This window comes from Porites lutea, chromosome 1 (genome assembly GCF_958299795.1).
Source record: "Porites lutea chromosome 1, jaPorLute2.1, whole genome shotgun sequence".
Classification (NCBI taxonomy): domain Eukaryota; kingdom Metazoa; phylum Cnidaria; class Anthozoa; order Scleractinia; family Poritidae; genus Porites; species Porites lutea.
This window is the reverse complement of record NC_133201.1, coordinates 45562211-45634299: the sequence shown is the minus strand read 5'-3', so window position 1 is coordinate 45634299 and position 72089 is coordinate 45562211. Positions and strand designations below refer to the sequence as shown.

Below are 72089 nucleotides of genomic sequence, written 5' to 3'. Positions count from 1 at the left end.
TGATGCACTATCCGTCTTTACTAGCTGAAACTTCCCCGACAAATGCGCTTGACAAAAGTTACTGCAGCTATTCTATTTGCCCTTACTCAAACATCTGAATCTTCCCTCCTCTGTGCTGGACTTGATCCAATGATTTCAAAAGCCGTTATTTTTTGTTCTCAGCGAGTAGGACAGTGTTTGTCTGGGTTCATTGATTTTCACTGCAGGGGCACCTTTGTCGTGAAGCTTGTCTGTCAGATATCCATTGAAATCATGGAGAGCTTATTTGCGTATCTTGCCAAAACATATATTTGGCGAGAGGGATTCCACTTCTCCTAGGTGCATTTTTCCCTTTGGATCGATCTGTATGATGGTTCTTAGAGAAGTTGTGCTACTCCCTTTCGATCCGTTCAGTGAAATCCACAAGGCCTTATAAGCAATCTGCAAAGACAACGTTCAGTCTGCGTCTGCGCGGGTAGTTAAGGTGTCCTTACCCTAAAGGCCGGAATATTTTAGGAATGTCTCCTTCACAGAGCAATTTACTTCACCATAAGGAACTGCGTCATCTTGAGCCTTTGTTAAACGCATTTCAGTGTTAATTGCCCTCTGATCAGTATGTCCATCTATATTCTCCATGTCTGAGGAGTAGCTTAAGGTCCAATTCTCTATTTATATTAGAGAGCTTTAGATTCTGAGACGAGGACGACTACGAGTTCGAGATTTTCCCAATACTGAGTATTGCTCACGCGTGAACCAGCGTCATTTTGGCGGGAAAATGTGATAGCCGTCGTCATTTTTAAAATACTACGAGTTTTAGCGAGAATGTTGTAGTGGCGGGAACAAGTTATCAAATGTGAGAGGTTTTATCATTTTGCTACCCGGAGAGGGCTTAACCTACTTCAGTATAAATAGCCGTACTAACTTTTCGGTGAAAAAAAAAGTAAAATGAAGCTTTCCTGGGTGTATTTTTGTGAAAACAAGCGTAAAAATCCTTTAAGTTACATCTTGTACTCGTGCTCGTTTTCGCCTTCAAATCTAAAGCTCTCCATTGTGCACTTGAGGGTCTGATAACATCCTTTGAGGTCTTCATGGAGCTTCTATCAAGGAATTAAAAAAAAAACTCCGATTCCACTGTGGTCACTGTGATATATTCTCTCGCTGAATTATTTGACGAGCTTATACGATTGCAAAACAACCTTTTTCGATTTGCAGGTACCACCCATCTATAGTTATGAATTTGGACTGACAATCTTAAAGAAAGGCCATAATGATTTTAACAAGCTTGAAGAAAGACCATTTAACATGCTTGAATTAGCGATTCAAACAAAGCTATGCGTCCATATATTGGAAAATTTTGTACTCTTCTTGGATGGCTCTTTCCAAATAATTGTCTTTAACTGTTGTATGCTGATAAATCATTTAAAGCAGACGAGAAGACACGGCGGTGACATTGGAAAATCATTCATAGAGCGATCCTTAGCTTGTAATATCTATCATATGATAGGGTATATTTAAATTTAGTGTTTATTAAAAACTGAACCATTGGATAATACAATTCTAGAGCTCTAACTGACTTAGCCATCATGTTATATGGCATTATACCACGCCCTTCAAATACGGTAACTGTAGGCGTCTGCTCAAAACTAAAACCGAGCTGAAAATCGGTTACAAACAAAGTCGAGAAGAATTCTCGATATTTTGTAAGCATTTTTAATAAAAAACTTTTCCACTCGCGCTTGTAAAAACGTGCTATGCGCCTCGTTGGCCATCTACCATCCCATATCCAACGCGTACTCGTGGAATAATTGTTAAATATACTAAGATGTTAACGAATAAACAAAAAAACCTTATTACAAACGCGCTAGTCCATTTCATGGCCATTAATTTCCCGCTATAGTAAAGCGTGTTTAAAAATTATTAGTTTTCAAATTTGGGGCGACTGCAGCTTATTTTTTAGGCGTAAGTCTTAATCTGGTTGCTTCTTCTAATTAACTTCATGTACATATTGGACCAAATTCATCCCACGGGTCTAGCTATTATAATCACAAAAGAGATTTTAAGAGTTTTGAATTGACTAAAATCCGAATTATTCCCAGTTAATCTCAGACTTCAGTATTCAATTTACTTAGTTGAACAAAGCGCGCATGGTCTTTTTGCTTTTTTTTGATGTTATAATGAAATGTAAAATGAAAAACATACATATTGAAGGTTGACCAAAGGATGATAATACATGTGTAACTAACTACATGATACATGACTAGCTCAAGGATTCGTGTTTCTTTCTATGACAAAAAATCCTAGGGCTTTCCATCTAAAAAAAATGGAACGCTTCGGTCCAGGTGGAAATTTTTTGTAAAAAGTGGTAAGGGGCACCCAACGACGGTTCCCTCCTTTATACTACTACATCAGAAATTTCTGCAATTTGATTGGCTTAGAGCAGTGGTATTTCAGCTTATTTTGAAATACCTACATGCGAAAATTACAAAGCTTTAGTGGGTGGTAGTATAAACAAATAATAGCATGATTTGTACCTGATATTTGGCATACAACTCGTGATATTTCGAAATTGTCTCAAATTTCACTCGCCCAACGGCTCGTGAAATTACGTATAACAATTTCGAAATATCACTCGTGCTATTTATGCTACTACAAACCTATACTTATACATTGGAAATACTTTTTAGGCTCTCTAGATATGTATTCCTAGAGGCGCTATAAAATTTGTACCTGTTCGGTCATCCTAGGGCAACTTGAGTCTTTTCGAAATTACAAGGGCTTCTTTATTTCTTATTTTCCCGAAAATTTTAATGCAAATTCACTTATTGCGAAAGTGAGAATTTTTCTGTTTCCTCTTTCCATCACATTTTTGAATCCGAAAATTTTAGGTTTCCTTTAATTCTTCCACGAAAAAAGCCTAACCTGGGGGTGAATTGTGAAAAATTAAACTTCAGAAAATCGAGGGAAATTTATCACATAAGCTTCGAAAACTGTACATAAATGGAACGTTCATCTAGAAATTTTTAGCCGTCTTCAAGCTATAGAAAATTCTAGCCAATATTTGCTTCTCCGAACAGATATTTTAAAGAAAGCAATCATTGGGTGCCCCTGAGTGGTCCACCTTCCGAGGTGGTCCTTTTTAACCGGTTTGTCAGTCCATTCCAACGAAACCCACCAATTCAGTAAGTTTAGAGACCTCAATTGCAGTCCGCCCATTTAATTGAAAAATGACCAAAATTTCGGTCAAAATGCAAATCTAACGGCTCAGTCTGGTTGGAAATTTTCTTTTGATAAAACTGACAATGTTGCTCCTTCTTTCTTCCTTTAGTTCAAATGGTCTGCGCTCGATCGTTCTGGCATAATGATCCATGAAGTACCCATGGTACATACTATTAAATGAATCCTCTATACTCGAATGAAAAAAATTCACTCACGTGTCCGGCATCTTTGCAAATTTAAACAAACAAAAGTTCAACTCTGCCAGAATTTGTTTGGGACACCAACATGGCCACCGTCTCAATGTTTGAAACACCAATATGGCGACCATGCCGTCACGTGAAAACGCTCTTATGCTGTGTTTAACGTCTCTCTTGAGAACATTTATAAAAACCATGCAGAATGAAAAAATGAATAATTTTACTTTATTGCCTGAGGTAGAAAATATGCTTAGCTTACAAACTACATTCAGTGATTTTTAAAAATTATGACTTTAAATGAATAAATAACTAAAATGTAAAGAGAAATAAAAGAAAAAAAAATTATGAATCAAAATAAAAATATTCAGCGATGTAATTCCAGACACCGGTTATTGTTTTGCTCTTTGTACTCTGTGAGATTGGTATAATTCTGGTAATTTCTTGTGTAAAAGACAGGTGTAGAATCAGTTTAGTTTGTGGGTAGTTTTTATTGGCTTGATATGGCGCGACTGAACACCCCCTGTGGCTGAATGAACGTTTGTTCAGCTAGTGCATAAATTCACTAATTTGACTGAAAATCACAACTTTATTTTATGTAGAGATTAACATATCCTGTTTTTCGTCGCCGGTAAATCATTTCTCAAGCGTTCAAGAACTGCAACCGTTGGCATTACTTTAACAATGGAAATGAGAACAAAATCTGCAACGAAATTACCTTTCATTACACAAGTTTATCATGACTTTGCAGTGTTTTTTTGGGGGGGAAAATCGTGCATGTTTTCAAGGCCAAAAAGGAATATACGTCTATTTTTTAAGATGTAGCTACACTTAGGTAAACGAGCTACCTTCAAAAAAATTGCATTTATAATCGCGAAATTACTGTGTCTCATGAGAACTATTACGCAGAAAAATATTCAAATTTGGATTAAACAAACATGTTATCAGCGTCCTCACTGTGTTTTTCAAGAAAATAAATCGACTGACACATACTTAAACAACAAGAACAAGCTTACAAGTTCTCAAACAATATTTTTAAGAAACAAAGATCATTACCTTCTCATCAATCTTGTTGTATACCTTCAGGGCAAGTTGTAAACCGAGAAAGTTCAGCTACAGTTGCTGTGTGTCAGGAGTCTGCAAACCGCTAGTATGTTTTGAAGCTTCAAAACAATAAACCAACAGACGGAGAGATGATCTTTCGTTTAGTCTTCGCCTCAACTAAAACCTGTGTTCCTGGTTTGTCATCTTGGATTTGCAAATAAAAATGTCATTTTTCAAACCAGCCATAACAATATTTCTACCTTCAATCGTTAAGTGATGATTTCATATACCTGCCATCGCCACTAAAGCCGCTTTACTTATTCATAAAGGTAGGACGCATTATAATAATACATCAAATACAATACGCAGGTGTCTTTCGATTTGCCACTGTGTTAAAATCGGGTCATGGTGGTTTTGACGCTGAACTACCACCGTGCATCTTAAGATAATAACTCGTTCACTTCCATTTCTGTCCTCAGAGCTTAAAACAATTCCAATTTTCGCTTGGTAACGAAAACCTAAACGCACCACAGGGGAGTAGCACTTATCGCATTTTATTTGAATATAACACCTCAGGATATTATCCAGAGACTGAAGCATTTTCACCACGATTTTGAACCCGAAATTTCAGTGAGTGATTTGACTAAATTTGAAAAATAAACAAAACAAAACAAACAAAGCATGACTCATATCTTTATACAGAAAGAACTGTCTTCGTCAAACTTTGCTACGCGTATCACGATAAGTAACCACTTTTAAAAGTTCTTTGTACCGTTAAATTGCCCTAAAGGTGGGGGACAAATAAGTTCTAAGTCTCGATAAGTCGTAATTGTTAAATAAGTTGGCTATTGAAAAATCTGAAACGCTGAACTTGACAATGTTGAAAAGCAATGATGTACCAAATCGCTTTTGCACAATTAAAATTTGATTTTCACCTCTCCGGACAGTGAAAGACTGTTTGGCACTTGAACGGAAATGTTGATATCAGTTGAAATCTAATAATATTGCTTTAAAGACAAAAAAATAAAAAAGAAGACCAGACCTTTTAAAAGTTGAGCAGACGTTATTCACGTTAGACTTATAATTGGGAAGAAAATCTTTCAAAGGATATTTTGTTCATGAGCAAGTGCATTTTCAGAATTCTATCGCAGGAAAAAAAACGTAAAACACATACTAAACATAACAAAATTCTTGCAAAAATGCCCCTGTTTATTTTCTTCTAAAAAAAAAGGTAAGGCTTTGTTTATAGTGGAACTTTTCCAGCTTGTTAACGGGCCGAACTCCAAGCAGAAAAAAGATTCAAATACAAGATGCGCGTTACAGGATTTTCTAAAAACTCCCACTTGATGCAGGAGGCAACCAGTTGGTAATTTACAATGATGGCCGAGGATTTGAGCTCGGGAAGGGTAAGAGAAAAAAATTAATGCATCTCTGGTAGTGATGGTTCGGGATACGTAATCAGGACCGTGAACCAATCGTTCAGACCACTTTCTCTGATCATGATTTTAGAGTTATGTTGCTTTATTAGCATTCCCATTCCAATTCCAGAAAATTTGAATATGAACAGTGTTATCTTCGGCGTTTTCATAAATGTAGGAACATGATGAAATCCCGGAAACCCGCTTAACTAGTTCTGCTCCTACCTGTCAAGTCGACGCCAACGCGTTACGGTTCTGGGCGCCACTTCAAAGGATCTTCCTGTTACCTCCGGAGTACCTCAGGGTTCCATACTCGGACCAGCCCTCTTCCTCTTATACGTCAACGAACTTCCCGAAGTCATCAGTTCTAGCAGTCGAGTATCGATGTTTGCTGACGACAGAAAAATATTCGGAGAGATAAAGACTTTGGGGGATGCCTCTTCTCTCCAGGAAGACCTTGGGAGGCTTTCAACTTGGTCTGAATTATCCGGTCTCCTTTTTAACGAAGCTAAGTGAAAGGCGCAGCACATTACAAGGAAAACAAAGCCGATCTTATCCTCTTACAAACTCAACAACACCTGCAACACCGCACTTGAATGATATGCTGCAGAAAAAGATCTGGGCGTTTGGATTACTAAGGATCTGACATGGTACAAACAAGTAAACGAACAATCTTCGCGAGCTGATAAACTGCTTGGATACTTAACGACGAAATTCCTTACTTAGAACCGAATTAAGACGAACACTATACCTAGCCCTAGTTAGGCCACATTTGGGATGAGCCACCCAAATTTGGACCCCACAGTCCATTGAGCTCATTGTCATGTTTGAGCCTGTCCAAAGACGCGCGACTAAGTTTATCTTAAAACTGCCTTATTCTTCTAATATAAGTTACAAGTCTCGTTTACAAACTCTAAACCTAATACCTATTTGTTACTGTCATGAACTTTTAAGTCTAACCTTTTTTTTCAAATTGACACACGGTCGATCTTGTTAACAAGAACTCCTCTGTCCTACCTGAAGTTCGCAAATACGGTAGACGCACTAGATCCTCAACCAGAAATAATTAAGAAATGTAAAACAAGTACGAGACAAGGGACGAGCACAATTACATTTAAAACAGATAGACTTGAACGAACGTGGGTCTTCACAATCCGTAGGAAACAGCTAATGCGGATTTATGATAATTTTTTTTAAATTAGTATCCGGGCCCGCTGTAATTGGCCGCAGCTGTTGCGGTGTCCCTGCCAACGTTCTTTCTGTTTGTCTGTTTGTTTGTTTGTTTTTTTTTTGGCGAAGCTAATAAGATAAAAATAAAAATAAAATAAGGAGCCAGCCGTTCGTCAAACACATTTTGCGATTTCACAGTAAGTCTTCAGTTAGAAAAATGAGTTTCTCTAACCCTAATTTGTCACTGAGTGATCGAAGACGTATGAGATCATTTAAACCGTACCAAAATTTCGATAATTCTAATCCTGATTGTGACAATTCAGTCTCGTACTTCATGTTTAAAACAGTGATTTTATACTAATTCTTTTTACAGTGATTGTTTAGTATTCACTAAAGTTTAAAACCACGAAACCAACATCCAAGTTTACTTTGACACGTAAGATAAGATTAACATAAGAAGTTAAATCATAAGACATCATAAATTTTTCTTGTGAGCCAAAACTAGACAGCTGCCTAGAGAGATGCTAACAGTCACTAGCCTACAACTACAGCCGATTATTTTTGTTCTGAGCAACTAGGGCGACTTTAAAGAATTCCCGAGGGGCGCGAAGTTATGAATGTCATGCAAATTCGCCGGCAACTTCAGCAAATGCATTTAATAACATCGAAACGATAGAACTCATATATTGTTATTACTTTGATTGTTTATTTGCTGGTTATTTGAAACCACGAAACACCACAGTTGACTTTGACACAACTTGAGATAAGAGTTAGATCATAGAGGTCATATTAAAACTTTCCTGGAATCGACCGGAGACCGAGGGACCTTCTAGCCATGCAGCCAAACTAGAGAGTTTGCTAACAAAGCCTGCCGCTACAGACGATTTTTATTGCTCCGAGCAACTAGAGTGACATTAAAGAATTACCGAGAGGTGAGAGGTCATGAGAGCCATCTGAATTCGCCGGCAACTTCAGGACCTGAAGAACAAGCACAGAATTAAGGGAGCGCTTCGATGCCAACTCACCTAACAGCGTAGAAAAAAAGATATTCATTGTTTAATTGATTGTTTATTTGCTGGTTCGAAACAACGAAACACTAGTTGAAGAGCTTAAGAAGTTAGATAAAATAGGCTTTCTCGGAATCGATCAGAGGCCAACGGAACTCTATTTTCACATGCTTGTGAGCCAGCCAAACTGGAGAGTTTCCTAACACTAGCCCGCCACTACAACCCATTTGTTTTTTTGCTCCAAGCTACTAGTCAAAAGACTGACTTAAAAAAATTGTGCAAAGGCGGGAAGTTATGACAACTTCAGCACTGGCGGAACAACCATAAAAAGGGGGTCCTCTGATTCAAACCCATCCAATAGCATCAAAAATATGATACCTTTTGTTAGTTACTGATTGTTTGCTGAATTGATTGGTTTATCTACTCTCAATGGTATTGGTGAAACAAGCCATTTGTTAGCATACGGAAAATAATCGAGGGTCTCTTTAATACAAAATACAAATAATTATCTTTTCCGCCAAAGTGGTGCACCTGCACATAACACTTGCGAACAATAATGGTGGGGTGACAAAGACGTGCATAATAATATCGATTCTCAGCTAGATTTATATTATTATATATGAAGGTGTTCAACGAGGTTTTAGCCTGTTCCAGGCGATCGATCAGATTTGAGATAGTCGAGCGCAGGCGAAAAATTGACGTTCCAAACGTCTGGAACAGGCTATAAAACGAGGTTTCAGTTTGTGCCTGAGGCACAAAAGCCAGCTCCCCGCCCCGGCGTTAAGTATATTTACTAACAAGAGAAATATATTTTAGTTAATTTCTCAACGCGGGTTTGAATCGAACATTGTACCAAACTAAAAGGTACAATACTGAAAGAGATAACAGAATCTTAAACTTATGCAGAAGGCAATCATCTAGTGCAACGTAGGGTGACATTGTAAGCCTCGTTTACTTGCATTCCCTGATTTCAATTTCCTTGAAACTTTCAGGCGATGTAAATTGATGATTAGTCTTGGGATTTTTAAAAGAACATATTCAAAGGTTTCTAAATTAAAGTGAAATTTCTAGGCGTGGATCAAAATATGAAACATACAAAAATGGTAACAAAAGCAGTTGAAAGCAAGCTAATAAAATTCTTATTTCTCGCAATGCAATGGAATAAAACTTTAAATAAGATCATGGGGACTGAAGTATTTTTAGAGCTTATCGTTTTATTAGATATCAACCAATTGTGTCGATAGAAAGTTTATTTACTGTTTATGACCCATACAAACATTATTCCAAAATATTATTCCAAAATGCTCACAAAAAATTTGTTCAGACTTTTCCACAATCGAGTCAGTCATGGGAGGTACAAGCAATCTAAAGCGATTTCCGAAGAAAAATCCTGGTACAAACCCGAGTAAAAAACGTAATGGCGGCGTAATTTCTTTATCATGACAACTCGGATGTCAATAAAACCCCGCGCATCATAACAACTTAACTTTATATAATACATCTGTGATATCTTTGTTAATGGCGACTTAGTTACTGCTCAAACCTTGGGAGCTATCCTCCCTAACAAATCCTGTAAGCTACCCTTCGAGTTTATACCCAAATGGAAGGTATAAATACAGTAAAAACAAGCTGGTAAGATCCTTTTTTAAAAAAACCTATTAGTCTACAATTTGAAATAGTTTCTTATTTTCTAAAATCTTGTAAAAAACTTCTGTACAATTGGGCTAACAAGATAGGTCGACATTCAGGATCCTCTTTAAAGGATATGTGTCTTATCACTCCAATGTAATGGTATGCGGATTTTATATAAGGAACAAGCTGATTACCACTAAATGCTCTTACCTACTTTTTTTTTTTCTTCAGGAAAATGAACCAAATCTGTGCTAATTACCATTTATGTAAGAGCCTGTTTAGGCTAACATGGAAAAATGCAAGTTCTTACTTGTGGGTTTTTACTGCAGCAGTGTTTAACCAAAGTAAAGGAGGTATAAGCTTAACAAATAGATTCCATGTTGCCGTGCGTCTGTTCTGTAATAGATCACAGATGACGTCAAAATGTCGTAAAAACAAGAAGTGACACACGAGCCGCAGGCGAGTGTGTCACTGTTGTTTTTACCACATTTTGACGTCCTCTGTGATCTATTACTGAACAGACCCACGGCAACATGGAATATATTTGTTTTATACAATGATCAGAAAAGAAAACGACCGATACACATACCTGCCTCGAACCGCTGGACCTTTTGAGGATTTGTGCCAGTTTAGGCATTTTTTAAGTCCCAAACCCAACTTTTCATCTTAGCTCTTCTTTATCTTACTTGTGTACAGTTTCTTCGAAAAGTTTTTCACCGTCTTTTCTTGCCCAAAGAAGAATAATAGCGAAAACATTTTCCAAAACAGCGAGTCTCTCGTAGCGAAGACACACGATGGCAACTGTTGTAAAGATTTCTTGTAGTTAAGGCATTGTCAAGTAGTCAATAGCTTTTTTGGTCTCCGTTTCTCCATTTTTCTTCTTTGTAAATAGCTCCTGCTAAACTTTTTCCGAAGCTTTCACTTGCCTCAGTCCGAAATAAGCTCACAAACATTTTCAAAACCGCGTGCCATGTTGAACAAAACAAAGAAAACAAGTTTCCCGTGACGTCATCCATGTATCTGTACTCTAATAGATCATGGGCAACGACCAATCACAGCGCGTGTAGCATTCACATCATTGTATAACATCAAATAGCTTCATTTCGTGGAGACATGAATGGCTGTGTAGCCATGCATCCCTTGTTAAACCGTAGAAAATGTATCAAATCCATTCAAAGATAGCTAAATAATAAATGTTGTTATGATCTTAAGAAAGTCACAAAATTGAGCCAGATAAGTTTTAAAGTTCACCGAAGACAAGCTGCCTTTGCATTATTTAGCAGTTGCTTCAAAATCAGTGTTGGACCGTTATTCTCCAACTATATCTTCTTGGTACTTCATCACGTGAAACAAGCATGACAAAAAATGCTATCAATAAATGGCTGCAAGCAATAAATTATCTTTCCATTGTGCTTGCTCGATGTGGGCATGCGTGGCGGCATGCTCCGTTATATTATTATAAAACAACTGACATTAGAGCTGGCATCAGATAAAACGGCGGCACGCGGTCTATGGAGGTGAAAGCACAGTATTCCTTGGACCCTTAAAACTAATCTTGCTTTAACGAGCAGAACCGTTAAATGCAGCATATATTTCTTTAAGGCTCTTCAAGACCTTCAACTTTGTTGTCAATTTGAACATATCATCTTGTCTCGACAAACTGTAGTTTGTGGTAAGTCTTATAAAATCCCTGAAATTATTGATAATTAAAAAATTCTAACTAAGGAAAACAGTGTCTTCACGCGCATAAAAATAACTAAGTTTCGATATAAAAGGCATTTTATCCAGTAACTGCTGTATTAATTCTTTGGTTCATATCAGTTTCCATTTTTAAAGTGAGAAGTGAGATGGCATTTTCATTTGGAAATTATCAAAATTTTAATACCATGAAGTCAACAGTAAAAAAAAAAAAAACTTTATGCAGCCATTCTTGGATATTGCAGTTTAAAGATTCCCATAAGACTTACACGGCACGAACAGAAAACTCGTGCAGAAACTATAAGAAGTGATCTATAACTCTCGACTTGCGACTTTCATTTTCACAACGTGAAGCTGAAAATACGGTAACTTATTTACTAAATAACGCTAAAATATTTACAACCATGGTCATATAGGTTATCAAATCTGATATATACTTTTTTACATTAAGAGGCGTCGAGGAAACATTCGGGAGCAAAATTCCAAAGTGCGGGGAAGAAAAGAATGAAAAGCCAAGAAAAATCCGAGGTTTAGTTCGTTCATGTAACGATTTTTTTAAAACTCATGATGGCTTGAACAAAAATGTTTAGTTGGGCACAGTCAAAGGATGATAATGTCTCTGAGAGGCCAGACTATACATATTTCATATTTACTTAAGTCGGACCATGACATGCGTTTTCTTGAGTTTGTGGTAATTTACATTTAAAATAATCTAAACCCATTACATTTAATTTTTCTTTAGCGGAAATAAACCCCAGCAGATTATTTATTAAATAGGTTCTAAGAATTAATAAAAATGGGTGAATTATATCCATGACAGAAATAATCATATATGATTGTACTTACAATGTTATTTCAAAACAAAATGACTAAAGCAGCTTTCCACTTCTATCCTGATGACAGCTAATAAGAGAATACAAAATAATAAACACTAAAACAAAATAATATTTCCCGCTAAACGATACTGTTTAATATATAATTTTAACGCCCCGGAGGTACGATATTGGAAGATACGGCGTTTTGTAAATTTCAAGGTCATTTAGCAAATTCGAATTGTTTATTTATTGATAAATTAAAATCTGAGTCCATTTCTCTTTTTAATTAAGCAGATAATTTGGATAAGTAATCTTAATATAACTCGCTCCTCAAAAAGCACCGAAGCGGGTGCTCCAGCTATCAGCATAAAATGCGATATCGATTAGATTTTAAGAATGTTAACACCTTGTAATGCCTCTGTGATGTTAGATTTGGATTGATCAAAGGTGTTTCTGGTGACGTTTGAATAGTTTCAAGATATCTCTGTTATTGTTTTTTCTTTGTGAAAGTTCCACCGCCAAATCAATAATGTGTAAGATTGTTGGCATAAATCGGTGATTTTGTTTAATCTGTTGTTAATTTTGCTTGAAGCGAGGACTACCCGCTAGCAATTTTCGACTTTTAAGGAGAGAGCAGGAAATTAAGCTACAAAAAGACTGAAATAAAACTTATACTGGGATGTCAAGGATTTTTATACGTAATTATGTATTTTTATAAATTAATTTTGCGTTGATGGAGTGAAGACTATGATACATAGCCGGTTGTAATGCGGTAAGGTTTCAATTACCGATGTAATATATCAAATACTGAATTTGCTAATACTGGTTTTGCGCCTCAGACAAAATAGTGTAATTTTGCTCTATGGGGATTTACCGACCTAGATATCCGTAAGTATTTCAATGCTCAAGCCTCCCTTAGCGGTTTTTCTATTATGTATTACATCTGAAAAACTATGTCCTGTGATGCAGTAACTTGTGGATGGGAGCACTTAAAATGTTCTGCAACAGGTATAGGATCTTAAAAAGTCGAAAGGTAATTTGGAATTGCCCCATTTTTAGGCATCCCACTGATGAACCAGTGTTTCTAAAGTTAGATACTTGTAGAAGTAATAGTAATGTCACTCTAGCTTTTAGTTTACCCATATCATGACCACCATGAAAAATAGGTAGTGAATAATTACTCTCTTATGATAGTATAGTTAACATGGACAAAGATACCAGTACTTGCAAATAGGAGACAAGAGGTTAAACGCCGGTCGGGCTCATAATTCTAGGAAAAGCAGTCACTGCATGTTTCCTGATGCTGTCTCGGGATGATTCCTTGGCAAGGTCGAATCAGTCAAAGACCGAGTCAGTCCTCAATCCACTAGCTAACAATCAAACATTTTAGAGTGTGTTTCTTTTTTCTCAAAGCAAATTTAACCGACAACTCCTACACTTTTAAATTCAAGAAATGTGCGCGTTTTTAATAGCTATCAAACCTTGCCGTTTGGGTTCCAAAAATTATGACATACAATTCACTGGGGCATAATTTATCGCAAATACTCCATTTAACGGCAAAAGGATCGTTTACACGAAATGACATGTATTTATATCAAACAAATTTTCCACACTTATAGATATACGGATGAGAGAGAGAACTTAATTTATTCGTATCAGGGTAGCCCATCAGACGCCTTAAGCACTGCTATCAATTCGGGTGATAGCTTATTTATAATTAATCATTAATGCAGTATTTTCCCCTCGCTTGCTGACTTTAATTGTTAAAGTAACCATTAATGCCTTTCTTTTCATGGTAGAACATTTTCCCACACTTTGGTTGGAGTTGTCTGTGTTGTTCTTAATCTGCTTTTCTGCTAAGATTTTAGTCCTTTTTTCGTGTAAAGTACAAACATATATTTTTCTCTAGACAAACGTACTTGTCACACATAAGTGCTCTTGTAGTTTTGTTAAAAGGGACTTAAAGGGAGATACACTGCTTTCTCATAAATTTTAATGCAGACAGATGCCCTTTATTTTCATGCGCTTGGAGACAATTTATCATGCATGACACATACAAAGGCGGCTCGCCCTTTTTCTACTTGATATTGTCATGTTAATTACCTGAATCACCTGAATCACCTGTCACAAGATCCGTTTACAAGCGTGCGAACACAAATGTCTTGGCTACGCATCCACGGCGGACAGTATTGTTTTAGCTTCAAAGAGCTAAGACAAATCGTATATCGAGTCTGCCCGCAGAGGTGTTAAGTAAAGAAAATATGGCTGGAAATAAACGCAGTAGGACCATACGAAACGACAGAATACAGTAATTGAGAGTAATCTTGGCAAGTATGCACACATTTTTACTTAATATATATCAGCTTTTCGTTAAGACATCACTTCATTTCAATTATCCCTTCAAATTACAAGAAAAAGAAGTCTTCACTTTTAATTGGATGCACTAGCGAAAACGATGTTTTTGTAGCTCTGTTTTAGATATGGACATCGTAATCGTAGTGAGGGAAAAAACAAGAAGTTAAATGATACGAAAGACATATAAATAACGTGGTGTGTAACGTACGTCCAAATTATTTTGTTGACAGAAGTATAAATTTTCAATCGCTGATCTGCAACAAGAATTTCCCTGAATATTGTTCAGTACTTACCTTCATGATTCAAAAGGTCATCGGAAAAATACAAACAATAACAAATAAATAATAGATAATTACTGGGGCTTCTTGTTCGAAAAGGATAAGAATTCGTATATACGCATCAGCGGAATATTTGTTTAGTCACGGCCGTTAAGTGGTTAAGTGGTAAAAAGTGAGATTCTTGCTTCATTTGTTTGAAGACCCAATTTGAGGGACATTTCGCAGCGGAATTTGCTTGAATTTCTGACTTCCTCTTTAACAAGTGACTGTCCCTGCTTTTCACACTTTTCTCACCAAAAATATTGTCTTTACCCAGATTATTGCGTTGTGTAATAATCATGAAATGTCCTACTCGAGTTTGGGAAATTGACGGTACCCATTAATGTAGTCCCAGATTTAAGATCCTTACAGAAGGCCATGCAATAATAGTCGAGGCGTAAATTGGTGACAGGAGTACATTATAGTTGCCATGGAGCAAGGTTTATCAGTATAGCATAACACTACTACAGCAGTTATTATTATACACTGTACTCATTATCTGTTTTATCATTGGCTAAGAACCTACAGCAATATTAAAAATCAGCGCAACCTACAGTTTAGTTAGTTATCTACTAACAACTGACTAATCTGTTAGGATTTAGATTTTGCATGTCCACTTTTAAGTGATAGATTGTTGTTTTAAAACTCTCTACCTTTGTGAGTGCTTTCGAAAAAAACCTCAGTTTATTCTTTTAATTTTAGCTTTGACGCATAATTAAGAAATTGGAAATGCATTAGCGTGGAAGCCACCTTATCAGGGCTTCATGAAGTGGGTTAGTGAGAAAATGGGGACTTACCATTAGTCATGACTGGTCAGCCAGCCCCTACCAGTTGCAAAGAAAATTTGACTTTTCTTCGATGAGAGATATGTTCTTCTCTAAACTAGAAGCTAAAATACCGTTTCTACGACTACAATCACATGAGACCTTATTATCACATCTGATGTATTGTACTGACTATTTTATTAACATCCAATTAATTTCATTTATTTCATCTTGCTTTGAATTGAGAGACAAACGTATCTCTGAAATAATTAATCCTACTGATGAGTAAAAATAAGCAATGATTCATACGTTTCAAATTTATTTTAAATATTTAATTTAAAAGGAATCAATGATGAATTTCAAGTAGCTTTGGCAATCCTGTAATACTTTGTTATGGTCATGCAAATAAAGCCCTGGGGGATTGTTGATGTTGTTGACTTTTAATTAGTACTCTTCAGCCAGATCAGTCCAATCTTAAAGTACACCTTTCAGTTTTGAAAAGACCATTGCTGCTGGCCAGCTATGACATTTGGTAAGGGCTAAGTGCTAATTTTCGCCTACTTCGTTGGTTAATTTTGCCTAGGTTGTAATTATACTGTCAACTCTAGCCTTGCTGAGGACCTCGCGGTATAACGGACACCCCGATAATACGGACAACAGCTGAATCCCAGGCAAAACGAAATTACAGAAGTTTGACTGACATAAACTCCCGTTATTACGGACTTCCGCTAAAATGAGGACACTAACTCAAGAAGCAGTGTCGGCTGTAAAGGGAGTTGACTTATAATTCTCTAGCCAGTCTTGTGTTCTTGGAGTAAATAATTAAATAACATATTTCTAGTGATTTTACCAAGCTGAAACTTCTGTGACCATTTGGCGTTAGAGCGGACTTGAGGGGATAAGCTGACACACGGATGAATATCGGTTTCGTGTACACAGCAGTTATTTTTTACTGTAAGTTACCTGCAGACTTGAAAGAGAAAGATCAAGCACCGACACATTCAGACGCCACCCCTACCCCTACCCCTACCCCTACCCATGGCCTGGTAGGTTTCTTATACATGCAAACAGCTATATAATCGGGGCAGTGACAACCAAAAGAAGCCCTCATTTCATATGAGTTCACCAGCCTAGCATAGCTGTCGGGCCGCGATACGACCCAAGGCCGTGTTTAAGTTGAAACTCTTACCAGAACCCTTCATTTAGAGTTTCCTTTTCGGTGTTGTCTGCGTCTCAAGAACTCAGGGACACGAAAGTTTGATTTAGCTCTAAAAGAAACTGAAATTCGATATATCTTTATCTACTCGTCAAACATAAAATGCATTTAAAACAAAGAAAGCTAAGAGATTGAAAATTCTACGCTAAAATATCAATTTGTTTAAATGCAGGGCTTTATTTTAATAAATGTTATCGTGGTAATGATATCGCTCATCTGCTTTAATTGCTTTTAACACTGAATGATTTGCATTTGCAGGAATAAAGCTTATTTCGTTTTTAGTTCCTATCACATATTCGTAATATTTAATCTAAAATGTTGACCAACTGTATGATTGCAAACAACACGTATACTCTTAATACTAGATTTAGTTAGTACTCAGCGTCTAGGTAATGCAGTATCTGACTTATTCAGACCAGGCTTTTTTTTTGGTTCCTGTCACCAAGAAGGGGAGGGAGTCTTACCCTCTATAACTTCAAATCACTTATACTACGGCCATCAAACTTACACAGAATAATGTGCTCATCATTTCAAACTTCTAGGCGTAACTTGATTGTCACAATGACGTAACTGGACGTCACACGACGACTTTAAAATGTTCCCGGATAAATTATAGGAAAAGTTGCTAAGTATGGTATAGCCTGAACTGTCAGTTCAACTTATTCATCTTTTTAGCTGGGGCCTCAAAAAGCCGCCCTCCCGGTCTGAATAGGGTTAATGTTTTCGTTCTTGCTTTCACAAACAAAGTTCACGTAGACTCAGGGTGTTTTTCCAACTAAGACAGAACGACCAGGCGGGACCATTGCAGCACCAGTCATTTTGAAAATGAAATAGGCCTTTTCCAAGAGTTGTAGCTGAAAGCCATCTCCTCTGTGTATACTGTTTCGGATTTGACTGAACTTGCTGGATACTTTTCACGTTTAAAAGTCAAATTCTGAATACGAAGGGAATGGTCTCAGGCCGGTCAGAAAAATGCATTATGAAGAAAAAGCGAGACAAAAACCACAGTGATAAGGGACCCTTTTGCCCCAACATTGTATTAAAAATATTATTAATTTTACGTAAACTTACCCCTAAATCCACAAAATTGTTACTAAGAGTGCTGTGAAACTCGAAATAGTTTAGTGTACTTTATTTCTCAATTTAATTGAGACAATTATTTTCACAATTGCCAATTATGCATTTGTTGATTTTAGTTTTTGATGCGGAGATCTTCGCAAAGGAATTGTTTACGTTGCGGTATCTTTATAGTTTCAGACATCTCATGCACTCTATCTAGTGACAATTGAAAACCTGACAATCTGATAGTCGTAGCATCAACATTCAAAAAGCTGTGAACAGGTCTTAAAAATTGGCTATAACGCATTTTGCTTTATGGTAAAATTTGAAATGATACAAATCTAGATTTTTCAAAATAGTATCCTTAACGTTGAAGAAATGTTCAGAACAGTTAATTGACGTTATTTGATACATGAAAAAAGATGAATTGTCATTTATTGAAACCGATTCCTCTATTAGAATTTTTCATTTACGAGGTGATAGTTATCTCGTTTAATTTTGGAGCTTCAGTTATCGATTCAGTTTTTTGGGGAATTCAATACAAATTCTTAATCTTGCCGTAGTATATTCACAAAAACCAACTGCCCATCGAGCTAAATCGAGCTAAAGAAATCTTTACAAAAACCATGCATCCGAGTCGAAAATAATAAGAGCAACCAAGAAACTGAGGTTAGCAACGATTTCTCTTTGAAATTACCTTGTTTTTTCTTCTTTCTTGTGAGATGGGCGAGCAAGCGGATACCGTTATAGCATTACGTTCTTAGAGACAATAGTGAAATCGAGATATTTTGTTTCCGTCTACGTCGCTAGTAGGGTGTGGCTTGGAGACACCTCAAAGAACAAGTGTTCCCTATATACTCCAATAATCGGATTTTGAAGCGCAGTCTTAATACTCATGCTTATTTAAATATTAGGCACATTGTAAGAGAAGAACAGATACAATATACTGGGAGATACCATAAGCTGTAGAGAAATTATTGAAGCAAAAAGAAAGAAGGACAAGTGGGGAAACTAGCCCCGGCGACTAAGTAACAAAATAAGAAAAGACTCGCAGGATAGGGAGCCAGTCATGCATTTTAGTACATTTTAGCAGTAAAATGAAACTGCGAAGGAAAATGGTGGGGAATGTGATTCCTTTTTTAATCTAACTTTTCAAAGCATTCCTTATTTAATCAAACTTCTTATGGTACAGCAGTATAGTAAATCAATTTCGATTATTGAATTTAAAGGCTTATTCACTAAACTAGGATGTAACTCATGGTGTATCACTTTCCTCTAGAAATTTTATAGTACGCTTACGGTGAGGTCAAGCGATGTTTTAGGTCCATATGTGATACTAGATGCAGCAATAACCAAAAAAAATTCTTCAGATGAAAGATTTTACTGTTTGTTAGGTTTTACGCATTATTATAAAATACAACTCATGTTATTGAACTTTTCTAAGCCCAGCACTTGTCACTTACACGAACGAAAAATATCTTGAAGAACGTTCTTTAAATTATTTGGCCAAATGATTTTTATTGTAGGCAGCCTCATTTATAGTTTGTTGATTACTAATTAAATCATGTAATATCTGTCAATACATATATTTTTAAATATATAGTTTCTAATCACTTTGTTGTTGTTACTAAATTGTAAACTCGTCAAATATAATCCCACAGCAGCTGCACTTATTTACTAAGTCACACAATTTGTGCATAATTTGCAAGTGAAAAGCCTCAGTAATGCTACTTTTTTCATAATTTTAAGATACATTTCCACACATTTCTTGAAACACCATATATATTTTGAAACTTGCCAAACAAGTCATACATAAAAAAAATATCCCTTAGGGATTTTAGTTTCCGACATAGCATGGCGGATAAACCGTTAATGACTAAGTCGAGGTCATTAAACCGCAATACCCGTACCGGCGTTTTCGACAACCACAGTGAAATCGTGAAAATCATTGAGAGCCACTATCTATAATTTTTCATAACAACTTTAAACAGCCTTTCGCAATGTCATACTATGCAAAGACAAAATGAAAGAACGGGACATTTTAGACAGCTGTGTTTGAGAAAAGCCCATTCCCTATTGGTTAGCAATTGGCTGGTCTTATAAGAAAGGATACACGCATCTTTGTGTTAAATATGAATTTTTGCACCTGCACTTGTCGCGGTAATGTGCCTAGCTAGGATGCAGCCACTTTTACGCTAAGCCGGAAAAACACAGTGGTTTAATTTACCACACTGTGCTTAATCAACGCGCAAATATTACTGAAACAAACTGATCGTCATTCGAAGCAAAATAAGACGAAGAGGACAAAGGTTTGTTACATTCTGTGAGCTTAAACCAAAGCAAAAGCACTGAAAAACATTGTCTGGCTAATTAACGCGTTAAATAGTTTTTGGGGTAAGGGCAGGTAATTTAACCATTTTTACCTTCGAAAAGAAATATATTTTTATATATAAGATTTGAATTTAAGACTGCAAGTTCTGTGGCTGTCTGTTATACAGAACTCAGTCGATCGTCTTAGTCCTGATATCAAACACATAATTGTGAAAACCATTAAATATTTTTCTTTACCCTCTTAAAAATTTATAGGGAAAGGGCGTGTTAATTGTAACTTTTCTAGCGAACTATATATGCGATAGAGACGTGATACTTAACATATCAAATCCAGTAGTATCATGTAACTATGATAATTGCTTGCAAAACGTACTTGTTGACTTGTCACAGACAGCATACAAATGAACATACATGATAAAACTGAATTAATCATATTATTCCTTTTTAAAGGTAAAAATTGAACATAATACAATGTGAATCAAATGTAAAGCTCTTTTTTTGATTTCAATCCCTGCTTGCTATAACTCGACAAATAACTAAACCTTTTTCTCTTGCTTCTTGGTTTCTAATTCTTATTACGATTATCCTTAATATCGGGCAAGGCTAATAATCTTACTCTGTCCCTTGAACAAAGAAGAGAAGTTTTGTTGTGTAGCTGATCAAGTTAAGTGTTCTTCTTATAACAGTCAGTCTGGTAACAAAGTAATGCATTGCATAACAAACTTGGAAAGTTGGAATTATCTAAAAGAATTATATCTGCGTGTTTCTGCACTTAAAACAATCACATTGGTGTAGAAATTACAGAAGAGTGATGTTTACACATTTGCGCAAGCGTGTGTCACTTTGTAAATAGGTTGGTGAAAAATCATTTTCCTCTGTCATAATACAAGTGCAATATGGCTGAACCTGATTTAACCCAAAGCATCAACCGATCAGAGAGATTCAGGTGGTAGGGAGCTTAAGGAAGACGTCTTTTTGCGACCCAACTATATTAAGATGTTTTTTTGGGTGTATTTCTCCAGGCAAAATGCGAAAGAGACTCCGTGAGATCGATCGGTACCTGGCGGCACGCAGTACCGTTACCGGAATCACAGGTCTTCTTAACAACCGGTTCTGTATAACGAAGTCCTCGGCATAACAAAAGATTTTCTTCAGCCAGGCCAAAATTACAACAAAATGTATGGAAAAGAACCTCGATGTAACGAACCTCGATTTAACGAAATCCTCGTTATAACGAACACAATTCAGAAACGCAAAAGTAAAATATACTTCGATATAACGAATAAATGTCAACATCTGACCAAAGATGAATGCGAAACAGATCACAAGGATAAAATTTATGTGTAATGCAGCATATATTTCTTTAAGGCTCTTCAAGACCTTCAACTTTGTTGTCAATTTGAACCATATCATCTTGACTCGACAAACTCTAGTTTGTGGTAAGTCTTATAAAATCCCTGAAATTATCCATAATTAAAATAATTTAACTAAGGAAAAAAGTGTCTTCACGCACATAAAAATAACTTAGTTTCGGTATAAAAGGCGTTTTATGCAGTAACCGCAAAGAAAATTTGACTTTTCTTCGATAAGAGATAGGTTCTTCTCTAAACTAGAAGCTAAAATACCGTTTCTACGACTACAATCACATGAGACCTTATTATCACATCTGATGTATTCTACTGACTATTTTATTAACATCCAATTAATTTCATTTATATCATCTTGCTTTGAATTGAGAGACAAACTTATCTCTGAAATAATTAATCCTACTGATGAGTAAAAATAAGCAATGATTCATACGTTTCAAATTATTTTAAATATTTAATTTAAAAGGAATCAATGATGAATTTCAAGTAGCTTTGGCAATCCTGTAATACTTTGTTATGGTCATGCAAATAAAGCCCTGGCGGATTGTTGATGTTGTTGACTTTTAATTAGTACTCTTCAGCCAGATCAGTCCAATCTTAAAGTACACCTTTCAGTTTTGAAAAGACCATTGCTGCTGGCCAGCTATGACATTTGGTAAGGGCTAAGTGCTAATTTTCGCCTACTTCGTTGGTTAATTTTGCCTAGGTTGTAATTATACTGTCAACTCTAGCCTTGCGGAGGACGTCGCGGTATAACGGACACCCCGATAATACGGACAGCAGCTGAATCCCAGGCAAAATGAAATTACAGACGTTTGACTGATATAAACTCCCGCTATTTCGGACTTCCGCTAAAATGACTAACTCAAGAAGCAGTGTCGGCTATAAAGGGAGTCGCCTTATAATTCTCTAGTGTCCTATGTTCTTGGAGTAAATGATTAAATAACATATATCTAGTGATTTTACCAAGATGGAACTTCTGTGACCATTTGTCGTTAGAGCAGACCTGAGGGGATAAGTTGACACACGAATGAATATCGGTTTCGTGTACACAGCAGTTATTTTTCACTGCAAGTTACCTCACGGCTGTAGACTTGAAAGAGAAAGACCAAGCGCCGACACATTTAGACACACCCCTACCCCTACCCCTACTCATGGCCTGGTATAGGTTTCTTATACATGCAAACAGCTATATAATCGGGGCAGTGGCAACCAAAAGAAACCCTCATTTCATATGAATTCACCAGCATGGCATAGCTGTCGGGCCGCGATACGACCCAAGGCCGTGTTTAAGTTGAAACTCTTACCAGAACCCTTCATTGAGAGTTTCCTTTTCGTTTTTGTCTGCGTCTCAAGAACTCAGGGACACGAAAGTTTGATTTAACTCTAAAAGAAACTGAAATTCGATATATCTTTATCTACTCGTCAAACATAAAATGCATTTAAAACGAAGAAAGCTAAGAGATTGAAAATTCTACGCTAAAATATCAATTTGTTTAAATGCAGGGCTTTATTTTAATAAATGTTAACGTGGTAATGATATCGCTCATCTGCTTTAATTGCTTTTAACACTGAATGATTTACATTTGCAGGAATAAAGCTTATTTCGTTTTTAGTTCCTATCACATATTCGTAATATTTAATCTAAAATGTTGACCAACTGTATGATTGCAAACAACACGTATACTCTTAATACTAGATTTAGTTAGTATTCAGCGTCTGGGTAATGCGGTATCAGACCGGACTTTTTTTTTTGCTTCTTGTGACCAAGAAGGGGAGGGGGGGGGGCATGGAGTCTTACCCTCTATAACTTCAAATCACTTATACTACGGCCGTCAAACTTACACAGAATAATGTGCTCATCATTTCAAACTTCTAGGCGTAACTGGATTGTCACGATGACTTAACTGGACGTCACACGACGACTTTCAAATGTTCCCGGATAAATTATAGGAAAAGTTGCTAAGTATATATGGTATAGCCTGAACTGTCAGTTCACCTTATTCATCATTTTAGCCAGGGCTGGGACTCAAAAACGGCCGCGCTCCCGGTCTGAATAGGGTTAATGTTTTCCTTCTTGCTTTCACAAACAAAGTTCACGTAGACTCAGGGCGTTTTTCCAACTAAGATAGACCAGGCCGGACCATTTCCGCACCAGTCATTTTGAAAATGAAAAAGACCTTTTCCAAGAGTTGTAGCTGAAAAACCATCTCCTCTGTGCATACTGTTTCGGATTTGACTGAACTTTCTACTGTAGATACTTTTCACGTGTAAAAGTCAAATTCTGAATACGATGGGAATGGTCTCAGGCCGCTCAGAAAAATGCATTATGAAGAAAAAGCAGGACAAAAACCACAGTGATAAGGAACCGTTTTGCCGGAAAGTTTTAGTATTAAAAATATTATTAATTTTACGTAAACTTACCCCTAAATCCACAAAATTGTTACTGAGAGTGCTGTGAAACTCGAAATGGTTTAGCGTACTTTATTTCTCAATTTAATTGAGACAATTATTTTCACAATTGCCAATATGCATTTGTTGATTTTAGTTTTTGATGCGGAGATCTTCTCAAAAGAATTGTTTACGTTGCGGTATCTTTATAGTTTCAGACATCTCATGCACTCTATCTAGCGACAATTGAAAACATGACAATCTGATAGTCGTAGCAGCAACATTCAAAAAGCTGTGAACAGGTCTTATCTAAAATTGGCTATAACGCATTTTGCTTTATCATGTAAAAAATTAAAATGATACAAATCTAGATTTTTCAAATTAGTATCCTTAACTTTGAAGAAATGTTCAGAACAGTTAATTGACATTATTTGATAGAACAAAAAAGATGAATTGTCATTTATTGAAACCGAATCCTCTATTAGAATTTTTCATTTACGAGGTGATAGTTATCTGAGTTTAATTTTGTAGCTTCAGTTATCGATTCAGTTTTTTGGGGAATTCAATACAAATTCTTAATCTTGCCGTAGTATATTCACAAAAACCAACTGCCCATCGAGCTAAATTGAGCTAAAGAAATCTTTACAAAAACCATGCACCCCAGTCGAAAATAATAGAAGCAACCAAGAAACTGAGGTTAGCAATGATTTCTCTTTGAAATTATCCTGTTTTTTCTTCTTTCTTGTGAGATGGGCGAGCAAGCGGATACCGTTATAGCATTACATTCTTAGAGAGAATAGTGAAATCGAGATATTTTGTTTCCATCTACGTCGCTCCTAGGGTGTGGCTTGGAGACACCTCAAATAACAAGTGCTCCCTATATACTCCATTAATCGGATTTTGAAGCGCAGTCTTAATACTCATGCTTATTTAAATATTATATTAGGCACATTGTAAGAGAAGAACAGATACAATATACTGGGAGATACCATAAGCTGTAGAGAAATTATTGAAGCAAAAAGAAAGAAGGACAAGTGGGGAAACTAGCCCCGGCGACTAAGTAACAAAATAAGAAAAGACTCGCGGGATACGGAGTCAGTCATGCATTTTAGTACATTTTAGCAGTAAAATGAAACTGCGAAGGAAAATGGTGGGGAATGTGATTCCTTTTTTAATCTAACTTTTCAAAGAATTCCTTATTTAATCAAACTTCTTACGGTACAGCAGTATAGTAAATCAATTTCGATTATCGAATTTAAAGGCTTTATTCACTAAACTAGGATGTAACTCATGGTGTATCACTTTCCTCTAGAAATTTTATAGTACGCTTACGGTGAGGTCAAGCGATGGTTTAGGTCCATATGTGATACTAGATTCAGCAATAACCAAAAAAAATTCTTCAGATGAAAGATTTTACTGTTTGTTAGGTTTTACGCATTATTATAAAGTACAACTCATAATATTGTTATTGAACTTTTTCTAAACCCAGCACTTGTCACTTACACGAACGAAAAATATCTTGAAGAATGTTCTTTAAGTTATTTGGCCAAGTGATTTTTATGTAGGCAGCCCCATTTATAGTTTGTTGATTAATAATTAAATCATGTAATATCTGTCATTGTAAAAGTTATATTGGAAAGTGTCTGTTTTAACAATACATATATTTTTAAATATATAGTTTCTAATCACTTTGTTGTTGTTACTAAGTTGTAAACTCGTCAAATATAATCCCACAGCAGCTGCACTTGTTTACTAAGTCACACTAATGCATAATTTGCAAGTGAAAAGCCTCAGTAATGCTACTTTTTTGATAATTTTAAGATATATTTCCACACATTTCTTGAAACACCATATATATTTTGAAACTTGCCAAACAGGTCATACATAAAAAAATATCCCTTATGTAGGGATTTTAGTTTCCGACATAGCATGGTGGATAAACCGTTAATGACTAAGTCGAGGTCATTAAACCGCAATACCCGTACCCATCGTTTTTGACAACCACAGTGAAATCGTGAAAATCATTGAGAGCCACTATCTATAATTTTTCATAACAACTTTAAACAGCCTTTCGCGATGTCATGCTATGCAAAGACAAAATGAAAGAACGGGACATTTTAGACAGCTGTGTTTGAGAAAAGCCCATTCCCTATTGGTTAGCAATTGACTGGTCTTATAAGAAAGGATACACGCATCTTTGTGTTAAATATGAATTTTTGCTCCTGCACTTGTCGCGGTAATATGCCTAGCTAGGATGCAGCCACTTTTACGCTAAGCCGGAAAAACACAGTGGTTTAATTTACCACACTGTGCTTAATCAACGCGCAAATATTACTGAAACAAACTAATCGTCATTCGAAGCAAAATAAGACGAAGAGGACAAAGGTTTGTTACATTCTGTGAGCTTAAACCAAAGCAAAAGCACTGAAAGACATTGTCTGGCTAGTTAACGCGTTTGGGGTAAGGGCAGGTAATTTAACCATTTTTACCTTCGAAAAGAAATATATTTTTATATATAAGATTTGAATTTAAGACTGTAAGTTCTGTGGTTGTCTGTTATACAGAACTCGGTCGATCGTCTTAGTCCTGATATCAAACACATAATTGTGAAAACCATTAAATATTTTTCTTTACCCTCTTAAAAATTTATAGGGAAAGGGCGTGTTGATTGTAACTTTTCTAGTGAACTATATATGCGATAGAGACGTGATACTTAACATATCAAATCCAGTAGTATCATGTAACTATGATGATTGCTTGCAAAGCGGACTTGTTGACTTGTCACAGACAGCATACAAATGAACATACAGGATAAAACTGAATTAATCATATTATTCCTTTTTAAAGGTAAAAAGTGCACATAATACAATGTGAATCAAATGTAAAGCTCTTTCGTTGATTTCAATCCCTGCTTGCTATAACTCGACAAATAACTAAACCTTTTTCTCTTGCTTCTTGGTTTCTAATTCTTATTACGATTATCCTTAATATCGGCAAGGCTAATAATCTTACTCTGTCCCTTGAACAAAGAAGACAAGTTTTGTTTTGTAGCTGATCAAGATAAGTGTTCTTCTTATAACAATCAGTCTGGTAACAAAGTAATGCATTGCATAACAAACTTGGAAAGTTGGAATTATTTAAAAGAATTATATCTGCGTGTTTCTGCACTTAAAACAATCACATTGGTGTAGAAATTACAGAAGAGTGATGTTTACACATTTGCGCAAGCGTGTGTCACTTTGTAAATAGGTTGGTGAAAAATCATTTTCCTCTGTCATAATACAAGTGCAATATGGCTGAACCTGATTTAACCCAAAGCATCAACCGATCAGAGAGATTCAGGTGGTACAGGGAGCTTAAGGAAGACGTCTTTTTGCGACCCAACTATATTAAGATGTTTTTTTGGGTGTACTTCTCCAGGCAAAATGCGAAAGAGACTCCGTGAGATCGATCGGTACCTGGAGGCACGCAGTACCGTTACCGGAATCACAGGTCTTCTTAACAACCGGTTCTGTATAACGAAGTTCTCGGCATAACAAAAGATTTTCTTCAGCCAGGCCAAAATTACAACAAAATGTATGGAACAGAACCTCGATGTAACGAACCTCGATTTAACGAAATCCTCGTTATAACGAACACAATTCAGAAACGCGAAAGTAAAATATACTTCGATATAACGAATAAATGTCAACATCTGACCAAAGATGAATGCGAAACAGACCACAAGGATAATATTTATGTGTACAGTAGCCTATTCTTGTGTTTCTAATTGCCGTAGCTATGTACAGCTCTGAACTGAGACAATAGCTTCGTATACAAATGTTTATTACAGAAATTGTTGATATCCGGAAATGCTAGGCTTTGGAAATTAATCCTTAACTATACCTCGATATAACGAACATTTTGAGTGTTTTCCAATAAATTCGTTAAATCGAGGTTTTCGATATAAAGAACAAATTTTCCTAGTCCCTTAATGGCAACTCGTTAAATCGAGGTTCCACTGTAGTTACCAAGACCCATGACCTTGACCATGTTGATACCATGGTAATAAATGTTACTCCTTCTTATTGGTAATTTAAAAGAGGCTATTTCACTGACAGCCATCGTTTGTGCGCACAGAGTATTCCCCCGTTAATGGTCGGTCAGAGCGTCACCATCGCATTGCGATTTGAAAAATTTTATTATAGTCCTTCCATTTAACCCTGAGCAGCTTGTGATGGTTTGGGTGTCGCCGAAATAGCTCTGTACCTGGTATGTTTGAATTTTGAGGAAACATTTGATGTGTTCTATGAGACAGTTTACAGTGTTTTTAGTTAGCAAGAACGAGGTATCTTATAGATTCAGCCTTCTCTCAGTAAGCCATTTTTTGCATGCTGAGTATCTTGTTCCATTTAACGAATACTATATTTGAAATGTTGACCACTTTTAATTAAGACTGTAGGAACACTGAGCAACAATAACTGTTTCATATGGCAACCATGCATATATCTGGAAGAGCAGAACAAAATGGCCAGGAATCAAAGATGATGATCGAATTCTAATTTCGCTCATTTGTTTTTCTTAACGAAACAATCTTTTATATATATATTATATATATTACTTACCTTTACTTAGCTAACAGCCAAAAATCGTGCACATGACAATCAGCAATGAATGACGCTTGTTAACATTTCACATATTCCATTGATTATATCGTCAAAAAAACATCTGCAACTCACAGTTGATAGTAAACGTGATTTTTTTTTATACAGATATAGTCCTGATTCCAAGCTGCATGCTGCACGGTAATGACTGCTGTATGCACTGACCTAACAGATGATTAGAGTTATATTGTTATTGTTTTCCGTTGTTTCTCCGTTTTAAAAATGCAAGTCATCACCCACAGTCAAACCAGTTTACATATTTTACATTTTCTTTTTACATATTTTACAGGCGAAGTTTACCCTGAGAGTAACAAAACTCATTGAGAGGACTCACTTAATTCTTTTATTATATTTATCTATTTATTATTTATTTAACAGTTAATGAATGAGGCTGAGTATCTTATGAAGAATTATGGAGATCGAGGAGAGTGTTATCCGTCGAGGCCGTAGGCCGAGGCGGATAACACTCTCCGAGATCTCTATAACTCTTCATATGATACGAAAGCCGAATTCATGAACTGTGTTATTATTCATTCAAAATAATTCCTAATTTAAAAACATAGCTAAAACATGCTTACCTCCATCGATCCATCGATGTTCAGTTCATCTTCGATAGTGTACGTCTAGGTTTGTCCAGCCTCGCAAATATTCTCCAAATGGCAGATGGCGCCCTTCGAGTTGTCTTCTTGCTGTTCTTGCCATGTTTTTAGCTATTTTTTCGCCTAGCTCTTACTCTTGAAACGCATGTTTTAGCCATGTTTTTAAACTAGGAATTATTTTGAATGAATAATAAAACAATTATTGAATTCGGCTTTCGTATCATATGAAGAATTATGGAGATCTCGGAGGGTGTTATCCGCCTGGGCCTACGGCCTCGATGGATAACACCCTCCTCGATCTCCATAATTCTTCATAAGATACTCAGCCTCATTCATTAATTGTTAATTATTATTTATCTATTCCGATTCATTAACATAAACGACTTATTCTTCACCAAGCCCTTTTATTTCTCGTCACGAAACTTAAAAAAGTATTATATCTCAGATGGTTATACTCTGCCAAAAAGGCAATGAAAACTGCTCCGCGTTAAGGGGACAGAAGGGAGGAAGAGGCCTTCCTCGTATAATAAATATAAGCTGTATATGTGTGCGGCAGCAAATCCGGGGTATTAGCTTTCAACACAAAATAGGGTAAGGATTTGTGTTATCCAGATTCATGTTATGGAATTGTTTTTGTCGCTCGAGTCTTAAGAACAGCCGTTCTGTCCCCAAACAGGATAGGTAAAATCGCATGTTTTGGTGTGTAGTGTAGGGTACGAGTTTCAGAAAGCATGCTGGATACCCCATCCAGGAGTACGACGTCGGGTACGACTCAAATACCATAGACCAATTCAATAGCAATAGACAAACACACACTCAGGCCAGTTAAAGAGGCAACAAAATAAAGCATAAAAAGGAAAAAAATCACCTAAAACAAAAAGACATAAAACAAAACAAAACGAACAAAAATAAATATTAAAAAAAGAAAGGTTATGAAACATTAGAACAAATTTAACAGCATAATTACACGTACATCGACCCGAGGCCTGATTGGAATCTAAGGCATTTTGCCACTACCCGGGCAGTGGCAGTAATGAACAGCTAATTCGTCCTAATTAGGGCGCATTTACTTGACAGAGCGGTCAAGTCTATGCACGGTCAAAGCCGTGTATCAGCGGTTATACGTCCGCTTGTTTCCTACCCAGGCAAGTCAGGGACCGGCGAGAGCAAAGCACGCATTTTAGCACCAGCTCCAAAACAACACATGTGGAAGCCGTTCGCTGGGAACCACAAGACAGCAGTCCCAGGGAATGAGCTGAGTTGGCGGATCCTCAGTTTGAAAAAATTAAATAAGACAATCCATGGACCGGCCAGTACCTAACGGATGCTCATATGGCACAGCACAGCACACAATGGACACTCCGTAACTTGAAAAATAACTTTTTTCAAGAAAAAGAAACAGCCTAGACCTCATGCAAGAGACATGAGAGTAGTGACCCAGTAGAGGGGTGTATACGGTTCGTGAAAGATGTTTAAAGGTACATAAAGAGTGTCTTTACGGTAGCATTACGCCAGCTTTACCGAACAGTAACGTTACTGTTTCGTGCTGTGAAAAATCTTTATACCTGAAAGGACCAGGCGAGTGTCCAAGAAGAAGTACGGGATCTTTTTGATAACATCGAGGAGGCAAGTACATGTTTGGAGAAAAACTCTGGGGAGGACATCAAAACGCAGAGCAGTCGCGCCATGATTCCTGTTAATGAAGGCAATAGAAATCTTCTGAGGTCCTCGAAATCGCATTACAACTCGAACACCCAAAACCCGAAGTGCGTCACTGCATAAGCACATTAAAAATCGCAAGGAAGATGTGGATAGAGAGTCAAAGATCTAAAGTGTCGTAGAGAGTACACGAATGACAGCAATGTTCACTGTGCGAAATATTAAAGGGGTAATAAAAACAATTTAAAATTACCCAATGAGCGGTGAGCAAAAACATGTTGAAATACTTTTTTTATTTCTTAATAAAACATTCAAAGAATTTTGACCAAAGGACTGATAAATTCACTTTTGTAATTACTTTTACATTTTTAAGTGATATACATGTGTAACAATACAATTGGTGAACCATAGTTAAGCTAGTTAGGGTTTTATGGCGTTGAACTACATGGTTAAGCGCAAAACATCCGGAGTCTAAAAGCTTTCACTTAAAACATATGTACATCTCTTTTCAAAAAGAACTGGCTTATAACCCTGTTTACCTTTAACACAAAATGAAAATCCAGATGAAGAAATAGATTGAGTGACAGTTCATCAACTGCAGCAAAGAATAAACATTCAAAAGAATTTCCGACCGAGCTTGCTGTTATCTTTAAAATAAATTTTAAATCAAAAGGTAAAGGTTTTTCCAATCCAATCTAATGCGATATTCGACAGATCAAAACGTGCGGCTACGATAACAAATAGCAACCTCATTTACTGTGCGTTTACTGTTTTAACAATTGTCCTTAGGCGCGTACAATATTAACTAGGGTTATCATTGTAGTGGCTCTCAGGGGGATTAAGTTCATCAAAATTTACTCCGCAGTCTGTTTTTTAAAACGCAGTCATGGAGTTGTTTACATAAAAGCGGTAAGCATGATATTTTTTCTGCTTGTATGTTTTTTAGCTTGACCTCTTTCAGCCCTTTAAATGAATTTCATGTTGACAAAAATAGCGACGTGCAAAAGGCTGGTTACATGAAACAATGAGAGCTTAGAGGGATAGAATACGAAAGATGCTGTTCGTGATAAGACTTGGTTTACTCATTGGTCCTTCTCAGTTGGAATCGAAAACACAGTGTCTTTATTTTGTACCCATCAATCCAGAAATGTCTAAACATACTTAGTTGCTATCATGTCATGCCACGCAACAGGGGGTACATTCCGGCGAAATAGCACACGACAATTTAATAAAAAGGTACAATTTGCCCTAAATTGCAGAAAGCTGTGTGTTTAAGTAAAATCCAAACAGCGCTCTCTGTTAAACCTATCCGTCTAACAGGTAAACAGGTCAACCTTTTTAAGCTTGGGAATGCGCACATATTTAAAATTATCGTGCATTTGTTCTCTCTTCCAGGTCTGTTTAAAGCTTAAAGTTGCAGTACTCATAAGCAGAACAGAAAATTAATTACTTAAAGTGGCATTCGCTCTTCTCAAGGTTTGATTTGCTTTCTTTTCTTTCACTCTTGCCTTAAACGGTTTTTTTCAACTTCCACGACTTCAACTAACCTCTTTTTAAATACCAAACTTGTTTAAGCAAAACTTTAATTACTATTTTATAAACTAAGATATCTCTTTGTGGTTAGAATGTACATGTACAATTCTTGTGCTTAGGCTCTTAATCAAGGCCCTTCGTCCTAAGCTTAATTTATTCGCGAACAGACAGACAGTATTTCAGAGCCGACACCATGGCTGCTAATCAACATTTACTTAATGAGGAGGTATAAGCCACAGCAGTAAATTAATGATATTTATTAAAACTGAACACCGGCGTAGCCGCTAAAGGAGGTGAAGTTTTCTAAATAATGATATCAAGTAACAAAGAAATCGAAAAGCTTTGAAACAAATTATGCAGTAAAAAAGGGAGCAGTTTTGTCTGAGAGTTTTAACGCGTCAAAACCAGGTGAAAGCTCTCAGACGATTTGAATAACAAAAATTCTAGTTTCGGATTTAAATGACAATGCATTCAGCAAAAAATTGCTTTGACAGGATTACAGGTGATTTAAAACAATAACTGGCTTGAGACGACTCGCGAACTTAAGCACATAGCATTGTTACTACAATATTGGGTTTAATAACTTGACTTTTTTAAGAAGGAGAGAGAGGGCGTAATGCATAAAATGTTTTTCTTTTTAATCCAGAAATTCAATAAAAAGTGAAAACGTCCAAACGTCCTTACTAATAGCGTGAATAAGCTTTTGTTAATTATTTATTGAGTAATAAGTTATTCCAACTCATTCAATTTGTGAAAGGTAGGCAAAATTCACGTATAGAAAGGAAAGCTTGTCGACTTGTCTTCCTCGGGTGCAACATTATCAGGAATTTTTACCCTTTAGTTTTGCTAGAGATGATCAAAATCTGTCAGATTGCATATTTTTTCAGTGTTTTATTAACGTTCGCTTTAAGTCTGTCGTCGTAAATAGTTTCTTATGTCTTAAAGCTGCTGCCAGTAGCATCAAATTAAATATTATCACTAATAAGATTTCCAACTTCCACGTATTGGAAGACCAATGAACCTTACTTTTTAATGTACCTACAGCGAAATAAAGGAAAGCATTAACAAAATCGAAAGTGTTCGTCGTCAACTCATTGCAAGATTTATGTTTCACTGACTGTACTGCGCCAAGCATGACTTTGTCTATTAGAAAGGTAATATCTAACGAACTTCGCTAGAGCAGAGGGAAGGGCGTTAGACAGGAAAACCAGTTGTTTTTTATTGAATGAAATGACCAGAAATTAGCTTGTTCTATTTCTTACGGCAGAAAAATGTAGTAGAAGTGGAGGGATACGTGCAGAGACATTTTCTCGCTAATATATCAGCTTAGTTAAGGAACATTAGGGCCATTTATACGAGGAAAAATAAGACGCGTCTTTCATAAGACGCGTCTTAAATAAGACGCGAACTTTCCGTATAAACGGCACATTTCGTCTAAAATAAGACGCGTCTTATTAGATAAGACATGCTCGTATAAATGGTACAGTTCGCGTCTTACTTAAGACGCGTCTTATGTGAGACGCGTCTTATTTTTCCTCGTATAAATGGCCCTATTGTTTTTGGAACTTTATTGAAACGCGGTCAAACACGCTAAAGAATAGAGAGCTTCAGCAACAACGACGGCAACGGCTACGAAAACGTTACTTAAAGATGAAGTCGCGCTGCTTCAAATTTTATCGCGCTTGTTCCATCTCGTTCATTTTCGTCAAATGTTGGCAATTTTTTCTGGGTTGAATTTTAAAACGGACTGTATCAATGTTCAGGAAAAGAAAAAGAAAGTCGTCGTCTTGTTTTCACTTCCTTCAAAAAACGTGAAATTAGGCAGTTTTACGTCGTAGTCGTGCAATGACGGCCAAACTATGTACAAAAAAGCGTGATGCACGTGCAAAGTTCTTGTTTTGCCGGTCTAAACCAACTGCTTTTTTGCCGTTCTCGTTGACGTCACCATCGTCGTTGCTTAATTAAGCTCCCTAATGTTAAAATTCGGGTTCTTTAAGTCGCCGTAATAGAAGAGTGTCCGACAAGAGGTGACCTTTTGAAAACATTCGAAATAATCCAAACTAATTGCTTATAACTGTAACTGCTTATATTTATTAATAATAAATAAGAACTATAAACTCAAATATTAATTCTGTGACTATTTGGTTGTTATTTCAGGCTCCATTCCTGAACATTTAAAAGTAATGTCTCCACTTTTTGTGGTCGTCTTCACTCTCTACAACTTCTCTCCTGGCGTGGACGCCATTTTTCTTCCCTACTGGTCGAAAAGAAACCACTCGGAAACATCTTTTCACATTCCTTCCTCATCCCTTGCGCTGGAGGGCAGGAACGCTCCGGTAAAGCTGCCTTATTACTCTGAACTGGCGAAAAATTACTCCCTGGACTACCGTTGTGCAAACGGTCTGCCTATTTCCATCGCTTGGCACCCGTACTCCCCGTATTCAATAATTTATCAAACAAAGAACAAAGGTGTCCCTGGCTTAACTGTGGATGGAATGTTTCCTGGTATTTTGAATGCTGCTGTGACAGGCTGCTGTCATAAGGATACGGAAGTTTTGTTTGGCAAGCTTCTGAAGTCTGTACGGAACGCCGAGAAAAACATTCAGGCAGATACCTTCGATCTGACGTTTCCTCTGTATGGATATGACTCCTCTGCAACTTCATTTAGGTAAAACAACGTTTTTGTCTTTACTGAAGCGAATTTCCGGAAAAGTGGAAAACAAACCTGAAAAATACCTACTTATAACGAAATATATTTGCTCAGTTCCATCAAGTGGTTATCATGCTATAAAAGATTATCGAAAAGTTCACTAAGAAAAAAAAAATCAAAACCAGGCCTAACATCAAGGACACTGATGTGGTGCCAGAAGGTGTCAATTAGAATTTTCGCAGCAAAATTTCATCCCGTTTCATTGTTTTGTTCACTACACGGCGTCTTTCCAGCCATTTTTACCGCGATAGAGCCATAAAACTGGTTATTTACGTCATTAATTTGAACACTTAATAATTCTTCTTGTGAATTCACTTTTTTATCTTTTCTTAACAATTTTTTTTCAAGGGATCGGCCGTTTATCGGTATAGTACGAGCTCCTCGTGTTATCCTTCTTGTTCACAATGAACCTCCAAACAAAACGCAGACACACGTGCTGTTCTCTACCATCGCCAACGCCTGGCCTATGCTGGTTTTTATCCTTGTGACGGCGTCACTCTCAGGAATTATCATATGGTTTCTGGTGAGCTCTTTTCTTTGTTTGTTTGTTTTTCCCCTGCTTAAAAAAACTAATGGAAATTGAGATTTTCGAAAAATTAAAGTTGGCCTAAATCTGCTTAAAGTTACGCAAACTTTCCAACGTGAGTAATTTTTGTAAAGGAAAGCCCAATAATAAAGCTTGCTTACTTAAATTTGCCTTTTTTAATGCCGTGTATGATTCATCAACATCACCTACTTCCCGGTCAGTCAAAGTTTCAAAGTCTTTTCTTTATCTGCTTCATGTCAGGACCACCCCAGCAACCCTGGCGAGTTTCCACCGCCGTTTTTGCGAGGATCTTGGGAAGGTTTCTGGTGGGCTCTTGTTACCATGACAACAGTAGGGTATGTACTGCTTATCGTTTTTATATTGAATTCGTAAGTATTACCGCCCAGATTTTTTACTCCATCACTGTAAAAATGATAAGGAACTCGTACGTACTGATTAGCCGCAATGACAATAGAACACTGGGCTGTCTGCCGCCGCTTCTTACCTGCTACAGCTGTAGCTTGTTATAGTACCAAGATTACATAAGTGTCATGCAAACCATGTCTTACATACGAACTGTACGAACTTGTACTGCCAAGTTTCGAATATATAGAACTAGAGCCTGAAAAAGTTTAGGTCTGAACGGGACTCGAACCTTTGTGTATATACAGCATTTTCGTCTGTGGTCTTTCGCCTTATCCCGTTACTCTCACATCTTACATCAGCCTATAAAAGTTTTTTCTTTTTTTTTTTGGCTTGATTAAATGAATTATTTACCTGACTCGCTGAATGCCTGGCTGATTTACTAGCTAGCTTAAGAACTGTTTGACCATCTGTTGGACTGACTGACTGACTGATTGAATGATTGACCGACCTTCTTATCATAGGACTATCCTTTTGATAAAAAAAAATATCAGAAATATTTCAGTGACTTCACAAGAAAGGAACAAACGATCGATTTGTTTCACATATGAATTTACCTTTACTTTTGTGTTAACACAGGTATGGTGACCGTTCCCCAAAGTCAGCCTTGGGCCGAGTGTTTTGCATCATCTGGATTATAACTGGAGTGATCATTGTCTCCATATTTACAGCTCTTGTTACAGCATCGTTATCTGCCAGCACTGTGCAGATTTTTAAAATTCATGGCTCAAAGGTATACCACGTTTATTAAAACCACTCTTAAAGAGGGGAGGGGGCGGGGGGATGGGAGAACGGAGATTACGATAAGCCTAGTTATTTCCAAGTTGGTTATTTTATATTCTTTTGACATAAATATAAAAGTATGCAAGACACATGGTAAAATTTTATTCTTTTACTTTATGACAGATCGGAGCTGTTAACGGAAGTGAGGAGTTTAAGCTGGGAGTCACCATGAACGCTGACATGAAAGGTACATGTTCGTCATGATATAATCATTGACCATCACTAGGTGGAAAATGTCTTGATCACGTTGTTCGGGCTTATTTTCGTTTTGTAGAATGCATATGGGTCTGTTTATTCTTACACTAAAAGATCTTTATGTTTTGGTTGTCAACGCAGTCCTAGCTGTAACGTTTTTTTTTTATTTAAAGAGGGAAATCGAGAGCTTTCCAGCCCCAGATAGTAAAAGGGGCGAGTTGACTAGTCAACAATCAAAGCCAACAAAATTCTACTCGATTTTTTTTCTCACGATTGCAATACTAATTAAATTGGTTCTCTAGCTATTTTTTATCAAGTTCTTCGGGCAAGACAGAACAGTAAACGATTTTAAAGTAGGCAGGATTTTTTAAACCTACATTCTTACGTTACTTTTTTTCTTTGTACTTAAGTCTTTCCACACGTCATGCAAATGACGGAAGCACTCTTAGTGCATGAAATTGACGGCGCATTGGTGGACAACTACGTCATCACTCACTCCCTGAACTTAATTCAGGACGAACCAATCAGAATCGAAAGATATATTGATCACGCGATAACTTACGGAGTAGTATTGGCCAGCAATTCATCCAAACTCGAAACCTGCTTTCGACGGTTCTTGCATAACCATCCACAAGAGGTGTTTGAAATAATAGCTGAAAATCTTGTCCCTCTCAAGGTAAGAAATCTCTTCCGATGAATTCAATTTACCCGACTTTCAAATTTATTCAATTTAATATTGAATTGAAACTTACATACAGCTGTGAAAAAAGTAGAAATGGCCTGAGATAGCCGGCTTTTTTATTTGTAATTCCTTGATTATAGGGGCTTCGGTCTCACCAGAGAGTTTTCACATCATCTCATTGTAATCGTTCGGTTAATAGAAACTGTAACCAGCTTTTGATCAATGCTGAGGAAATATCATCCCCCCCAGCCGATTGGTCACTTTGCCGAAAGTAATTTTTAATATTGCACGTGATTTTCACTTTGAAATTCATATTTTATAATTCTTATTGAGATGATGATGATGAGGGGAGTTTTCCCATCATGCAGCTCATCGTTTGAAACTTTCACCAACTTGGGGTCATCCCCCTGTCCAACCCTCCTCCCCTACCACACACTTAGACCATCACCTCAACTACCTTGAAAATTTTTACCTAGCGCTACGCGCTCGGTCATTACTTTTTAAGAAGGCCTCCGAACCGCCGAGGCATTACCTTATCCTTGACAATTTCTTTTGTTTCAAGAAATCTGTAATTCTCTTGGCCATGTGAGTGAATAAGCTCTATTTTATCGAAGATTATGAATAGAGATATACCGAGTATGCGCCTCCAATAATGCAGAAACTGATGAAATTCCTTAATAATGGCGCTTCTTAGCTTAATAACAAGTAATGTGTGAAACCAAGGCCAGGTATAGTTATTGTCGTATCTGCTTCTAAGAGCTCATTGGATTATTTTTTAGTTGTTATGTATTTGACCATAGAGGGCGCATGTTAAGCTGTCCTTAAAAAAACCACCATGACCGAAGCATCCTTTGTTATTACTGTTTTTTTAATTTATAACAACAGTTATTTCCGAATTATCTTAACCCGGATAATATATTAGTAAAGGGCATACGAGAACAGAATTACTTTAATTTGGATGTTGTGGCGCTTTGTTTAGACCAAATTGAGATTACGTAACGTTATTTATTGGATATAATTATTTAATATCATATTGTTTTTAGAATCCTACTGACGATGAAAATCAGCAACTCAAGGCTGCGGAAGGATTGTTTTATCAAGAACAAGTGTTTGAACTTGTCATGTATATTGGCCTTGGAGTAGCTGGAGTGTTATTTTTAGCTGGTCTCACCTGGGAATTTTTGTGTCGAAGGCCGAAAGTCAGTAAGTACTAAACGAGAATCTATGTTAAAGTAAAACAAACTTTTCGATTGTTGTTGCGCAAAAAAAAAGAAAAAAAATGGCAAGACGCTTACCTTGACGAAGTCATATCTTGCCTTTATTTTCTTTGACGACGCAAGGTTTTTCATTATCAAGGTTATTCATTTTTCCTTATTCACGATCACTCCGCCACTTTTGTACGCACTTAAGGACTGATGGGATAGGAGCGTGGTCACGTGGTTTTTCAGAGGGGGAAGTGGTAAAATCTGCCAATGCTAGAAACTAAAATAGAGTTTTTTTATTCTAGACAACAGAAAATAAAGATTCTGAACATTTTTATCTTGAAGACTATAAAGGCAAATTCTGGCTGGAAGGCCTTCCAGCAAGCAATAATGACGCACACCTTGTCGAAATCCCACGGTTTGACCGTTTGCAGGGTCAAATTCGAATAGTTCCGTTTTCCCCATGTAAGGGGGAATACAAGACAGTCTTGGATTATGAATTCCAGGTTTTGGATTTCGGATTCTTTGTCAGTGGAACTTGGATTCTGGATTCCAATCGTTAGTAGGATTCCGGATTCCTTAAGCTGTATTCTGGATTCCATAGCCCAGGATTCCAGATTCCTCAGGCAAAAATTTTTTGGATTCCGGAATCCGGATTCCCTTCCATGAGGCGATAAACTCTACTTTCTCTATTTCCTTCTAACAGGAAATCAGCGTATGCAGTTTGCCCCTAAAGGTGCCTTTTCAGTAAGCGACGAAGAGGTTAAACTTCATCCATATGACAAAGTTAACTCCAGCCTTGACGACATGATAGCAGAATACCAAATATTTCATGACCGCTGGATCGAAGGACTGAAGAAGTTTCGCGAGAAACAATTGGATGCTGACCGATCTGCCAACGGCCGCACTACAGTGAATGGGGATGCGGACATGGTGGCTGTGTGAGGATTAAGACCGTTTATAAACCATTATCGATTCAACTTAGATAGCAAATGAAATAAAACTATTGGGAAACAAAAACAGCACTGAGGAACCATCCATTTCCTTCTCGAAGCTGTTGAACTGACGTCAGTGACCATCATGAAAATGTTAAGAAGAGAATAGTTCCATGTAATGGAATCTAAGACAGTCTTAGCGGATTCTGGATTCCATGCCGTAGATTCTGGATTCCAGCTACTGGATTCCCGCAGTCATTGTCAGTGGAACTTGAACTCTGGATTCCAATCGTTAGTGTGGTTCTGGATTCCTTGAGCTGTATTCCGGACTGCAAAGCCCTTGATTCCGGATTCCACAAATTTCTCCGACTCCAGATTCCAAAAGCACAATTTTCCCGAATTCCGTATTCCATTAGCAAAAATTTCTCGGATTCGGGAATCCAGATTCCCCTGTATGGGGCGAAAAGAGTGTGTGGTTTCTCAATTGTTTCAGACTCGTCAATTTCTTATAATAACAGTATGTAGATACAGTATTAGAACTATAGCTAATAGAAACATCCCATTTAGACATCTTTAAGAATGGACATTTAGTCGCCGTCCCAGCAGCGTCCAATAAAGGTTCATTTAACGTTCGTTTTGTAGGAAATAAAGAGTCTGCTTTGAATGGAAAAGGATTAGAAGTCAGAAAATCTATTTAAAACTTTTCGTTGTTTTTGTTAGGATACACAGTCACTGACATATTTTCTTTTTTACTGCCTTGTAAATATCACATGTTATTTGACCTTGAAGTAGCAGCAGTGCTAGATAATCCTCGGTGTACTTTATGACCTCCATTTAAGTTGCTTTTATGTGCTACAAAGGCTTTTCCCGCGCGCTGTTGGCTCCGTAGCTAAAGTTTTCCCCGAACTCGTACAAGTGAGAATGCTCGCAGGCAAAGAGCAAAGCACGAGGGACGCTCCAGAGCACGAGGCAGGCACGCCCTCTTGTCGTGCATTGGCCTGTTCTGCATTGAAACCTACCTAAAAACGTTATACATCGAAAACAATAATAATACTGTATGAAAGTAGAGTTATAGACAGTAACTGACTGAGGAAAAAAACACCAAGGTAAAACTTGCAATACTTTCTCGTAAACGCTTGAGCATTTAATAAAATGGCATTGATTTGTGAAATGTGCATTCAGAAAGAGAAACAAGTTACCAAGCTTTAAAGCATGCATCCGAATTTTTAAAACTGGTTTTACTGTAAATATCTGGATTGTCTCCATCGCTTGAGTCTTCTCAGAATGTGCTCAATGAAGGCGATAATAAGGCTATGTTTACTCTACACCTGATAGCTGCTGCGTCGGTACGTTAATCATACCGGGTAGAGCGTCACCAATCGGATAGCCGGAAGTGTGCCATATTTTGGTGTAGAGTGAACAAGTATACGGACCGTAGAGGAAGCGAATAAGGAGGAAAGAAGACTGGAACCATCTAAAACGGAAGTTAATTTTTAGGAGTGAGGACTGGGGTTTATTGCACCAAATCCTCTCGGCACGATGTTCATTGTGTGTGAACGACTTACTTCAGTTCCGGACCGTTGCTGTTCATACTTTACCATGCTATACCGGTATGGTGTGAACATAACCTAAATACTATATAATCGTCTTTTATTCATTAATTTTATTTTCGTAGTCTTGTAGTCGACGCTAAAACCGCATTTACAACAATTGACTGGCATAGACTACAAGCTAAACGCTTAAGGTAAACTATTTGAGAAAAAGGCACACAGTTATTTATTTCATAAATGTATCCGATAAATTTGCTTTCGCATTGTATTATACAATTGCAAAGAAGCTAGTCCATTCTTTCCCCGCGTGCTGCTTATTTAATGCTGATTCTGGAACGAGCTGAAGCAATAGAGACCTAATGGCAGAAATAACATTGAAATCTGGGGTGGGGTGGGGTTGTTCAAATTATGTTGGTTAGTTTGTCTACTCTCGTGTAAAGTTCAATCTTAACAACAAATTTGTCATGCATTCTAAAGCTATCCCGCTCACGGACCCTTTATTTTCTCTTTAGAGTTCGTCGAACGCGCGTATGAAAAGAAACACCGCGGAGGATTTATTGACTCCATGCACGGTGACGCACATATCTGTCGCTTGCTTATCAACCCTTTTATGACGGCCGGCGAGAAGAAAAAATCCGCATTTTTCACCAATTCCTCTTCTTTGGATTGGTTTCCCCCGCTAATTAGCATAAGAATGGCAAAAAACCAGTTTTGCAAGAAAAAAGGCATGTTTTACGACTAATCTGAGGTAATTCTGTAATTCCCTTTCTTCTTTTCAATCTAAGCTCAAGACTTGGCTTTTTAAAATTGGTTATGATGTTGTCGTATAGAATGATGATGTTTTTATAGGATGACAATGTACTTTTGTAGTTTTGTAGGTTTAGGATTTTGTTGTTATTTTTATTATGTAAAGCGCTTTTGGACCATTGGGAATTAGCGCTCTATAAATATTGTATATTATTATATTATTATTAAACAGCTTTTTTTTGTTTTTCACGCATGCGCAAAAGCCAATTTTTCTGGCGAATCTATTTTGATCTTTCTCTCTCGCTGTCTTTTTTCCTTTGCCTTTCTTCTTTATTGGCGGTTTTGTTGCCCACTTTATCGTCTTTCCTTTGCATGAAATTGTGGCTGGCTAACTTTTTAAGAAAGGGACAAATTTAATTTTCAAAGAGGGGTATGTAAACAGCGAAATTGGCAGTGGATTTTTCCCCAAAATGTTACCTTTTTCTGTGAGTGAAACTCTATCAGGATTGGTCAGAATATCCAAAACGAGGTATCGCTGGAAAGATCTATCTTTGCTGACGTTTTTGCTTACCAATTTATTAACTTAAACTGAAAGCTAAATGGGTCCAGGGAGGAAAGTATACATCGTTCTATATGGGGACGAAAACTACCCCAGCCGTGCGAAAAGGGTTAAGTAAATTCTAGGCTCCTTCAAAGCGTTCTAGGAGAGGCAGTGTTCATTTCAGCGCTAAAGACTGTTAAGCTTATTCGGAAAAAATGTACTATCAGATATGCTTGAGTTGGAATACATAAAACAAGCGAAGTCGGATTAAAGTTTATGTTTTCTTTTTTTTTATTTTCATATATTTTTAAGTTTATGTTTTGATCCCTGTTACAACTTTACCAGACAGGCTATAACACTGCCTTAAGGGCTGTCAATTTACTACGGTAGTATATGGAGTTAAAGATTTTATATTAAAGCTTTAGAATTAATAATTACCAAGAGTGCCGGCTGAGGTCGAACTTTTCGTACATTTTTCAGCATCAGGATAAACATTAGCCTCCCACGCAGGCGTTTTTAGGGGAGGGATGAAAAACGAGCTCCCCTAAAAACGCCTGCGTGGGAGGCTAGATAAATATTTGAGCGCGAGATCTCGAAGTCCATCGTCTTTGACTTTATGATTAAGTGCACCATCCTAGTTTCCTAAGCAGCTTCTCTTAGTTTTTGAAATAAAAAACCACCGCCTTTTATTTTGACAATGATTCAGCTTAGCTGAGCATTGAGCTGTAATTTCTTTCGACTCCCACTTCGACAGCTGGGTTTCTAGGCTTCCGTTCTCCTACCGTTCGACCAGCCTCATCATTTTTTTTTTCAACGACTTTACTTCCAGTATTCCCCCGTGAGTACATGGTATTTCCTACACTATTTCTGTTATAAATCTTAAATCAAAATAAAGGCTATCATTAAAGAACAATTTTTTGTCTATATTCCATACATGACAGTGTATATAAGCAGCTCTAAGTCTGTAGATATGAGAATCGACATTGTTAAATATGAAAAGGGCTTTTTTTTCTCTAAACTCGGCTACATTTACTGTCTTTAAGTTTCCGCATTACTCTGACCTTGTCTTTTATAAAGTCGCCTTTCGAAGGATTATTTCTACAAGCATGCCAAAATAGTGCATACGTTTACCCAAAAACAAACTGGTCTGGTAGGTAGGCAAGGTTTTACTTTGGGAAATTCCTTTCAAATTGACTTGCTGAAGGAGAAACAAGTTCTTAAGCTTAACAACCATAAGGTTTCCCATGAAGCCTCTTGCACCTCTCTACCCATGAGTCATGAAAAGACTTATAATCTTGCAAAAGCTCGTCCAAGTCTCCCTCAGTCTGGTGCGGCGGACCATCTGTACTGGTCTGCTTTGTCATCTCAACATTGAGGTAATTGTTTTCTTCTCTTGCCCGTTTCGCTATCAAAAAAAGTAAATAGTAAAGTTTTCGAGAAGATAAAAGTGCCGTCTGGCGTCTTAGTGTAGTAAGTACTTTTCACTGTTGGTTTGTTCAGTTTGTTTGTGCCATGTTGGTGGTCAATACAATAAAATTCTTTTCTAAGAAATAACATGAAAATGGCATGAAAGTTGAAAGAGGAGAGAAATGCTTTTGTCCTTGACCACTAACATGGCCGCGGTAAAGTCAACAGCAAACCAGCAATATTACTGATACATGTATCTAAAAGAAACACATTATAGCTAGTAAATGTAAAAACATCACGTCACGTCATTGTTATGTCAAGATGTAAGGCGAATTTCTCTTACTAACACAAGCTTAATTACGGGTGGTGGTGAAGTAGAAGATGTCTACGGTAATGCATTTATCTGAGAAAACTTCGGATTCGGTAATAAGAACACAGCATGCAGAAGGCCAGAGTTCACTCTAGCTTTTTTTGCGTCATTGTACCATCCCCAAAAGACATCGACAACGTGCATAAGGGACTTTTATCGTTTAGACGTATTCTCCTTTATTTTTTCCTTTTTTTAATGCAATTTCCAGTGCTGTTGCGTTCTGAACGAACAAATATGAGAGTTACACCAATACCGGCCCGTCAGCGTTTCCTAAGTTTTTTTTCACGTTTTGGAAACAAACCACTGTTTTGGACTGTTCCGAGTGAAATTTATGGTCAAAAAGCACAAAAATCTATACTTTCTTTCCTTTAAAAAAAATTACCATCAAATTGGAAGAAAGGATCTGACTATTTTCCTGTTTTTCACACCATATGAAAGGAACAATTTAAAACATAACGTTGTCCATTCAGGCTGTCGATGGCCAGAAGAACGAAGATGGGCATGATTGATGATCAGGTTACAAGACTACTTACGCTGCAAGTATTTCTTGGCTAGAAACTCATAAACTAATCCAGCGATAGAAAGCACCGCCAAGATGGCTGTTCCACTGTACACGATCATCTTAAAGGCTCCTTCTTCATAAAACAACCCCTCTGCGGCTTTTACTTCCTGGCTTATGGCATCCGATGGAATCTATAAAATCAACGCAATACCAATAGATCATCTTAAAGGCTTTGTTGTTGGTTCTCTACCTTGCTCCGAGAGGTTTTTCTCCGGGTTCTCCCTCTCCTCAAATATCAACACTTCCAAATTCCAATTTAATCTGGAACGTATGGATCCGATTAAGCGAGTTCAGAACTGAACTCCTAACTGCTTTGACGGTAAACAAATTACTATTTGAAATTTACAGTAGTCAGAGCTGACTATCTACATAAGCAAAAAATATATCGGTATACTTGTTGATTACTATTGAAGTAATTTTCAGGCACAAAAAAAGATTTCCCCTTTTTCTATACAAACGCCTTACTTTAATGTAGTACTGACATGAGCTGCGAATCAAATTCGAATTTGGGCCGACTCAAAGCTGATTTTATGGGCCAGCTGATTTCATTTAGATGCTGATTTTCATTCAAAAGGAAAAACACGCGCATTCCGGTAAACCACATTATAAAACTTTATTCAATTCAAAGTAGACAGACTCCAAATTATATTAGTTGCTAAAAAATATATATCTACGTGTCGCATCAGTAGGATGCCTAAAAATTAATGCGCGCAATTCCATTATGCATTTCGTTCTGGTCATATGAAGTTCGGTTTCTGAATCAACGCCCGCCGACATCCTTTATTCTCGGTTCACTAGGCGGGAAGAACGGCCGAGACTATCCAAATTCAATTACTCCGATCGAATTCAAAGAATCACATGAAAAAGATTCATTGAATTCGATTCGGCTGGGACGTCGCCTTAGACTCTGCTTGACTCAACGTAGCCTCTTAGAGCTTAAAGCCCGCCATGTAACGACAAATTACGAATTAGGTAAAAACCTACCTTGAGAGGCTTGAGATGCTCGGCAATCTTTTGAAAAACTTTTCTTGGATAGTTTTCGACGTAACGCCTAGCGCAGCTTTCCATACGGGATGAATTGCCAGCCAAAACCATGCCGTACGTAACCGGGTGCTCAATCGTGCGCTCAATCCTAATTCCAGGATGATTCCTGATCAGGTTTAGGTGCGCTGTGATTATAAAACTATCTACAAAAGCGCCGTCTATTTCTGACTTCAACAGAGCACTCGTTATATCGTATATCTTGGGAAATACTATAAAATTAAGAGAAAGACAAATAGATTTAATCACTTTGCGTTATAGGACACTGTAATAACATGTAAATATATTAAAGCAAAACTGTATTTCGGCGCTTTTTGAATTGTGAAATGGGAATTAATGGAGATAATAAATGACAAATCATAAAATAAAATAAAATAAATTGTGTCTCAATTACTTCTTAAAAGTGCGAGTAACCCGAGTTTCCTGATCAGAATTATTAGCTCCATCTTAGATCTATTTTCCTTGCGTAAAAAAAGCAGCAAAGAATTCGAAATATACAGTAAGTTGTATTCGGAGCGATACTCACAGCATAAAAACTTAGCGCCTCAAAAACTTTAAAGACGTGCTTAATCTTATATGCGTAGCAGAAAAAAACACGGTCTTTAAATTTTGTCCTTAATCACTATTGCTTACTTTTCATGTCCGCATTCATCAGCACTCCTAGCTGATATTCTTCACTTCCGTTTACTACTCCAATCTGGAAGTGAAAAACAGAGTAAAGATGAGTCACCGCCAGTACTGATGCGCATGTCAAATATCAAAAGGGAAAGTGGGTCAAGAAGAAAGTTTGCCTTAGAGCGGTTTTCATTTGAGTGTCGAAAAGTAATTGGTTTTGCACTTTCTACACGATGCGATTGGCTTAAAAGATTCGCGCCACCTTTTCATCCAATCAGAAGTAAAACCAAAGCCAATTGTGACGCGCTCGCATGCATTTTCCCGCGCTTTGCGTCAGCCACATGTAATTACTTCGAGTTTTGATTGGTTCAATGTATTGTCTGTGTCCTATGTGATTGGCCAGAGTAATTACTTTGGTTTTGGTTTTACGACACTCAAACGAAAACCACTCTATTACAAATCTAGGTTAGACTTTGATGGGACACACACAGTGGGACGTCAAAAAGTAAAACGTCTACGAGACAACTTTTTTGTGGTAGACCCCGGGAAAATCTTTCGGGACGGCCGAAGACATTCTGGTGGAACAGGGCCAGCCTCTTGGAGACGGTTTGCCCCTAGGCACTTTATAAAATTTTATCAGTCAGATCTTCTCAAAAATCTTCTGGTTTCCTTCTTCTGATTCCATCCAGCGAGAAGGGACTGTCACTGAGTCACTTACTTAATATACTTTTTTCTATTTTGGACATGATCCACCCTTGAATGTCCCGCCCCGTAAAAAAAGGTCAAAGCCTATGCATGAAATTATTGCACTCAGATGGTCTTCATCATCATCTCAGATCTAATTGTTGCAGTGAAAAGAGTAAGACGAGTACCCTGGGGTTTAAAACGCCAGAAATTAAACGTGACGTTAAACATGACATTCGTAACGTCAACCTATTGGACAAACGTAAAAGTGACACACGTATCGACACGCACATCAACTCACGGCCATATGGAGGCAGTGGTAACCATTGAACAGCTACTTCGCTGTTATTAAGGCTCATCAGCATGGCATTCCCGGTTGATATGGATGTACGCATGCGTTAGGTACTGGCCGGGCCATGGGTTGTTGTACGTGTGTCACTGGCTTTTAAGTTTGAACCTATCGAAGCTGTCAAGTACGATGCGGATGTAAGAATTCAGTGTGTTGCCCGAATGGAAGTTTACAGAAAAACGTTTGAGCATTCCCTGTCATGATACCCAACCATGCTCCTTGTTATCGTTATGAACTTCGTTTGGCCTCGTAAATAAAAACAAGCATATCTTACCAGCGACCCATGTATTGGGAAGTGAGGGTGTGTTGTAGCTGCAAGCGATGCTGTTACCATAGCAATGAAAATGGAGATTATAATCAGGCCTGTTATAATCCACAAAATGCAAAACACACGACCGAGAGTGGACTTGGGGGAACGATCACCATAGCTGTCGACAATTGAAAAATAAAGAATACCTGATGTTGGAGCACCCCTAAATAACTATTCATATCAAGATAAGCAAAAAGAAGCTTATCTCCACCTTGGTCAAGTGACTGAGGCGTTGTTCTTTTTTATTGTTATAATTATTATTGCTGGTTTTCACTTTCACGTCCCCAAAAATGGAAAAAAAAACAAACAAACAAACAAACAAAGACAGAAAACTGTTCAATAGATATAGTTAAGCATCTGGGAAATTTAAAGGAAGTAAATCGGTAAAGACCCTCCTCAAGATTCAGGTCAGTCCAACTTAATATATGCAAGATATTTGGAGAAATGATTTACCCAAATTTTTGAGCTTTGTATGGAGACGCCATGTTGGGATCCAATCCAGTGATTAGCACCAACATGGCGGCCGGAAACCTACTCAAACATCTGTCACCTGACTGAGTTTTGCGACAAAAGCGTGAATTCATCTTTCGAGGAACTCATAAACAGCAAAGTAATTCTGTTTCTAATACAAATGACTTTTCAGCTGGCAAAATCCCCAGAATAAGTCATTGTCAGCTTTCGCGGCAGGCATATAAATGCTGCGTCACGTAAAAGCGTGTTCTATCTCAAAACGTAGAACCCTATCGAAGTGAACATTTGTGTGAATATAGCTTTTAGCTGCTTTGATACCTTATGAAAGGTGCAGGGCAGTACAAAAAGTCGATAATTCGTTAGTCTGAATTTTGATTACGTCATGTGCAAAGCCACCAAAAAGACTTCTTTATAAGGTCTTTTCATACCAAAAGACATAATAACAGGAAAAGATTAAAAAATTTAAGTAACGATTCCGTGCATTCTTGTTGTTCCGAAGAGAATTTAACACCTTTTAAAAACTTACCCTACTGTTGTCATGGTGACCAGTGCCCACCAGAACCCTTCCCAGACTCCTTTCTTAAATGATTGAGGAAACTCCTGAGGATTCTGACGATGATCCTATAAAGCCAAAAGGATGACTACAGTAGAAGTATTTTTAAGATCTTTTGTGGAAGAGGAGGCGGAAAATTAAATTTAAAAGCTTGTAATCGTATTTAGTACAGTTTTCAAATCGACACAATTTAAATACCACATTTTCGACACACCATGAAAGAAAAAATAAACATCGTTTATTATAAGTAATATATAATCGCAATGCAATAAATGTACCCTGGCTCCAGAGGTCCGTTCTAAAAATACCCAATATGAAATAAACCGTGCTTACGGTTTAATAAGGCTCCCTTGGCACTTCCTGCCTCGTTGACGCGGCTTCGCCGCGAACCATCAGTATCGAAAGAAAAAAATATCCTCTGGAACCCAGGGTACAATAAATGGAGCGAACGGCGAAAACGACTTGTTTGTAATATTAGGAAAGCAGCGATTTGAGAAAGCTGGGTAAAAGTAATGTTAATATAACCTTAACTCACCAAAAACCATATTATGATACCAGAGAAGGTTGCTGTGAGAAGAATGAACACCATTATGGGCCAGGCCTTCATAATGGTGGTAGCAATGGCGTGAGTCTTGCTGGTTCTTTCGTTTCCATCATACGCCAGAAAGACCACACTGGGGGCTCGCACTAGCGGGATGAATGGATAATCCCGAAATGAATGAACATCAGAGGGTGCGTGGATCGAAAAGGTGAAATCGTACTCATTAACGTTCTCACTTAGAAAACGATCTTCCGCCTCCAGTGGTGTACGTAAGAGCTTGGCAAATTTGACTTTCTTGGCGCCACCATGACAACAATAGTCTAACATGTTCGAAAGCAAAGAAGGAAACATGCCTTTTACGTCCATGTACTCTCTTGCGTCTTGAAAAGAAGTATAGGGATGATTCTTGTGAAAAGCAAATGATAATGGCATGTCGTTTTCTCCAAAGCATCGCTCGTCTACGGAGATATTGCTGGTGATGTTCTTCATCTCTGGAACCTTTACTCCAATAGGACTACCTGGAATTTTCTTATTCAATTCTAGAAGTACTTTTGCAATACGAAAGCCATCGGAAGAATCGTTTGTGCTTTTCAACCATGGGAGAAAGATGCTTTTCACGAGACATGGCTGCCCGACAAGAACAGTAATATAAACCATAAAAAGGAATCTGAGCTTCATGTTCGATCCCTGTATTATGAAATAATCTGCAAAAAAGATAGATCGTTATTAAAGCGTGTAATGGTTTCGAACTGGCCTTAATTGTCTTTCCCAGACTTGTATATACTTGTACTACAATTTGCATCCATTGTGAATAAATTGTTAAAATGTTTTAAAAGCGTTATTGCCCAAGCTATTAATAAAAAACGATTTCGAGGCATTAGGGATTAAGCCTAAGGAAATGTAAATAAGTGAGCACTTTAAAAAATCTATCAGGCGATTTAATGATTTCGCAATAAGGGATGGATTTGTTATTGCGTGCAACATATTCACGAAGATGTTCAGCTAAAAATACGATATTTTGTGAGCCTTTTAAATTATGATCAATTAGTAATAACGTATAATATATGGGGAAAAGTATGACAGTTTTTTCAGTGTACTTATTAATAATTCTCAAGCCGTCTTAAGCCGATAATTTTTTTCATTAATACAATTTTAAACTCAAGAAACAAAATTCCTGATATTTTAATGGTATAAGGAGTAACTCAGGTGGTTTGTAAGTCGCAAACTTCGGTTAGGAAAGTTCACTAATTGTGAATGCATTAAACTTTTTGTTTTCAGACAATAAGACCTTTTAGTTCCCCTTACTTTTATTCATAGGATATTTATAACGTAAACATAACTGAAAATGCTTTCTGTTATATAAACTGAATCATTACACAAGACATGTTTTTTGAATGCTTCTTTGTCCTTTAGATTATAATATATCTTGAAAAAATGTTTATATTATCATTAACATTATTATTATTATTATTATCATTATCGTCATCGTCATCGTTATCATAATCATTATTACTATTATTATTATTATTTTAAGAAACAGCAATCGCAATTTGTTGTTTTTAAGTAGTTTAAAACGGAAAGATAGTGGTGCCCTTTACTGAAAATGGGATAATGGAGCACCGTCAAGTCTTTTAAAAGTTAAAGCAACGAGAACTCAAATTTCGCTTCCTCTCAGATTCGGTATGGGCTTATAGGATTTGATAAGAGACCCTTCTTTCATAAATCATAGTTAAATACAGGAGTGAAAGATATTTAGGACTTGCTTGATAGTTCAAGCCATATTGTTCTCAGCCACAGTCGGCCGTTTTTATTATCAAAAACAACAACAAACCGCTAAAACTTTTTCGTGCAAGAAAGCCTGCGAAAAATTCAATAATTCCATTGTCAAAAGGAAGACTTTCAAGTCGGTCAAAAAGTAAACCAGGAAGATTTTCTTTACAGAAGGATTGCTACAAAGTCATTTCTTCGAAAGATAAGGGAAAATGTAACAGACTATATTTCCCTTTGTGTTGACTCCTGTCCACCGAGGCACTTACCTATCGCCTGTATCATTTGGAGCTACAAATTAACTCAGACTTTTTGGAATAATTATGCTCATTTCTAAGTGGATCTCTGATAATCTCAAACTGACAAACATCACTTCCTTTTCAGCTACGCCTTTCCTATGACTTAACTGACTAAAGTACATAGAACTGAGTCCATGCAACGAAGAGCCATAGGAGTGGTAAAATTTGTTCGCTATAACGAGGTTGTTTTCCATAGAGAATATCGTTCGTTATAACGAAGACTACGCTAAAAACAGACGTTTGCTATATTGATGCCCCACTTTATATATCCAGTTTTCTTCTATACCACTTCCTTCTTATCGCTTGACTAGATACTAAATATAAAATGCAGTTAATTAGGGGATCCCGGCGGGAAATAAAAAACAATCTGATGGCTTTTTGGAAGAAAATCTTACCGGAAGAGCGCTGTTTGCTTTACACGGTTAAAACTTCCTTCGAAAACACCTGTCTTTTTCTTTCAAAATCAGCTAGACCAGAGGGGATCATTCGAGCCTGGATCCCATCAAACATTAATTAAGAGGTACTTGAGTTTTAATAATTTCTCTCGAGACATATATGATAAACGAGAATACACTGTGTTTATATTTAAGGGATAAAATATTTTAACGCCCTTCAAAGTGTGAAATCACTAAAAAATATTAAGTTTAAAAAGTATAAGAGAGAATCTCAATGATTCGAAGCTATTTTCACACTTATAATCTTGTGTCCCCTTTCACTTAATTTTATTTCTCAAGCGTTTTAATCCGTCCGACCACGTTGCGTTTTAGAAGAAGAAGTTTACACCACGAAAAGTGCAGGAGATTGACATGTATTCCAGTGACGACAATCAAGTGAAAAAAGTTTGAAACAGTGTGACGATAAGTTTTGCCCTTCCAGGAACAAATCGGGAAATTAAGCGTAAAGAGAACTCGAGCGACTTCGGCGTAAGGACAACAAGGGGGAAAACTAACTCGCAACTCGCTTGGCAAGCGGTAAAGGAACTCGTCACTATTCCAAGGTACCGGATCTGCTACAACTGGAAACAGTACAGGACTCAAGCTTGGACTTCAACAGTTTAATCTTCGGCTCGTTAACGTAACTTGTACAATCAATTAAATCCGCAATGTAAAATCGACGAGCATATAACTTCGCAATGTAAATCGTAAAACAGGAATAACATTGCTCTATTTATCCTAACCGATCAACTTATTACAACATCACAAAACAAATGGAAAGAAGGCTGAATAAAATCAGCTGAACAGCGAAAACAAATCTGGATAAATTCATCTTTAAAGTTCATATGTTAAACTAAATAACTCAAAATTAAATGTCAGTCAAGCAAGTGAATTTAGGAAATTTACAAAGAAAGCTGTGTAAAAGAGTTAGAATTTCCTTTGCTCAGGATTCCCTAAAATGTCAAAACTAAAAACTACGAACGGTTTGTATTTGAGCAGGCGAAAGATCTAATTATTCAGTGACTAAGCTGTATAATTATCCAGAAACAAATTATCCTTTTAAAAGTAAACATTGAAGTAAAATGTGTATAATTTAAGGGAACTAAAACAACTCAATGCAAATTCAATGTAAATTACGGCTAACACAACTTCAAAGAGAATATTTAACAGCTAGATATGAAATTCGAATCAAATAAAGAAAACATGGGAAATCTCTCCTTACACAGAAGGGGTAGATTTTATTTGTTGAATGCAAGAATCTTTTGTTTAGACTAGCCAATACCACTGATAAGCGACACCTATTTGGTCTTTGTAACTTTATCTCAGGGACAATTTTAAGTAACTTTCGCCCCAGGGGTACTACTGACAGCAGTTTTCATTGATGGATTGATGTCTATTGGCCCAATTTTTTCCTGCGCATGACATCCAGTATATTTTATAGGGCTGGAGTTGTAAAATTGGAATTGGGCTAACTTATCCAATCCTCTCTTCAAAAGAAAGGTGGGTTTCCACTACCCAGAAAGTATAGGACATGAACAATGCCCAACGAAGCCAGCCAATGTGATATTATAAGTTCTTTAGTAAGACCCTGTTTGGTGCTGGTCCAGTCCGCGTTTGAACTCGAATCAACATTCCTAGTCAGTGCCTTCTAACTCTTTTTAGCTTGGCTATGCGGCGAATTAAATACTGAAATGCGAGATCAGTGAGGGTGTCCTCCGGCCCTATCTAGACCAGCACTCTCTTTGGTGCAAATCTCATGCACCTCCTATAAACTAACCTTGGCCAGCTACCTTTACCTTTGCTATCCCCGACGTATATAACAGAGTGCAATCCAGCCTCCAACCACGACAAGAAACTTCCAAAAGATACAATTTCACATTTCTAGCAACATAAGGTATAAAAGCAACCTATGCTTAGCCTTTAGCCGCGTTTTCCAAAAAAATTATCCAATCCTTTCTGAAATCCTGATTAGGAAGATGCATTTAGTGCCTGACGTTTTTATCTATTTATTTTTTATAGATTTATCTAGTGGAGCTGCTTCAGTAACGAAGAATTCCAAGCCTGCACCTGTAGTTTATGTATCTCGTTATCCGTCTTAGAGTTTTCAGGTGTAATTGTAAAGTTTCAACAAAATCATGCCTAGGATATGCTAAAAACATGCACATCATAAATTCTGATGTTTAACCTGTACCATGCTTTTACCCTTTATACAAGTACTGGAAGATATACGATCAAAAAACCTTCCATCCTCAAAGATATTTACTGTTGAGAAAATAATCCCTTTGATTGATTACATTTCGATACTGGCTGTCAGTACCGTTTCGCGAGAATGATCTAAAATGCACATACCCCTTTCTGGGTTTTGGAACGGAAAGACATTTTTTTTTTTTTCAGACAGAAAGACGTAAACTCTAAATGTTTCTGTGTCAAAAATTAATCAGTCTGATTTCAAAAACCCAAAATGACGTTTTTGCAATTTCAATGTTGTTTGTAATTTATTCTCGCGAAAAAAGTATCAAACTTTAATCAATGAAGAGCGGTTTGTTTTGTCTAGAGAAATCTTACTGGAGAGTTCGGATTAAGATCTTTTTATAATTAGTTCTCACAATCGGTTTTTTAATCAAAAGCAATGTCGCCGGTAAATAAGTGTTATATCTTATACAGTAAAGACATTAAAAACTAATGAACGTTATCTCTAGATTATGTCCATGTTCAAGTCTACATTTAGAGCTATTTTTCATATACACTGATACTTCTTGATGGTATTCTGCTTTTTCGGCGTAACATGAAAGTATTTACCAGGAAAACAACCCTTGTTCTGCTCTGATTTGCACTCAGATTTGACCAGAGAGTCTAAAAATGTTAGCACAACAACATTATAATAAATTATTTAAAGTTTTAAGACTGATTATTGGTCATTATTCAAATGCTTTTACCACGTTCAACTTACAGAGGACAACGCATACATGGGTGTAGGTGAACTCTCATATATGATATTATAAGCTATATTGGCTATCTAGGAAAGTGATCCTTATATGTTCCTCTTTGTGAGGCATCTTCGCCTCTCCAGGTCTATTACAAGAAGGAAACTACGTACGGATATGATAAAATTCCGAAAATAATCACTAAGGCCTTTTGTGAGGGCTTTTTAAGAGGATTTTGAGGGCATTTCGAGTACATATGGACGTATTGTATAGAAAGGGAATTTGCACCTCAGTTTCTTATACATTTCCTTTTGGTATTTGTTTTAATGCAGAGGTGATTATATCGGGCATTGACTAAACATTTATGACAACAAATATAGGCATAATACCTCTCAACTTGCCAACTCACCGTAAACACCAAAGCAGTATTCTTTTGAAGAGAATAGCTCCTTATTTGCCTTATACGTGATAAACACAAGTAACAAAAAACTAAGGAAAAATGTTACTCTAGTTAAAGAGATCGCCTGCTTGTGAGTCGATTAGTAATTATTAATTACGAAACGTATTATGTATGTCTTCGAGCGTTGCTTTATTGCGCATGAGCAGTTTACCTGATGCTAATATAATGTTGAAAGTTGTACTCTTATTTTGCCGTGCCCTTTGCTACGATAATAACATTGTGTTCGGGTTTAGCCTTTTTTTAATGTGAAAAAGCTTGAAGTCTCATTTCACGCTTAATTGAACTTATGGATTGTGAAGACATTGTTTAATAAACGAAACTATATACTATTTGCATGAACGTTCTTTTTTGCTACGTTTTTCATTTTTTTTATCATTTTAAAATCACGATTCTTATTTCTCCCTCGAAGCACGAAAACATTTTCCTAAACAAATTCACTAAAACACGAATTTTAAAATGACTTTTTCCTAAACTCTTGTTTCTACCCAAGCACCAGAATCCTTTCCAAAATTTTCTTCAGAATTCTATTATTTCTAATTGTTTCTCCATAAAATGACCACAAGAATACCTACCTTACCAGTGCGAGTCAAGGTGGAGGAGTAGGAAATCTTTTCATAAGCCTACCTGACCGTCAGAAAATTTGAGTCTATCTGATGTTCCAGAAAAAACGTGATCACCAAATTTACTTTAGATATGACTGATTATTATGAGAGTTTCAATTTAACACCCGTGAAGTTTTTTCATTAAATCATTTTCACATGTTAGTTTCATATTTGATCTTGCCTCCTCACCAGTTTCTCGAAAATTGATCCAGCGAGATAATCATTCGAGATTGCAGCAATAAGTTAGAATCAGGAAATAAAACTTTTTTCGGGGTTTCTATCCGGAAAACCAGACCGAGCTTTTTGTCAGAATATAATTTTATGACTTAGCTATTATGGCCTGCAACTTTTGAATCTTTCATAAACATTGGCCATTGGGTTCCCCGGAACACAAATTACCGAAGAAAAGACCCATTTCTTTCTATGATTTATTCATTTGTTTAATATTCAAAAAAAAAAAACCCTGATCCTAAGAAAAAACCAAATTGGTTATCCTTCGGTATAACTAAGTATATATTTCCCATGAACTTGGAAAGAACTGCTGACGTTACGTTTTTTTAGAATTATTTATACACGTGCAACAACGATGGCACCTGCCGGTGTAAAAGTAGACCCAAATACATGTAGGTAACGACTATGGCTCCTACCTTTCTGTCAATGCAGTGCTTGATAAAAGTTGCTTAACGTCAAGGATCAGTTTAGTCTATGATCAACAGTCTTATGCTGTTGGTACTTCGATTAACTGCATTTATCTCGTAGGCTTTACATAAAATCTTAGTTATAATAAATATTAAAGCCGGCCAGAAAAACAAATTACCAATAATATCTTAACTAGCAAGACCAAACAAAATAAGAAAACATTAAATTCAAGGGCTAAAAGCAGAATAATGAAGCTGATCAAAATCGTAATTTTATCTTTGTTATGGTTTTTAAAAGACAAACCAGTCTCTACACGGCGTTATCAAAGAGATACGAGTTGGAAATTAAGGAAAATAGACCTCACTTGGAATCTAACTTTGCCGGTACTTTTCAGTGCGATAAGCAAGTTAAAGTTCATCTTCAGTAAATTTGCCTTGAAAAAAAGGTTCAACAACAACGGGATTGTTAATTGACGAAAATTGTGCGCTTGATTATTGTAGGAACTGAGTAAATCAAACGAAAGTACGGATTGGATAATTTCCGAATGGTGAGTTTTCACATGACGTCATGGCGGCCATATTGTTGTTCTTCAATGAAACGGCGGCCATGTTGGTGCTCCAGGCCAGGCGCTTATGCAATTATTTCAATGAGCACAGCTTCAAACCTGTCGCCCTACTATGCGAGAAAATGATGCCATAGCTGAACTTTGAAAGTGAAGATGGATACCCAGCTTAAACTCAACTGACAAACCAAACCAGACGGGGAAAAATAGGAAGCAAAACATATAATACAGCGTAATTTTGAATAGTGGGTGCACTAATGATAATTAAAAGTTTGTTTAGCGGGAAGCGACTATCGGTTTATCATGGGCAAGTCTAGATGAATTATATTAGTTTGGTCTCGATCACGATCTTTTGACTGCTTTTTTTGAGTGCCCTATCAGGAGGCTGTGACATTGTGGCTAGCTAATTTAAGGTTCACGTAGCCGTGTAATGAACTTAAAATGAATAATGTAATGAAAGGTCGAGACGTCGCGACCGATATCAAGGTGACTATCTTTAGTCAAACGATAACCGGAGCTATGCAAACATCTCATCTTCCAATTTGTTACTCCTGCCCGTTTATGCCAAACAACATCATAGTCAAAACTTTCGAATGGCAGCCTCAGCCGAAACCGTCAGAACACAAAAAGGAAGTTGAGAATGTTTCTGTTTTGTTGTTGTTGTTGTTGCTTTTCTGCATAATATCTTCTCACAATATAGAGGCCAATGTAATAGGAAGCCATTCTATGTTTCTTTTATAAAATCATTAAAAGGTATAATGCTTAACGGCTGGATTTTGTTTTCCTCTAGGAATGCTTTGAAATGAGCTGGGCTTTCCAAGTACGTGTTAGACTACGAGCAGTCTCTCTTTTTTCTGTAGTCTGTCGAGTAAAACGCGAGACACGCAAATGGCCAAGCGCATCATGATAGCGCGAGACGGGAGAGGCTGCAGCCCTCGTTCGCGCGTCTAGCGGCTTCGCTGCTCCCGCGCGCGTGCATTGCTCTCACTAAATCTGAAGAAAAAGAGAGACTGCTCGCAGTCTAAGTACGTGTCGACATGAGACTATATATATATATTAGCTTTCGAAAGTGAAATTTTATGAAAATTCCACACTGGAGAAAAAAAACGATGAGTAATAAATTCATTTGCCCTTATCGAAATTCCTTATGAAGTGAACGTTTTGCCGAAAAGATTATCAGCATTACTGCATTAAAAGCAAAAACGGTTGTATCTTTCAAAGTCATCTCCACAATGCCACAAATCAAATTTGTCTGTGTTCGTATAAATCCTTGATTTAGTCATATGGTAGCAGTTTTGTAGCGCGTGGACTCCCACGTGCGTGTCGCAGTCCTATTGCTTTCAAAATGGAGGGAAACAAATGGATAGGAAAATTCAGCAGGGGGAGGAAGGGCCGAGGTCTGGGACCAAGAAACGATGTTCTCAATACTTGCATGGTCTGGTAAGCGGATAATTGCAGTATTTTTCCCAAAGGAAATATTTTAGGAGCGAGAAGCGAACCGGCAGAGAAAATAATTCAATAATTGAAAAAACACCACCATGCCTCCTTGTTTCACTCGGATATCGTATTTGTCCTTTGGTTCTGAACTTGCAAAACGCAAGCGACAGTCACTGCAACGTGTAAATTCACAACCAATAGTAGCGCGTGCTTGACTATTATTCGAGTTGATACTGTAGGTTACATCGTTTTTGCGGGGCGAGGACATCAGACGATTGTAGAAGTTATGATGCTGATAAAAATTTACTGGAGAAAATGTCGAATGTATCCGAAATAAGTCTATGCAAGAGAGCTTTATTTAACACTTCATAAAGTGATAATTAACATTACACTTCGTTTATTACGATCATTCAACATCTTGAATTCAAAATTCAAAACGATCCTATATAATAAACAGATTACAACTAATGCTGAAAGATCTGTACTTTTCAGCGACCTTAACTTTCCTTAGGTTTGCAGCAAAACACTTCTCGATAGCTTAACTCTTCGGCGTTTCTTATCAGCTATACGCAGCTATATGTTGCACGAAGTTCCAAACTCTACCCAGAAAATTTGTTTAAAGGAAAAAAACAAAATACAAACTATGCCTGGAAAGCCACATAAAATCAATAAACTTGTGAATTACCAAAATATTGTAGTGAGAAGCAGTCCCATCCTCGACCGTAATGATTTTGAGAGGTTGTGAGAACATCGTTTGGATTTCACTTGAGAGAATGTATTGGAAAAAGCTTTCCCCCCTTCCCCGGGGGGAGAATAAAATTGGTTATAACGTAAGCGTAGGCCCGCCCTCCTCGTCCGTACAGACTTTGGAGGAGAGAAAGGGGGAGTCTTTAAAGGAAGGGAGGAGAGTCCCAGACATTGACCTTGCGTTTTTCGTGAGAAAAGCTTGCCAATTTTAGGCAGCTAATGGATTTTCTCTGCATAGATTTTGAGGTTCCTTATATAATTATACATAATATGTATTACTCACGACAAAACTTTCAAGTCTCTGCTTTTAGTTAGGTCACCATTTAGTCGCATTTCAGGAACAACTTAGCCACAGGTTGGTCAAACTTTTGACAGGTAGATTCGTGCGTAAAAACTAGTACAGCATCTAGATATTTGTTTACCGACAAGTGAAGCTTTATGTAATCTTGTTTGTAACTTTTCGTGCTTTTTCCACTGCTGGTTTGTTTTTCTGGTTTTTAGTCGAGAAAAACGTCGCATGAAGTCAACGGGAATTATAGACTAATTATTAATGGCTGAATTTATGAAAGTTCACTCAGAACAGCTTTTACAGCAGAGTACAGTAAAAATCTTGAGTGTTTCTGACCACAGTTCACCGGCTTTCGAAAGTTGCAGGTGAACTTTAGTATTTACAGTATTACTAAAGTACTGAAGCCTATTACTGTTACTACTTTGCCTGGTTTGATTTTGATTTTGCATTGTTCTGTATCCCGCTTTCATTTCCTTTCGTCGAATCCCCGCCAAATAACCGCAACTGTTTGAATCTGACGGTAAAGTGTCCGACCAAAAAGTCTTTTTATTATAAGAGTTCAGGTAAGTGCCTTTAAAGTTCATTCGGTAGAAAAATGTATGGCTCCGCATTTCGTCGTGTGTATAGATAGTAACAGCAAAATCATATACATAAATTGTAAGAATACGTAGCGCCATAAAGGTAGCCTTCCACGCAGACGTTCTTAGGGGTTCGTCACGCGTTCCCGCCCCACTAACGTCGTTATTGGGGCAGGAACGCGTGACGAACCGCTAAGAACGTCTGCGGGGGAGGCTAACAAAAAGAGAGCCTTGTGGGGCGCCATGGGCACTTATTGTATATTTTACTCTGTCCCGTTTACTTACAAAAATTGTTAGCGGTTGTCAAAATGAAGCTAGTTAGCAACCGCAAACTGATCTTCCTATAAACACTTGCTTGCTATTAAAAATATAAAATTTCTTGTTGTACTGAATGGAAAGTTGAATCGAAAGCAGAAGTCACTAAAGAATACACGTAAGATCTTCCTACAACCACTACTTATTCAAATAAAGATAGTTCTTTACATAAGTGATCTATGCTTTCACTTAATTATTTCTGACTCCGTAATTGTGCTAAGAGTGGAGAGGGGAAGTATTGGTACATATTGGTGCATCCCCTTTAGCTAAAATTTTTACATTTTATTTTATAGTACTTTTTTTATTAACCTTTCCTCTGAAACGAATAACTTCCTACCGCGTAGCTCATGCTACGCTTATTAGTATTTCACTTGTTACAACCGCTTTTAATTTGTTTTGAATATCACCAGCAGAGCTCTTGGAAACACAGACGACGCACGCATTTGTGTAGTTGTGAAGTAATATTAAGCAAAGAATCTCCAGGGGAAATAATTTCACGACGGTTTAATATTGCATGCCACCGAAGTTATTGATTCTTGTTGCAAACAGATTCAATATAAATTTTTGAGCAGTTTTAATTCTTTTTTACAAATATACTTTAATTAATTCCGCTGCCCACAGGACAGCGTGGTGTCGACAGGTTTTGTCTTTCAAGTGAAATTTCCAATTATATTGCTTATAATTCGCACACAAGTTTCGCTAGGTAATTTTTCGGCCTAATAAGAGATCCGTTATTTGGGATTATATTCGTTGTAGATATTAATCACGCCAAACATCGATTGAAAATGGCATAATGGCTTTTCAAAAAAATGCTATTAATAAATATGATTCTGAGACCTCATTGTTAAACCATTTTCTGACCTTCCGTACGATTTTCATAAGAATTAGCTATGGTGCTAATTATTGCAGTTCGGTGAAGTATTTTCATCTTATTATTACCATGTATCGCGTATAGAGTTTAGCTCTATTGAGTCTATCATCTTTCCAGTATCGACACATAACAAACACTATCTCTTTAAGCCTTGAAAGAAGGCAAGCCTGAAACAGTTGTTATTCTTATCCTTAGTGAGGGATTGCCCAACATGAAGGTAGCTTGAACTGATATTTGAACTGATTTATCGGGGTATAAGCACATAATACATGGTACTTACCGGCAAAGCTCTTACTATAGGCTAGCTCTAGCAATATAATGACTTACGAGAGTTACGACTTGTACAACAAAATTGCGTTGCTTGGTAATTCGTTAATTCTTTAATTATACCACAAATTATTAACAGGTCGATTGCCAAGCTCATAAACAGGACTCCCGCTTGCCGCTTACTTTAGTTGGTTTTTTGTTTAAATTTATACAAGCCACTTTTTTGATATGTTATGACACTTGCAGACAAAAATGGCCCTGTATCAAAACATAGGGCATGCTCACGCGAATCCAGACACTTTTGAAATTGCATATTTTTTGTCCGGATTCTTGTGCACATGGCCATAATGTTTTGACTCGCGAGATAATTGTTTGTCGTCAATCAATTTTCAAGTTATAAAAATAGGAAATTGAAAATGGAAACGAAGCCCTTTTCATCAGAAGAATAGCAGATGATAACGCTCACAGTTGTACAAAAAAACATATCTCTCTTCCTAATTCTAGTAGACAGGCCATTTCCACGTTTTCCTTTTGATTGTTTTCCCAAGAAAAAAAGAAACCTGCAGTAAAACTAGATAGCTCACTTTTGTTAATAACTGTTGATAATAATCACTTTTGTTAATAACTGTGCAATTTTACAAACTCAGTAGATCATAGTAGGACGAAATTCACATTATCGCAGCAGAAATTGCCGTAAAGTTGATTCGGATAGCCGTTGTGTAGTTAATTGTTTTCGCACATTTGCAAGGAGAGAAGTTCTAATCAGTAATCAAGGAAATGTATATTGTCTTGCTGGTGAACAATCCTGAAGCATTTATAGAGCGAGATCTTTACATGTTATTACGCGCAATTGATTAAGCGTCGTTTCTTAATCAAACTTTTTTTACATTAATCTACACCTGCTTTCCTGTTTAGTTCTGAGTTTTCCAGTTGAGTAAAGGTAGCCTTGTCCAATTCAATAACCGTTTCATTGATATCCTTTCGCGTCCTTACGGACCAGTTGCCGTGAAAGGAAAAGAGTTTTTCGTTCTAGGTGTAGCTGTTGGCGAGACTTCATTGAGTAAAGAAATTTTTGCTAATCAGCAACGATCCCATGAAGATTGAAAAAAAAAAAAGAAACAAACAACAAAAAAAGGAAGAAAGAAAGAAAGGAAGTTAAAGACTATCAAGGTACACTTCTACGAATTAATGGAAGGAAGTATAAGAAACCCACTGCACTTTTCGTAAAGCGAAAGCAGGACAGTCATAGTTCAATTAAATTTTAATGCTTATATTGGCTTTTCTTACACGCTCTCAATTCTACAATGTTAAAGTTTTATGCAATAGACCTTATTCACGATTTTCGCCATCTTTGAATGCGCTCCACGATTGACGGGATAAAAGCAACGTCACGTGGTTTGTCAGAGGGCAAACAAGGGGGAAAAGTTGCCAATGGAAGAAATCGCAGTTGAGTTTGTTTATTCTAGACAACAGGAAATAAAGACCTTTTCATCTTAAAGACGATAATGTCAAAATATGGGTGGAAGTGCTCATTGTTACTTTTTTGTACAGTAGCGACCGTAAATGTCCTCATGGCAAACAGTAATGACGTAAATCGTGCTAAAACTCGATATGTACGTTTTGCATGACTATGCACTCGTAGTCTCTTTTTGATAGAATAAACAAACTCGACCGCGACTACTCGTATTGGCAAGCTTTATCAATTGTTTGTCGCCTAAAATACCAAGTGACACAGCCTTTATCCCATCGATCCCAGAGCGCGTCCAAAGATGGCGGGAATGGTGAATAAGATCTATTAAAACGCATAGTAGGGGCAATTTCGTCTATGTTAAAGTCATTGAGAGTGAGTTGACTTAGAAAGTGGTGGAGAAGGCCGCCCGGGTTTCCCGAACTGAAATTTTGTATAAGATTATGAAAATTATCGGTTAAATTCTCCGTTTTCTGAGGCCTCAAAGGACATCTTTAACTAATGAATGACTACTGTCCATATGGCTTGTTAGTATCCTGGTCACATCTTTTTAAATTTTCTAGATCCGCCCGTAACATTAGCGTCCTTTGTATAATTAAATTGATGGGGGATATATCGAGTATTGACGCAAATTTGCCAAAATGATAAGTTTTAGAGAACGGATTGAAGAATCTCTGATCGCCAGGGGCCTTCTGTTGCATAAATCTTAACGTCGAACGTATGGAGACGTAACGGCAAACCAGCTAAGTCAAACTCTTAATTTTGACTCCAGAAATTACAGCAACGTAAGACTGTCGCTAGTTTTTATTCAAATGACCCAGGGCATTACCCATACTAAAAATTGCTGATATTTACAATTACTTTGCCCTGAAAACTGTCGTAGTCTATTTCTCGTTTGAGATGTTGTCTAACAGAATAACGTATTGCCATGAAATAAACAATGCATCCCGCGGCGCGCGGGGAGAAAAACCTCTGATTCTAAGTGTGGTGCCATTGAAACAGTTCAATTGGGGGCTTGGGTCTACTGTCCCTCTTTTCCGCTTAAAACACTGTAAACGGCGAAGTAAACACACAAACAAAAAAAAACGTTAATTAATTTTATTTCTCAGTTTAAAATCTGAATTGTCTGAATTGGACAAAAAAAATTAGAAGAACTCCTCGGAAAGTGAAAAACTATACCCGCAAAAGAAGGTCCATGTGCGCTTTGAACGTTTACAGAAGAACTTGTTATAAGGTGACACCCTCCAGACCAGACAGACCCACAACCCCGGACAAAAAAACCCTGAACACTTCCTATTTTTTGGCCATGCGCAGTGCGGTCCCCTTGTCCCCTTGCAGTGTTGTTAAAAGCGCAGTTTTAGGAAAGCCTGAGAGATTTTCAACTTTGTGAAAGGGGAGGTAAGCACTTATAAGAAGTGTAAATTGAATTAACCCCAATCTTCATCAGTTAGTCCTCCTTTCCAAAAAGATTCCTCTTTAATATCTTAGAGACAAGACAATTCTTTATTTAGCTCATGGTGTTATTTCATTAAATTTTGTTTTTTTACTTTACATAACTGAAATTCGTGCTATAACGTTAAAATATAAGAGAAATCAAATGTGCTAGTCTGGAAGCAAAATAAACTGTCAAGTTTTCTATTTAGCTCCTCATCCAATTAAAGTCGGTATGTATGCAGGTGAAAAAGAAGATAATGGAATCGATAAATGAATTGGTAAAGTAAATTAATAAATAATTGAATAGTTGAATAACAGAAAACAAAAACAAAGAGCATACAAACCCACCCATCCCCAGCCACTCCTCAGCCCGAAAATTCTTAATTTTCCGTGGCGTGCTAATGAAGAATTTCATTTCTGTTGTTCACAAAGTACATAGCATTTGAGTAATTTGGGAAATGTGAAAGTGTTTGAGTCTTTTATTGAAGAAGGAAGGTCTTTCCAGATATCAATAGCGATAAAAGACACTGATTGTTTTCCTACATTAGTTCGTACTCCAAACTTATAAAGATTCTGTTTAGCTGCATATTAAATATCTTGTGCCGTATCCATGTATATTACTAGCATATTGAAACATCTCATTAAATACTTCAGGCAGCAGGACTTTATGCCACGAATAAATGAATTTTAAAACACAAAGACGATAAACATTATCCCCTATAAAATTATAGTAAATTCAGTAGAGGTTTAGCTCGTTCTGTTACTTTACCGTATGTGGTAAAAAGAATAATCTAACCAAATCAACATTCTGCTTCCTGTCTGTAAGATAACTATGAAGCAATCTCAAAGGAACTCCCCTTATTCAGAACGTTTCAAGTTTTCCCAATAAAATTTCGGGGTCAACAGTCAAAAAATTTCGAGAAATCCAATAAGGCGTCACAAGTGTACAGGTTATTATCAATGGCCTTTCTTCAATAGAGTGCAAGTAATTTCAGAGATAGTTATAATGTTAGTTTTTAAGATTATTTTTTAGTTAAAAACCTCCTGAATACGGACACCAAAGGGACAAAACCAAGTGTCCGCTTTACAGAGGTGTCCTTATTATAGAGGTAGGGAATGTAGGATTTTTGTCTTTCCTGGGACCAAACGAACTGTCCGTAATAGAGAAGCCGTCCGTATTATAGAGGTGTCCGTAAGGAGAGTTTAGACTGTATTTATTATTTTATCACTCCCTAAGTCGTCATACCATTAAAAGATATTGCCTGTTTTAAAATTGTACCTAAGTAGGGAAAGAAAAGTCCTCTTCCGTTAACAATTTTGTCTCTGAAGAATATCCTTATTGCGGTATCGCATATCTAATTACTTTTAAAACAAAATGGGGGTGGACTTTGGTAGTCTTAAACCTCGGACGCACAAGGAGGGGGACCACCCCCCTAAGGTTTCTCTGATTTTTTTTCCTAGAAGATAAAACATCAGCACCTGAATTTTTCTGTCAGTAGCTGTTCGCTTATCCCTCACAGGCATTGTTAGAGAAGTTTAGTAATGGTCCGTTACTATGGTTACGAGATATGGCGTCGTAAGTAGCTGGTTAAGCCTTGTTTAGGTGAAAATGCATGTTTTTTTCAACTTTTTTCTAGAATAAAAATAAAGTTTGTGGATAAAATGATGCAAAGTAGTTATGTGTGTTATTTTACATGCTAAGAGCAAAAAATATTATTATCACAAGATGGCGACCATGTTTGGTGACGTCACAGACCCCCAGCAGCGCCACCAGCCATAAAATAAAGGCTTTTCACTGAAGGCAAAATCGTTTCGAAATACTACAACATTTCAAAAACAGCACCTGAAGTTTTCTGTAGCTGTTCGTTTATCCCTTGCACGCATTTTGGTAGAAATTTAGTAATGGTCAGCTAACATTCACCCGTGATCTAATTGCCCTGGTCAGGCTATTGACTAGTAATACATTCCTCCCCCCTCTCCCTTCCTCCCCCCCCCCCAAAAAAAAAATACTTTGAGCAAGAAATTGTGTTCTATACTCTTAGGAATTTTCAGTTATTCTAGGAGCATTTGAGAACAAAATTTTATGCAATATTGAGGAACAAACAGGGTGTATATAATTATGATCGTAAGTAAGTGGTGAGTCCTAATGAGGACGAAACAGCTGCTCCACAGCTGCGACTGCCCGGTGATATGGCTTAGTGCATGCGCAAGGTACTCCCCATACCCCGGAGTTGGTAGTGTGTGCTTAAGTGCTGAAATTGTTAGAGTGTATTTAACAATTATTCCTCGAGCCCCAATGGGGTCTGAGTCAATAGCCCATGAGGCCGAAGGCCGAATGGGCTATTGACTCAGCGGCCATGAGGGCGAGTGGAATAATTGTTTTAGTAAAATCCAACTAGATGGTCAAAAGTGTCGAGAATAAAAAATTTTTAGCTAGTTAAAGCTAGACTTAAATCCTTTATTGCCGCCAAAAAGCGCGCGCTTTTCGCTACTAGTAGGCTATAGCATATACCCTAGTAGTAGCCCAACCAATCAGAACGCAGCATTGATAATAAACCACTAGTTAGATTTTACTAATATGAGTTATTCGAAACAGAAAAGCTGGTATGGCGACGAGGTCAAACAACATACCTGTAGTGAACTATGCACTGATATCCACGGAGATATATAACCAGCAGCTGAAACAAGTCAAGAAAGCTGTCTGAATTAATAACGGGATATGTTTATATTATTATATAAACACTAATGAAATACCAGGTGAGCTTTCGCGCGAAAACTTGATATCTTCTCAAATAATTGGTGCTTGGTTTGGACAGGGTCAGCTTTCCCTCAGAGTTTCTTAAGTTGTAAGCAGAGTGACGCTGAGAGAAAAGACTTTGTAGATATTCCGGAGCAAGGTCATTCATGGTTTAATACATTATTAGGCCTTTTTGTTTCTTTCGTCGAAGAGAAAGCCTCTCCCAGCTGAGGGTGGAGAGAAGGTGGCTTGAGCTCGCATCAAAGGGTGATTTAGTAATAACTCTGGCTGCACGGTTCTGTAATTTTTGGAGCTTATCACTCAAGTAACCACTCAAACAGTCCCAGACGGGGCTGCAGTAATCAAAATGAGGCAAAATTAAGGCGTTATAAATTTGAATTGCAGTTTCTTTGGATATAAACGGCCGCAGACGTTTTAGGGCGCCTATAGCTGAAGACACTTTCTTGCAAATCTCTTCAATGTGTTTACTCCAAGAGAGTTGAGCATCTATGGTAAGACCCAAGGATTTGGTATGATCGACTCTCTTGATAATTTGGTCATCAATTCTGATTTCTACATCGTCACATTGGGCAGATAGTCTTTGTCTTGATCCAATAATCATTAGCTCTGTTTTAGCAACATTTAGACTGAGCTTGTTAGCTTTCAGCCAACAGCTAAGGTTAATTCAGGGGTTAGAGCTGGCTTAAGCTCTGCTAACGTCTTAGCAGGTAACGTAAGGTTGGTTTCATCGGCAAACTATTCTTGGTACGGCGCCCCGTAGGGAGTTGGGAAGATCATTAATGTAAATTAAAAATAGCAAAGGACCCAATATGCTACCCTGCGGCACGCCGCAACTGAGGGTACGGGCAGATGAATTGTAGTCCAGTCAAAAGATTTCTCTCTTAATAGGCGAGGAAGATATAGATTAATCTTTTGTAACTCACCCAGTTAGTAAGAATTGACTGTCAGTATTGAATTGTGCCCGGTTAATGAAGGCCTGACCAATGCCAGCTCTTATAACAAGAGCCTTTGTATTTCACGAAGGGTTACTAATATGGGAAAGAGGAGAAAAAAAGTTTACCTAGCCAGCGTCGCCTGGGCTACTTAGCAGTACTGGCTCATTTGTGGTGAGTCAACAGGATCCAACAGGGCCAAGAATAAGGCTTGACTTAATTTCCAAGAAAGTTTGAATTTAATTTCAGGTTAAAGGTAGTTCAAAGATACCAAATCCTTTAAGTGTTTAAATTATCACGCATATTTAGGCTGAGGTGATATTTTCAGTTGTTAAGCACGAATGAATTGCTTAATCTCTGATACGTATTCGCTGTCATACTCTTGTATCATCTTAATATTTACTTGTCAACCATAGACGCCTGGCAGCAAAGTAAAATAGTTTACATAGGAAAAACACGCCATCAGCTAATCAAGATTTTGACGTTGGCCAAGATAGGGGGATTGTTTCTGACAATAAGAAGTTCCGCCAAAAAAATCTCCTGCCAACAATATGGCGAGATTACCCCCAGGATCGATGTTACACATAATGCAATAATTTCTATACTATAAATAAGAATAACAAAACAAGACATAATAAATGATATAAATTAAAACCCCGTCGTTAATCAAAGTCGAAATTGTTTAGTCAACACTCTGTTGAAGGTTTTGTTGTGTGTTATGATGTTCCTTGGCAACCTTTGATGGGCTATATTTTTTTATGTAAGTTGTTGTTGTTGTTGTTCTTTACGTCAGGTTTTCAGTAGTTTTTCAGTCCCAAGGGAAATTCCCAGAACAAAGAAATTTAAGCTGCCGACAGCACTTGGCTATAAGCTTAAAAGAATTACCTTTGTTCGAGTTATACTACAACATGAGAAATTTCTGCAATTTGATTGTCTAAGAGAAGTGGTATTTCAGCGTAATTTGAAATACCTACATGTGAAAATTACAAACCTTCTACGGGTAGTGATATAAACAATTAATAGCATGATTTGTACGTGATATTAGGCATAAATACCACTCATGATATTTCAAAACTGTCTTAAATTTCACTTGCCTCACGGCTCGTGAAATTACGTATAACAATTTTAAAATATCACTGGTGGTATTTATGCCAAATATCACTACAAATCATGCTATTACCTATACTTATTGTCGCGAAAATTTCACACAAAACACTGGGGGTACAAATTACACCAGCCAAGTTTTCAAATTAGGTCTGTACTGATTCTCAAAGGATTTAGCGTTTACGTTTTCGAGACCTTCGGCTTCGGCCTAGGATACAAAACAAAACAATTTATTTCTGTTGTAATAAGCTAGTATTGTTATCCAAAATGTGTCAGAAATATTCTCCAAATTTGATTCACGAACTTTATTGCGATTAGTTGCTGAGTACGTGATTCAGTGCGAGTCAGTAACTAATACAGTGACTTTTTTCTTTTGCGTCAACTTTACTGAGCTGCTGTGTATGTCCTTTAATGCTGACATAGAATCAAACAAGAAGTAGCGTTGACTAGGTGTTACAAAAAGAGAAAGGAATTGACCTGACAAGTGAATGCAATTCAACTAAGATAGCTGCCTTTAGTTCAGTGTAAATACTAAAATCCAGAGTTGAAGGATATTAACTATAATAAGAGAAGTCATTCTCTTACCTAGTCGTGTGTTGGGCTCCTCCTTGGGTATTCATTTATTTTGAAGGTGATATCTTGACAAAATCTTTAACAACTTATACAATATTTATGTTGATAGGGTTAATATTTTCGTATTGTTAATTTTTCATTGTTGTTTTGCACTATTTTTTCTATTTACACCTGTTTAACCTGTGATGTGACAATTTGCTTTTTTTTAAGAAATCGAAATATAAAAGCGATCTATCCGTTATAAATACAACCGATAGTCTCTGATTCCAAATCTAAAACTGAGGCTTTAAGCGTGTATATAATATGGAGCAAAGGGTAGCTCTCACCAACAAGGGGAAACGAGTGAGATTTGCAAAAGCTTAAAGTAACTTTTACCGTTAAAAAGTAAAATATGACCAATTTGCGGTTATTTTACTAATCTTTTTAGAACTCTTCTAAAGTGTTGTGCGTCTGAAAACTATAAGAACTGTTTTTATCGCCAGCCTCACATGTTTTGCCAGCATTATTTTTTTCGGGTTTGAGGAGTTTTCAACGAAAAGGAGATCAACATTTTGGGAAAAAGGAATTAGGCAACTATTTAATGCATTCATCTTTGCCCATGTTGCACCTACAGTAAGTGTAATCCCGGCAATTGCTGTCTTTCACTGTCACGCCATGGAATCAATAACTAAATCCCTTAATAGAATACCTTGTCTATAATCTGGGAAATATGCAAAGACTTGATCATTAAAACATTCAGCCAAACCAGTCTGTAAGACAGCGAAACGTCTTGATACAAGATTTAATTTGTTTTTTTAAGGATCGATTGAAAACCTTATCTTCTAAGATATTTATTCCAGTAGTTCCTTTTTAGATATTTCAGGTCCCAAAAATGGTTTATTTAAGAAAATGCCAAGAAGCAGAATTACATATTTCAATAAGTTACAGTCCATATCCTGATGGCGACATTAAGATTGACAGTCCTGAGTACGCGAAATCTTCTTGCTTTTTTATTTAGTTAGGTAACGTCCTCAAATTATAACTCCAATCTACCTAATAATAATAATAATAATAATAATAATAATAATAATAATAATAATAACAACGATTTTATTAGTAGTACTTCCACGAGGTGGCTCTTCGCCTACTAATGCCCTAACTAAAGTATTATTGCAAAACATTAAGCCAGTTTTAAATTTAAAATGATATATACAATAACAATAAGTACAGCAAGCTAAAAGGAAAGTCACATAATACACATAAAAGGCAAAAAAATCGAGATTCAAAACAAGGAGGAAAAATGGTTCGATAAAAAATATGTACAATTAAAAAAAAGCGGGGTTAAAAAGGATAATAAAAATAATAATAATTAAAATCAGTCATACGCTTTATTCTTCGGAGAACATTGAGCTTCTTCGCTAACCTAACGAACTTGTTGTAGTCAGTCTCTTGCCTTAACTTATCAGGTAACATATTGAATAATCTCACTGCTGAGTCCTGAAAAGTGCCGGAATAGCCAACTGGTGATTCAAGAGATCTTAAGTTATAGGCAATGTATGGAATTTAAGTAAGTAAGTAATCAGCCCAAACATCATCGTAGAGGGCTTTATTAGTGATTTTAAAAAGTCCCAGGTCTCTCCTTTTAATAATTGGATGCCAGTTTAATTTCTGCAAGTCCTCTAAAACAGCATACCGCCTGCGAATGTTGTTTGAACTCTTTGCAGCCGTTTCATTTGGTATTCTGGAAGGGGATGGACGACGACACACCCTGGCACATTTAGAAGCTGTGAAATATTACTTTAAACTATTGGGGATTGTTTTAATGAGAAAAATCGTAGCTATAGATTGAGAGATTTTGGCACCGGAATGAAATTGCCCGGCTCGCAGGCAAAGTAACCGGGTTCAACTTGCGGCATAATTTGTTCTGGTCAGGGCCCGGTTGCATAAAACCTGCACTTAAGTGCTCACTTAAGTAGGTCACTTACGAATCCGTTATGGGTACACTTACGGGTGTTGCATGGAAGACACTTAGCACTCTCGTAAGTT

General features: G+C 37.0%; 2 protein-coding genes across 2 annotated transcripts; one reads left to right on the top strand and one right to left on the bottom strand.

Annotated features, from left to right (window-relative positions):
• Positions 1-34567: 34567 nt before the first annotated feature.
• Positions 34568-40534, top strand: LOC140938961 (uncharacterized). Its single transcript, XM_073388506.1, has 8 exons — positions 34568-35075; positions 35466-35640; positions 35905-35999; positions 36646-36799; positions 36973-37036; positions 37455-37720; positions 38770-38929; positions 39635-40534. Exons 1-8 carry the CDS (start codon positions 34591-34593, stop codon positions 39871-39873), a joined length of 1638 nt encoding a protein of 545 aa, XP_073244607.1. The 5' UTR covers positions 34568-34590; the 3' UTR covers positions 39874-40534.
• Positions 40535-43272: 2738 nt separating this feature from the next.
• Positions 43273-50305, bottom strand: LOC140938955 (uncharacterized). The gene is made up of 7 exons (XM_073388493.1): positions 49599-50305; positions 49037-49131; positions 48004-48157; positions 46715-46778; positions 46025-46293; positions 45012-45171; positions 43273-44106 (listed from the first exon to the last, which is right to left on the bottom strand). Exons 1-7 carry the CDS (start codon positions 50280-50282, stop codon positions 43925-43927), a joined length of 1608 nt encoding a protein of 535 aa, XP_073244594.1. The 5' UTR covers positions 50283-50305; the 3' UTR covers positions 43273-43924.
• Between the last annotated feature and the right edge of the window lie 21784 nt (positions 50306-72089).

Bases quoted from the DNA above. Each gene is read 5' to 3' on its own strand.
- LOC140938961 (XM_073388506.1), top strand. From the start codon at position 34,591: ATGTCTCCACTTTTTGTGGTCGTCTTCACTCTCTACAACTTCTCTCCT. The intron at 36,800-36,972 runs GTATACCACGTT...ACTTTATGACAG, and splicing joins TTAAAATTCATGGCTCAAAG to ATCGGAGCTGTTAACGGAAG. The intron at 37,037-37,454 runs GTACATGTTCGT...TTTGTACTTAAG, and splicing joins CATGAACGCTGACATGAAAG to TCTTTCCACACGTCATGCAA.
- LOC140938955 (XM_073388493.1), bottom strand. From the start codon at position 50,282: ATGAAGCTCAGATTCCTTTTTATGGTTTATATTACTGTTCTTGTCGGG. The intron at 46,294-46,714 runs GTAAGCAATAGT...TTAATTTTATAG, and splicing joins GATGAATGCGGACATGAAAA to TATTTCCCAAGATATACGAT. The intron at 44,107-45,011 runs GTAAGTAGTCTT...TTTTTTTGATAG, and splicing joins AGCCAAGAAATACTTGCAGC to CGAAACGGGCAAGAGAAGAA.